This window comes from Ipomoea nil, unplaced genomic scaffold (genome assembly GCF_001879475.1).
Source record: "Ipomoea nil cultivar Tokyo-kokei standard unplaced genomic scaffold, Asagao_1.1 scaffold0276, whole genome shotgun sequence".
Classification (NCBI taxonomy): Eukaryota; Viridiplantae; Streptophyta; class Magnoliopsida; order Solanales; family Convolvulaceae; genus Ipomoea; species Ipomoea nil.
The window spans coordinates 4666629-4738717 of record NW_017616704.1 but is presented as its reverse complement, the minus strand read 5'-3'; the positions used below and the strand labels follow the sequence as shown (position 1 = coordinate 4738717).

General features: G+C 39.3%; 5 protein-coding genes across 7 annotated transcripts in view; 2 read left to right on the top strand and 3 right to left on the bottom strand.

Annotated features, from left to right (window-relative positions):
* Positions 1–351: 351 nt before the first annotated feature.
* Positions 352–10734, top strand: LOC109156726 (plant cysteine oxidase 2-like). 2 transcript variants are annotated; one of them, XR_002050106.1, is made up of 7 exons: positions 352–862; positions 2136–2257; positions 2468–2612; positions 2714–2944; positions 3038–3236; positions 6937–6944; positions 10722–10734. XR_002050106.1 is itself a non-coding variant. In XM_019304565.1 (5 exons), the coding sequence occupies exons 1-5, from the start codon at positions 580–582 to the stop codon at positions 3157–3159; spliced, it is 903 nt and encodes a 300-aa protein (XP_019160110.1). In that variant the 5' UTR covers positions 352–579; the 3' UTR covers positions 3160–3682. The 2 variants fall into 2 exon arrangements, 1 of the variants encoding a protein (XP_019160110.1); XM_019304565.1 differs by lacking the exons at positions 6937–6944; positions 10722–10734 and having other exon boundaries at positions 3038–3682.
* A 15711-nt stretch (positions 10735–26445) lies between these two features.
* Positions 26446–27906, top strand: LOC109156012. The gene has a single exon (XM_019303787.1). It carries the CDS (start codon positions 26446–26448, stop codon positions 27904–27906), a length of 1461 nt encoding a protein of 486 aa, XP_019159332.1.
* Positions 27907–36630: 8724 nt separating this feature from the next.
* On the bottom strand, positions 36631–40052 carry LOC109154610 (probable arabinosyltransferase ARAD1). The gene is made up of 2 exons (XM_019302371.1): positions 38482–40052; positions 36631–37206 (listed from the first exon to the last, which is right to left on the bottom strand). Exons 1-2 carry the CDS (start codon positions 39355–39357, stop codon positions 36697–36699), a joined length of 1386 nt encoding a protein of 461 aa, XP_019157916.1. The 5' UTR covers positions 39358–40052; the 3' UTR covers positions 36631–36696.
* An 8483-nt stretch (positions 40053–48535) lies between these two features.
* LOC109156009 lies at positions 48536–51096 on the bottom strand. The gene is made up of 4 exons (XM_019303773.1): positions 50563–51096; positions 50182–50457; positions 49103–49732; positions 48536–48991 (listed from the first exon to the last, which is right to left on the bottom strand). The coding sequence occupies exons 1-4, from the start codon at positions 51094–51096 to the stop codon at positions 48536–48538; spliced, it is 1896 nt and encodes a 631-aa protein (XP_019159318.1).
* A 12397-nt stretch (positions 51097–63493) lies between these two features.
* The window catches only part of LOC109154550 (cationic amino acid transporter 2, vacuolar-like), an 11317-nt gene continuing 2721 nt past the window's right edge, over positions 63494–72089 (bottom strand). The window contains exons 4-14 of one of the 2 annotated variants that reach the window (XM_019302334.1): positions 71996–72089; positions 71783–71901; positions 71596–71692; positions 70870–71042; positions 70680–70746; positions 66243–66401; positions 65893–66151; positions 64552–64639; positions 64114–64235; positions 63974–64049; positions 63494–63891 (exon numbers count right to left, since the gene is read on the bottom strand). The exon at positions 71996–72089 is cut by the window's right edge and continues 47 nt beyond it. In XM_019302334.1, the coding sequence (XP_019157879.1) occupies positions 63732–63891; positions 63974–64049; positions 64114–64235; positions 64552–64639; positions 65893–66151; positions 66243–66401; positions 70680–70746; positions 70870–71042; positions 71596–71692; positions 71783–71901; positions 71996–72089 (1414 nt within the window). In that variant the 3' untranslated portion in view covers positions 63494–63731. Of the gene's footprint in view, positions 63892–63973; positions 64050–64113; positions 64236–64536; positions 64640–65892; positions 66152–66242; positions 66402–70679; positions 70747–70869; positions 71043–71595; positions 71693–71782; positions 71902–71995 lie in introns of both variants that reach the window. The other variant, XM_019302325.1, reaches the window with a different exon arrangement.

Sequence of the window (72089 nt, the reverse complement as noted above, 5' to 3'; positions counted from 1 at the left end):
CTAGTACCAAGTTACTCCCATATGTGGGAGGTTGTGGGTTCGAGCTTCAATGGATGTGAACTATTGGCTCTTTGTGCTTCGGTAGGTTGAGAAAGTAGTTATGAACAGATACTACATTATAATTGAGTCAGTAATACCCAAAAAAATAAACCAAAAAAAAAAATAAAAAATATAATAAAAAACCGCTTTAGAAATCCTGATTTGATTTAGCCCAGCTGGGAGTGTTGGATTGGACCACGTGTTGTACAGTACAATTCATACTACTAGCAGTTTCCATTTCCTCGCAATCTTGCGGGCGGGAGACTGGAGAGAAGAAATCAACAAATCAGCCCCCCAAAAATAAAAAAACACAAAACAGAAAACCAAAAATAAAAGAAAAAAAGAAAAATAGGAAAATCAGTTCTCTCTCCATGGCCCCTGGTTTTGGCTTTCTTCTTCCTCTCACCTCCCCAGATATATACACATACGTATACCTCTACATTCTCATCGCACTCTTCTTAACCTTATCTCAGATCTGCGCACCGTTTCCGGATTCCGGAGAACAATCTAGACACCACCACTTCAGAGACGTGAAATTCGATGACGGCGGTGGAGGCGGCGTCGTCTGCAGGGGGGTTGTTGGAGCCGACCGGAGAGGCTGCCGCTGCTGCTTCGGTGAGGCGTGGCTTTGGTGTCGGTAAGGGCGGTATACGGAAGAAGAGATATAGGAACACCAAAGCTGCTAAGAGGCCTTGTGATGTGAAGAGGGAAGTTCCAACGAGTTTTCAGCTGCAGAGGCTGTTTCTGGCGTGCCGCCAAGTGTTCAAAGGCCCCGGGACCGTGCCTTCCCAAAGTGATGTGGAGAAGCTTTGCCAGATTCTAGGTTAGTGTCTAAATTATCCGAAATTAATTTATATTATAACATAATTACTGCGGTTATCCCATTATGATATTGAGGTCATTGTAAATCTAACGTTCCAGAATATGAAGAGGTTTTGGAAGAGCAATAAATTTCTCTTGGTATTTGATTCTCAAGTAGTGAGTGACTAGTGATAAACAATTAGGGGGAACAACTGAGACTGAGGCTTCACAGTAATATCGAATTCTGTATATTATATTACGTTTAAAAGTTTGAGAAGGGGGAAAACCTCTTGAATTACATTTGAAATCATAAATTACTATAATGGTTGCAAAAGAATAGCTGGATTTGATGTCTGAAGAAATTCGTCCAAAATAATCATTGGATTTGAATGTAATGAAAATGGTATTCAGATAGCTTCCTTTTGCAGAATTCTAGTTGAGGAGTCTGACTATGCAATGAGATAAGAATCATCTGAAACTTTATTTTTTAGTGAAAATATTAGTTCATACAAAGCAAATATTTAATAATGTTAATATTTGGTTCATTGAAAGTGAACATTTTTCTTTAAAATCAAAAGTGAGTTCATTAGAAACAAACAATCAATCAGCTCATAGCCATTATTCTTTTTAGTTAATATTTAAATTTTTTGAATTGTAACTGTGGGCCACCGTGGGTTATTTCCCTAGTTGATTAAGTTGAAGTGTCGTGGTCTGGCTGCAGACCTGTAGTTGATATATGACGGAATGATTTTCCATAGATTTGATAGAGCAATTTTAGCATTGTAGTGGAACAAGTTGAAAAGTGGTAAAAGACAGGCAACGGATTTGATAGGGCATTTATGGGGAAGATTTGGGGATAGGATTTCAGTGACAGCATTTGGTTTTGGTCAATATGGGTGTTGTTTTGTGTTATTTGTCTGTAACGACTTATTGATCTTTTGACTATCAGGTAGCTCCAGTTTATTCCTTGTTAATGAATCTACTAATGATTTATCATGGAGTCTTTCCTGAAGCAATTAAAGTATTTGTAGAAAATTATTGTGGTGAATTTCTCCATCCTGCTGGAAATTTGGATCTTTAGAGTTTTTCCTTGAATAGAAAAGAGAATAATACTATAACAAAGTCTTCTTCTGTAAATATGATATTAAAACATTGGGAACATGCATGTATTTATACTGCAAATAGTGAGGATAATGATGAAGCCGATAATATCTTTGCAATAATTGTACAAAAAAAAAAAACAATTCCCGAAAATGATAGCTGTTAGTCTTATGACCCTTGTTATCCTTTTCTAGATGGTATGATGGCAGAAGATGTTGGACTTAGTAGCAATCTCCAATTCTTTAATCCTAATGGTGTGGTTGAAGGTAATCCGAGAGTCACGAACACAACGATCTACAGGTGTGATAACTTCTCGGTAAGGGAATCTCCAAACTTTTTAATTCTCTGTTAGGCAGGATGTTCTCTCTCTCTCTCTTTCTCTCTCTGTCTGAAACTAAGCACATAAACAGTGGTCTATATAATATATATATATAATGATACTGGATCTATCTATATTTTATATATTCTATTTGTCATTAAAAGCAAGGAAGAAACAGCCTAATATCATCTAACTTGTCTTGTGCAGTTGTGCATTTTCTTTCTTCCCACAACTGCTGTTATACCTTTACACAATCATCCGGGAATGACAGTTTTCAGCAAGCTTCTGCTGGGTAACATGCACATTAAAGCATATGACTGGGTTGATGAGGTCTCCGCGCCGTTGGCAATAGGTGACTATCCATACATACACCCACCCTAAACCCATGCATTCGCCCAAACACACAAAACAGTAGCTCATCTAATGATCAATTATTGTTTCTCTAATTTATAGGTGATTCAAATAAAGACGGGCAAGCAATGAGATTGGCAAGATTGAAAGCGAACCAAGTATTCACAGCCCCATGCAGCACTTCCGTCTTATATCCTACATCTGGAGGCAACATTCATGAATTTAAAGCTATTACACCATGTGCAGTGCTTGATGTGATTGGACCGCCTTATTCCGAAGATGATGGGCGTGACTGTTCATATTACAGGGACGTCCCCTATGATGCTTTATCAAGTAAGTAGTTTTGCCCCATCCTAACTTTACTTGGTTGCTGAAAAAGTTTCATATTCAATTACTTACCAATTTGCTATCTGATCTGAAATACAGGTGGAAAAGTTTCGGAAGCGGAAGAAGATAGTAACTTGTTTGGATGGTTGGAGGAGATTGAAATACCAGAGGAGTCAAAAATGTATGTTATCCAGTACAAAGGTCCACAGGTTGTAGAGTAGTTCATAGTTTTTGGTTCATTGGGAAGTTGGTGCTCTTTTTAGCTTTACGTTGCAGAAAGTGGTGACATGTAATATGTGTATGTGGGGACTCGCTGAGTAGAATTAGAAAGTTGCCCCCCCTTGTGGTTGTGTTAGTGTATAGAGTATTTTGAGATGTATATAAACAGATCAGAGTTTAAGATGGGGTCTAGGTAACCACGACTTACGATTCATTTTTCATACTATGAAGTGGAATATTTTCTCCAAAGGGTAATAAATGTGTGATGGGATCATCATTCGACTAATGACTAATTTAGAACAGGACATTGGAGGAAGGATTGTGGAGAAAGACCATTGAGAGGAGAGCCTTTGAGAATCTCCTTCATTTGGATTTTGGATGTTGTGGGCTGAGATTTAAACGCCAAAACTAATTTAGATGTACTTTAGTTCTCTTTCTTTCACATTTTCTGGTGTACCAAAAACAGTGTTGATTTGGAATTTAATTAGCGGAAATTTAAACTGTTCACCTTTCAATTTGTCAAAATTGCTCAATTTATGTGTAAGTAAATTATGAGAAGATGGCCAATATAAAGTCTTTTGTGGTAAGTGTTATGAAGTGACTTTCTCAAATGAGAACTTGTAATGTTATGAAGTGATTTTCTCAAATGAGAATTTGTAATAGAGTCAGTAGTACAAAGAAAAGAAATAGAGTTACATAATCTAGAATATATACATATAATCTGTTAATTATTGGTTTGCAAATTTGTCAATTAAATATGGACAAGATGGACCTTGATCTATGTTATAATTTGCCAATTAAATATGCAATTGTTATACCCTACACCACGGTGTACATAGCACTGTGCGCTACGCGCCTCCCAAAACGATGTCGTTTTGGGAGGCGCGGTAGGAAGTTGCTGGGATTATGTGTATTTGTTCATACAGTTATGTGTATTGGTTCATACAGTTATGTGTATTGGTTCATACAGTTATGTACATTTTTTATACAATTATGTACATCCGAATCAGAAAATTTATGTGTATTATGTTAATAGTTGATGTGTATTATGTTAAAAGTTTATGTTTATTATGTATTATGTTAGATTATGTGTATTATCTTTTAAAAAGAGTATGTATATTTTGTTATATAATTATGTACATTCATGTATACAATTATGTGTATTCTAGTATAACATTATGTACATTCTTGAACAGCGGGTTTTTTTTTTTTAAAGAAAAAACTACTGCCATTCACTGGGACGGAAAATTTCAAAAAAAATAAAAAAATAAAACGACGTCGTTTTGCATTTGGGCGCATATTGCAATGCGCGTCGTGGTGTAGGATATAAATTGCCTTAAATATGGGTATGGACGAGAGAGTGGATTAATAATTGATTATAAGGAATTTTATGTTTAAATTTTTTTAAATTAAAGTTTCGTATATTATTTGACCCGTCAAATAACTTATCCCAAAATAATTTGGACTGATTGAGAAACCAGTGCTTTTCTTCATACCTGATTTGACATGTTAAAAAAAGTCCATTTCTTACCTATAAACTCAATCAATTATTTAACAAGATTTCACAATTCCAACATTATTTCAACTAAAAAGTTAAAATTAATACTATGACTATAAATTTAATATAATATTTTATATTTATCATCAGCATTAAACCTCTAAGAAAAAACTACGGAGTAGAATATGGGATAGTATATGTAATTGTGTAAGGGAAGTTGAATGTTGTGCACTATTTTCCACCATTGTTATTTTGTTATCTAATTTTCTGAATTATTTCAATACTTTTTCGTTTCTTTTTCACTGTTACGTCTCGATTATTTGGTTGTCTAAATAAATTCTTGAACATGGGCGGATCTAGAAATTTTTCTGAATGAGGGCAAAGATCAAATGAATTAAAAAATATGCAAGACAAAATATCAAATACGGATAATATGGTTCAAATATAAAATACATTATAAATTACAATACAATATTTATGATGAACTATGGTATAGTTAGGGGCGGAGACAAAAATATACTTGAGCGGGTCAAAATTTTAAAACATTTTGGAATGCTATAAAAATATTTATAACAAAATATTAAACATAACCAAATAGATTTTTTTTTTTTTGAAGGTTTATAATGCTGTATATTAATGAATAAACTGAATGATAGAGTCAGGAGGGACAGAGTCCCAGTACATAGAATGCTCCTGATCGAATGCTAACGAAGCTAAAGTATGGGCATGTAAATTTAAATTTCTAGAAACATAACTTAAAGAACATTTTGCAAATAGCGATATAGCGGTCCTACATTGGTCGATGATGATCCCAAGGTAAGAGTAGTTAGCCGTACGGCTTGAGTGTAGATAATTCCGAAATTCCAAGCAATCCGTTAACATGTCCACCTCCGTAATACCCCGATTTTTAAGCCAAGATAGTACCTCCTTGCAAGCGAGCGCTTCGGCCATAGTAGCGGAGAGAGCCCCGGAGATCTTTCCACTTGCTGCTGCAATAAACACGCCGTGGTGTGAGATGAGTACTGCTCCATAAGTCACCTCCCCGGTATGTGATCTGTATCCTGCATCGACGTAACACCGTGGAGCGCTGCCAGGTCCGGCTACGGCTGCCGTGGCGGGCAGTGATGTGGGGACCGTGGGTCGTGATTGGCGATAGGCCTGAACGGCTGCCACCGACCGGCGCCAAGTCTGATTTGGTCTCGGGAGGGCACGTTCCCATACCGCAGTATTTCGGGCACTCCAAATATTGTATAGAATAGCCGCAGCTAGACCACACTGTTCCTCTGTCAAGACATTAAAAATCCCCATAAGCCATGTTGACAATGAATTAGTAAGAATATTAGTAACAGGCAATCCCGACAATTCCCATACTAATCTAGAATAATCACACAGTATTAACGCGTGCATGGCGTTTTCTTGCGTCACACGGCACATTGGGAAATTCAGCTCAATCTCAACTCGCCTCCTTATTAGATTATCGGTAGTAGGGAGGATATCAGAAACTGCTCTCCACAAAAAGGTCTTCCATTTGGGTGGTATCTTTAATTTCCACAAAGTAACCCATTTATCAAAATCACCTGGGTTATGCTCATAATTCCCTTGAATCTGTCTATAGGCATTTTTAACCGAATATATTCCACTCATTTCCCCCTTCCAATACCATGTGTCCTCATAGTCAGGGCTGACAGGAATCATAGAAATTCGCGCCACATCCTCGGGAATAAATAGATCAGCCAAAATATGAGGGTCCCAGGTATTAGTTTGCTGATCAATCAATCCTGCCACCTGGGCATGTCGCAACTCCTCCGGCATTTCTGTCTGGACTAACGGACTGGGATTATCCGGTAACCAGGGATGACCCCATATTAAAGTTTTTTCACCATTCCCTATCCGCCTTCTCACCCCTGAACAAACCATTCCATGCGCAGCCATTATACTCCTCCAGCAAAAACTTGGGCAATTCCCTATAGTAGCATCAACAAAAGTAGTATTCGGATAATACCTGTAACACCCCAAAATTTTAAAACTTTTAAAGACTTATATAATAAAGGTATTCTCTTATTAAATCTCAAACAGAGCATTGTTAAACATAAAGGTACGGGGTGCTATGCCACACCTGAGCTGGAGAACTCAGATGCACAGGCTAACTAACTAAATTCCGTAATAATGTAAATGGCACGCAGGCCGAAAGGGAAACTATCTACACTATGCCTCGAATCTCTAGCGCGCTCCAGTGATCTACTCGTCTGTGCCTGAAAGCCAAATATATCTGTTCAGCGAGAGATGATGGTAACCCACTCCAACGCGTTGAAATACAATACATATAGGTATATACATAGGTATACGAAAAACCATTTCGAAGCATGAAGATATACCCTAAGAGACTCTAGCTTTCAAAACAGGGAATAGACTCAACAGATAGGGCTTAGCACAGACAACGGACATAATCGAGCATAAACAATTCACAAGCATAGGGAAACAGGCAAGGCAGATAAAGATAAGCATAGATAATATCCATAACCCAACATATACGATTCCCAGTATAAATCCTATAGTCACATCCCCAAGACACTCATAACAACAACTCATCCGTATCTCATCACATAGCACACTTTGTTGGCGCCACAGGACCAATCGCATGCCCATACATGAGGGTCAGCGCATATAGCTCTGACACGGCCCCCGCATCACCCTGCCCCGTATCGCAACACGGAGGGGTCGATCGCAACCGACCGATGAACCGCAGCTCATCATAGTTTGATCGCAACCAAACAGTGGACCGCAGCCCAAGAGTATGTCATCTGACCGCAGCCAGGAAATATGAACCGCAGCTCATGTAGAAACGTTTGATCGCAACCAAACGGTGGACCGCAGCCCGGGAGTGTAAATCTTACCGCAGCCAGCTTCTGAACCGCAGCTCAGGAATAACCAATCCGATCACAACCGAATTGGGGTATCATGCACACATAACACATAGCAAGCACATGCAACCCACATTAACACATTGGGAAGGGGGGAGAAAACGTATAACAAAACCTATGCGTGATCCTTCACATACTAAGAATAATCCTAAGGGGTTCATACTTCTTTCACCTAGGTCAACGGGCTACCCATTCAACTAGCATGCAATATATACGACTCATACAACCTACGAACGGTACCCGAAATATCAAACTAGACATAGGCACGATAGAGGGAGTCCGTTGGGACACCACGGGGGTCGGGGGAACATCAAACGGGGAAGCCAAAATCCCAAATTGGGGTGCAAACCAGCGGGTAGCTGGTGGGTGAGGGTTCACCCGCCCGCGGCAGCTATTCCGGGCAGCGGGTGCCCGGCGGGCAGCTGCCCGCTGCCGGCGTTGCCCAAGAAGGCCGCGGGTAGGTGGCGGGTCCCTTACCCCCACCTACCCCCCACTGACTCTTTTTCACCAAAAACGCCCCGGGAACCTTTGTGGAACCCGAAACCATGCTTAGACACTTTCAAACGCAATTGATAACACACGTAGACAATTAACGGATCAAAAATCGAGAAGCATATGGCACATAACCTATCATGCTTTTCTAAACATAATCAACACCCAATCATGCGAATTCCCACCCAATATACCAAGAATAATTCCATACGATACAACCTAGGGTTCTAATCATTTTTAAATCAACAAGGACACAATTCATCTTCTAATATCAAGATTCGGTAAGAGTATCACATAAACATCAAGAACATCCTACAATCATCAAGAACATCATATAATCATCAAGAACGTCATATAATCATCAAGAACACCATAATTATCAAGAACCTTTCATCATCAAGATCACCCATGGAATCATCCCATCAATCATCAATAATAATATCACAAATCATCAATACACAATAATATGGGGAAATCCTAAGAGGGAAATCATAGCTATGAAAATAGGTTTTGTTGAGACATGGGTTACCTCTTAGCCTTAATTAATTCCTTGGCTATGAAGGGTCTTTCTTTAAGCCTTCTTCTTTCTTGATTTCTCCTAAGGGGATTCTTGGAACTTCTTGTGTGGTGAGAGATTATGGTGGTGAAAGATCTAGGTGCCTCCTATATCCCTATTTATATATTTAAGACTCCTAATTAGGGTCTGAATGGTATGGGTTTACTAATTCTATTCCTTATAGGACTAAGGGCTTATTTTAGGGATAAGGGTCCATGGTCCATAGTGGACCATATTAATTAATTAAAGGGAATCCTAATCGTAGTCTGAATAGTAAAAGGTCTACTTCCTTTATTCCTAATAGATAACTAGGTCTAGGATTCCTAATTAGAGTCTGAATAGTAAAGGGTTTACTTTCTTTATTCCTAATAGGCTTAGGACTCTAATTTAGGCAAGGGTCCACGGTTCATGGTGGACCTTATTAATTAATTAAAGGAAACCTAACCGAATTAAATCATATTTAATTATTATTAACGTGATTAATTAAATAATTAATCCGGGATTGAAGGCCGTTACACGGGATGTTACACTCTCCCCCCCTTACGAGAAGCTTCGTCCCCGAAGCTTGGAAATCATTGCGGGGGTAACGAGTCCAAAGTAGTACGGTGGTCCTATAGCGAAAGCATTCCATGGGGAAACTGTATAATTGTATGTTTATGTGTGCTGGGTTTTTGAGAACGATTAGGTTTAAAGGGCTAAGAGAGTGGGTTTCAAACCTGAGGACAAAGTGAATTTAGGAATTAGGATCAAAGTTTTCAAGGTTGCAACTTAGGGTGCGAGGTTGCCACCTTGTATGGAATCGTTAAAATAGGGGATCAAGAGTGTGGTTGAAGGGTAGAAAGGGTTTTGAAATAAGGAGGGGGCCGATTTTCCGAGGGAGGGAAGGGAATTCGGCTAGGATGGGTTAAGGGTCCTCGTTCTTCAAGTGACTATTCTGGTTTGATGCTTTGATCACGACGTATTGACGAACTGATGATCCTTCTTCCTTGGTGTTGGCACTTGCTTGACTTTAAGATCCTTGTTAGACCTTGCTTCCCAGACTAAGGTTTCATCCTTCTCCCCTATCTTGAGGGAATCTCCCGTGATGATTTAACACTTACTTCTTTAATGCGTCCAAGGTCTTGACCAAGTTTGGTCAACCAAGCCAATCTCTTAGGGCGCACTTCCCAAATTCTTCCCAAAGTTTCTTGGGAGTCGGTAAACTTTGGGTTGATTTTCCCTTCTTATTGAATTTCATCTCCTCTTTAGTGAATGAAATTCTTAGTAAGACTTCATGTCTTCCCCGAGGTTCGACTAGTTGTGCCTTTTTGTGTTACTTTTAATGATGAGGGTGTCCTTGCATGCTCTTTTCCTTTTGAAGCGCAGTTGGTTACCTTACCTCGTTGTGGAATGACTTGGTGACTTTACGAGTCATCTAATTTCCTTGTAGGTCCTTAATGACCCTTGAGATCTTGGCACAAATGTGCTTTTTACTTTTTGCCTAGCACCACGGACTACGTAGTTCTTGATTCCATACAACTTGTAAGGAGTCCTCTGATTTGCTTGAACGATATCCATGGTTTGAAGGAGTCCCGGTCCATCCTTAGCATTTTGACTTTTAAGGTCTTTGTGAGTCCTTAGCACGAGTTCCCAACTCGCCTCCTTGGTTTGCACAATCCTTTATGCCAATCATCCCTAGTCGGTTGCATCGTAGAGTCCAACTTCAGCCCCACGTGTAATGCGATTGGTTGTGCTTTTTCGATGGTGTCTTGCGTGTCAAGGTCTTTTACCGATGACACCATGTTTGGGCGACCCATGGTTCTTTACCCAAGACTCGCGTTCATCAATCGAGGCACACAAGTGCGCCATGAATCAATAAAGTGAGGAGTTAAGAAATCAGCACATTGTACCAGTGGGCGCGAGGTGGGCGGTCGTCCGACTGCCAAGCTCCTGTTGGGGACCCGTCAAGGTCCCGTTGGGGACCCGTGGGAAGGTGACTAGGAAGAGTGAATTCCTTCGGGGAAAATCCCAAGAATGCACAGATTCAAGTCCCGACAAGCCCCATGTCCGTGTGCACAATAGAAGGGACTTGAATACATAGGGTGGCCCATCGTATAGTTTTATTGATCCTTAGGTACGAGTTTTAGATGAGTCAAGACTCTCGCATGTTCTTTTTGCTCAGTAGGTTGGGTCCGGTTTCCAATTAGCAACCTCGTCACCTTCACCGGGTGGTTGGTTATAAGCCAACTTTGTCTTTGCCTGGCTTGATTAATGATAAGCCTTCTTGGTTTTTCTTGGAGTTCGGCTTGTCGCTCGTTCTTTGTTCAGTCCTTTGGTGACCAAGTGCTTGGTGATGCATTTCTCTTCCTTGGAATGCATTGATTGACTGCCTTTGACGTCGCATGGTGTTTTGGCGATTTTGTGTGTTACATGTATTTCTTACGGTGTCTTAAAACCATCAAGGTCCTTATTCCCAGGTAAGACCCTTATCGCCGGGAGGCTCTAGTTGTATGATACTTTCCATGCGTCTGTCGCCTCTTCTTGTCATATCGAGTCCTTTTCGACAATTCGTGCTAACGATTGAGAAAAGACGTTGTTTATGTACTACTTTTCTTTCTTGCATTTAATTGGCGTTCCCGGTCTCCGGGCTGGGATAGTTGCACCCATTCTTAACCAGTTCCGGAAGGGTTCGCTCATGCTGGAGGGAGCGGTCTCCCACTTCCGTTACTCCTTCTTTCGGGTTTGTCCCTAAATTCCCCGTTTGGTAGAAGTTGGCATTACTGGTGTAGGCTTCGTTGGGTGTGCGGGGTTTGCATACAATTAGGGCCTTCTGGGTTTCGTAGTTGTGGTCTGTCACAGACTTCTTTATCTTGGTTGTCTCTGTAGGATCTAATTCAGGCGCGAAACGAGCCAGCTGGAGGGATCGTTTGTGGTATTCCCTGATGGTGGTCATCCCTTGTTTTAGGTGGAGGATTTTCCTCGTACATGGTTGCCCTTACAGGTGCGGGGTGGAATCGTCCCCGTAGCCGTGCCCCTAGGCACTCCTAGTTGAACCCCTGGTTGTTGCCCATAAGTGGGTTCTTCGTGGATTTATCAAAGATCAGCCTCGTGTCTTGAAGTGGAATGAGGCTATCCCTACGCGGCGTTCCTCTAGGTATTTCACTAACCCGAGGACTTTGTTGAAGGTTCGGGTTCATTCTTCGAGGAGTGTGGGATCCTTAACTGTCTTCTTGTTGGCGCCATGCTGCTGCTTTTCAGGGTCAATATTTATTGTATCGATGAGTCAGTGTACTGCACCCTTACCTTGGCGTGGTAAGCGTAGGGGGAAGTTATTTTAAGTTAGAGAGGGATAAGGTGAGGGGAGGTTACTTGTAGGTTTCACAATCTCACCGCGTGTCCTAAGATTCCTGAATCCTATGTTCCTAAGTACCTAGAGTTCAAGCCTAATGTCCTAAAGTCCGGTCTTAAGAGTCTTATCCTAGGGTCAAACTTAGGCTCTGATACCAACTGTAACACCCCGAAATTTTAAAACTTTTAAAGACTTATATAATAAAGGTATTCTCTTATTAAATCCCAAACAGAGCATTGTTAAACATAAAGGTACGGGGTGCTATGCCACACCTGAGCTGGAGAACTCAGATGCACAGGCTAACTAACTAAATTCCGTAATAATGTAAATGGCACGCAGGCCGAAAGGGAAACTATCTACACTATGCCTCGAATCTCTAGCGCGCTCCAGTGATCTACTCGTCTGTGCCTGAAAGACAAATATATCTGTTCAGCGAGAGATGCTGGTAACCCACTCCAACGCGTTGAAATACAATACATATAGGTATATACATAGTTATACGAAAAACCATTTCGAAGCATGAAGATATACCCTAAGAGACTCTAGCTTTCAAAACAGGGAATAGACTCAACAGATAGGGCTTAGCACAGACAACGGACATAATCGAGCATAAACAATTCACAAGCATAGGGAAACAGGCAAGGCAGATAAAGATAAGCACAGTTAATATCTATAACCCAACATATACGATTCCCAGTATAAATCCCATAGTCACATCCCCAAGACACTCATAACAACAACTCATCCGTATCTCATCACATAGCACATTTTGTTGGCGCCACAGGACCAATCGCATACCCATACATGAGGGTCAGCGCATATAGCTCTGACACGGCCCCGCAGCACCCTGCCCCGTATCGCAACACGGAGGGGTCGATCGAAACCGACTGATGAACCGCAGCTCATCATAGTTTGATCGCAACCAAACAGTAGACCGCATCCCAAGAGTATGTCATCTGACCGCAGCCAGGAAATATGAACCGCAGCTCATGTAGAAACGTTTGATCGCAACCAAACGGTGGACCGCAGCCCGGGAGTGTAAATCTGACCGCAGCCAGCTTCTGAACCGCAGCTCAGGAATAACCAATCCGATCGCAACCGAATTGGGGTATCATGCACACATAACACATAGCAAACACATGCAACCCACATTAACACATTGGGAATGGGGGAGAAAACGTATAACAAAACCTATGCGTGATCCTTCACATACTAAGAATAATCCTAAGGGGTTCATACTTCTTTCACCTAGGTCAACGGGCTACCCATTCAACTAGCATGCAATATATACGACTCATACAACCTACGAACGGTACCCGAAATATCAAACTAGACATAGGCACGATAGACGGAGTCCGTTGAGACACCACGGGGGTCGGGGGAACATCAAACGGGGAAGTCAAAATCCCAAATTGGGGTGCAAACCAGCGGGTAGCCGGTGGGTGAGGGTTCACCCGCCGGCTGCCCGCCGGCGGCAGCTATTCCGGGCAGCGGGTGCCCGGCGGGCAGCTGCCCGCTGCCGGCGTTGCCCAAGAAGGCCGCGGGTAGGTGGCGGGTCCCCTACCCCCACCTACCCCCCACTGACTCTTTTTCACCAAAAACGCCCCGGGAACCTTCGTGGAACCCGAAACAATGCTTAGACACTTTCAAACGCAATTGATAACACACGTAGACAATTAACGGATCAAAAATCGAGAAGCATATGGCACATAACGTATCATGCGAATTCCCACCCAATATACCAAGAATAATTCCATACGATACAACCTAGGGTTCTAATAATTTTTAAATCAACAAGGACACAATTCATCTTCTAATATCAAGATTCGGTAAGAGTATCACATAAACATCAAGAACATCCTACAATCATCAAGAACATCATATAATCATCAAGAACGTCATATAATCATCAAGAACACCATAATTATCAAGAACCTTTCATCATCAAGATCACCCATGGAATCATCCCATCCCATTAATCATCAATAATAATATCACAAATCATCAATACACAATAATATGGGGAAATCCTAAGAGGAAAATCATAGCTATAAAAATAGGTTTTGTTGAGACATGGGTTACCTCTTAGCCTTAATTAATTCCTTGGCTATGAAGGGTCTTTCTTTAAGCCTTCTTCTTTCTTGATTTCTCCTAAGGGGATTCTTGGAACTTCTTGTGTGGTGAGAGATTATGGTGGTGAAAGATCTAGGTGCCTCCTATATCCCTATTTATATATTTAAGACTCCTAATTAGGGTCTGAATGGTATGGGTTTACTAATTCTATTCCTTATAGGACTAAGGGCTTATTTTAGGGATAAGGGTCCATGGTCCATAGTGGACCATATTAATTAATTAAAGGGAATCCTAATCGTAGTCTGAATAGTAAAAGACCTACTTCCTTTATTCCTAATAGATAACTAGGTCTAGAATTCCTAATTAGAGTCTGAATAGTAAAGGGTGTACTTTCTTTATTCCTAATAGGCTTAGGAATCTAATTTAGGCAAGGGTCCACGGTTCATGGTGGACCTTATTAATTAATTAAAGGAAACCTAACCGAATTAAATTATATTTAATTATTATTAACGGGATTAATTAAATAATTAATCCGAGATTGAAGGCCGTAACACGGGGTGTTACAATACCTGGCTTTATAGATCTTCGCTGCTAAAGTATTGGGATTTATGAGAAAACGCCATGCCTGTTTTCCCAACATAGCCAAGTTAAAAGCCCGTAAATCTTTAAATCCCAATCCCCCATATTTCTTAGGGATACACAACTTATCCCAAGCTTTCCAATGTATTTTCCTTTCAGTCCCTGACCCCCACCAGTATCTATTCATGGTTCTCTCAATAGATGTGCACATTGTCTCAGGTAACAAAAAAACACTCATAGAAAAGGTTGGCATAGATTGAGCCACACTTTTTAAGAGCACCTCCTTACCAGCCTGAGTAAGCAACTTTTTACTTCATGAACCAATCCTTTGTCTGATCTTGTCTTCCACATAGGAAAAAACAGCTCTCTTATTTCTGCCTACAAATGACGGGAGCCCCAAATATTTTCCAAAATTCGCCGCCTGGTTGACTCCTAAACACGCCGCCACTTCCCACCTTATTTCTTCCTGGGTATTCCTGCTAAAACATATATTAGATTTATCATAATTAACCTTTTGACCAGACAACTTTTCATACTGGCGCAAGCATCGTTTGATCACACCTGCCTCCTCCATATTTGCTTTAAAAAATAGTAGACTATCATCCGCGAAAAATAGATGGGAAACGGGGGGTGCACCTCTCGCCACCCTACAGCCATGTATTTCTCCATCCTTCTGTGCTTTCTGTAATAGCATGGAAAGACCCTCTGCACATATGATAAACAAATAGAGAGATAGGGGATCCCCTTGGCTGAGCCCGCGGGTAGGCATTACCTGTCCACCAGCGGCTCCATTGACCATAATCGTATATCTCACAGTTGTGATACAATGCATAATCAGATTCACCCACCGCTGATTAAAACCCATAGCACACAGCATTCTTTTCAAGAACGACCATTCCATCCTGTCGTATGCCTTCGACATGTCAAGCTTTAGGGCACTCCATCCTGTTAGACCAGACTGCTTTCTATTCAAGTAATGGCCCACCTCCGCCGCAACAAGAATATTATCCGTGATCAGACGCCCTGGAATAAACGCACTCTGGGACTCCGATATTAGATCCCCCATAAATGGTTTCATCCTATTCGTTATCATCTTGGCCATTACCCTGTATATAACATTACTGAGAGCAATCGGCCTCATATCAGCCACCCTTTCCGGTACGTTCTTCTTGGGGATTAAAACAATATTAGTATCATTGAGACCCTCCGGGAGATTGCCTGTATTCAAGCAGGTTATTATAAACTCAGACACATCCCCCCTACTACATCCCAGAAGTGCTGATAGAAACCTGGATTCATTCCATCCGGGCCAGGCGCCTTGTCCGGAGACATAGAATTTATTGCCTCTTTCACATCTTCTGGTCCAAATGGACGCAATAAAGATTCATTATGATCAACAGTTACTCGCGACTCAAAATCATCAAACAGAGCATCATCATAGGCAGTATTCTCAGTTTCATAAATTTGTCGAAAATAGTCAAGTATAACAGAGCACATATCATTTCCCTCCACCCATATACCATAATTATTCAAAATTCTATTCACAGTATTCTTTTTTTTTACGAGCAGAAGCATACCTGTGATAGAATCTTGTATTCGCATCCGCACCACGAAGCCAGTGTTGCTTCGCTCTCTGTCTCCAGAACACATCCTCCTGTGCCTCCAGCTGGGCTAAGAGCACATCAATGTGATGAAACTCGGCTAGTGCAGCCGGGTCCCTCCTATTCCTGATAACCCCCTGCCTCTTCTTCAACTGCCCTATTCGCTCCCCAAACTTATGAAACCTCTCACCACCCCACTTCATCAGCCTTTCCCCACACCACTGCTGACAATTCAGCAATCCCTCAACCCTCCCCCCTTCCCATGCCTCTGCCACCACCTCCCTACACCCCTCATCCTGCAACCATGCCATCTCAAACCTAAAATCCCGTGCAACCCTTTCCCCACGTACGCATGGCGCGTCCACACTAAGGAAGAGAGCCGTGTGATCCGAGGGTCGAGCTATAATATTATCCACCTCCGCATTGTCATTTAGCCCACACCAATCAGTTGTTGCTAAAACCTTGTCGAGCCTTTCCTCAATCCAATTCTCCGTTCCCTTACTTTTTTCCTAAGTAAACTGGTGGCCCCTCATAGGTAACTGCATTAAACCACAAGCATCTAGAGTCTCACCAAAGCCTCGTAAGAGATAATTCGGGTATGGATTCCCCCCTCTCTTCTCGTGCTGGAACAGTAGATTATAAAGGTCCCCAATAACCACCCAGGGCATCAAAGATCTAGCCTTCAAGCTCTGTAACAAATCCCAGGACTCCCATCTCCTACCACGATCAGAATGTCCATAAAAGCATGTCATTCGCCATTGTTTCCCGTTCTAAGCCCTTACCTCCACATCAACATGATTCGTAGAATAACTCAACAATGTTGCCGAATTATTCTTCCTCCAAAACAGCGCCATACCACCACTCAAACCATCATTATCCACATAAAACAAACCCTCGTATCCAAGTGTGACACGGAGCCTTTCTGCATGTATCCGTGCCATCATAGTCTCCATTAGAAATACAAACTCAGGCTTCTTACGGGACAAAATGTCCACCACCTGTCGAACTGTTCGTGGATTGCCCAAGCCACGACAGTTCCAGCTGAGCGTACTCATGAGGACGGGCGGGGCTGAATAGCAGCTCCCGCCATACACAAGTTTTTTGAAACATCGTTCATTGCCACATCCCCATCCTCCGATCCAACACATCCTTGTTACCCCTCCCTGCGGCGTTTCCCAGTTGCCACCACCTCACCACCCCTCGGCATGGCACTACCCGAACCCCCACCACCCCTACGGCCTTCGGCCAGCCTCCTTCCATCCCCCTCGTCACTCTCCGGCTCAGACACCGGCATCGGCAACGGTTTCCCCCCAACCGGTATAAGCCAACTCTCGCCAACCCCTCTTGCCGGACCCCGATTGCCCCCTGCCCTCAACTCAGAAAGTATGGACATGCCCCATGAGTCCACAAAAGAAACAAAATTTGTGGAGTCGTTCATATTTAAAAGAAACCCAACATGTAGTCTTGTCTCTTTTAAGGAGCTTCATACCCCTCCTCAATGGCTTGTTTACCGCAATCGAAACCCGAATACGATAAAAAGTTAACCATGGAGCCCCAACAAATCGGTCATCATGCTTAACGAACTTGCCAATAAAATTACCTGCTTGTTCAAGAACTTTCTGCAACGTATAACCCATCGGTAAATCATGCAACTGAACCCACATATCTACCGTATCCAACGGCACATCACCCGGGCTCATCCCCTCCACAACTTCTCGACAAACAAGTGTGTTATTCTCAAACGCCCATGGCCCCCCATCCAACACATACTCAACATCCGTGTCATGATAAAACACAAACAAGAAAAGCCCCGGTTGAATCTCAGTTACCTGAACCCCTCGTACCGGTTGCCACACGGATGCCATAACCTGTCGCATAAACTCAAGCTTGATTGCCTTTGCCGTGAGAAACCGGCCTACAATAGCCCACGACTTCTCCCCGTCCACCTCGACCTCCCCTACATCATCACCGGCCGGGGCAAACTCCTCCGCCTCCCCCTCCAAGGCCATCTCCGCCCAACTCACCGTCAACTTGTCCACTGCCTCCGCCGAAACTGCTTGCGCTGCCCCCCCAACGTCGGAGTCGTCCATTACTGCTAGAAAAACGCCGGCGATCGCCGGATAAAGGAGAAGAAAACGGTCGGAAAACCCTAGAAACCCTAGAGAACGTGAGAAACCCTAGGAACCCTAGAGAGAGATTTTATTTAAATCTCCTACAATAACATAACCAAATAGATAAAATAGTTTGAATAGAAAAGACACTATAAATCACATATCATTTCTATTGATATTATATTCACAAATACTTTGCCAAACACCTTGTGAGGAGGTGATGAGATCGAGCCTAAGTGGAGGCGGTGTTGAATCTTTGTGCTTTATACTACAATGTAATAGAGTCAGTAGCTTTTAAAATATTCATAAAAGACCTAGGGTATCAAAATTTAAATACAAACTAAGCTACTTAAATGTTGTATTTGATATTTTTTGAATTAGTATGAATGAGCAGGTCAAATTTTTAAAATTATTCGTTAATTTTGTAAAATATGATTTCAAGATCTGGATCTTGTGGCTAGTCGAGAGTGCGATATAGCATTGTACCCCAATTATGGTATAGTTGATTAGATAGAGCCTGAGTTGTTTTATGAAAGCTTTGTATTCGGATTTGAGTAGAAAACCTTTGTAGCTTGTGCGTTTAGGTTTAGAGTAACCTAAGCGTGGCATAACACCCCATTAAGTTTAAAATTTTGAATTCGCTTCCGCATTTCTTTGGGTTTTCTGTACTTAGAATTTGGGGGTGTTACACACTCACTCTCAAAATATAGCAATATAGCTTTAATAAGGGAGGACCTCAAACAATCTCATCATATCACATATTTCTCATTCATTCTCAACTTTCTCATCATATCAATCGGTGGGGAGGTAGGAACTTCACGGTTCGTGAACGGACCTATCCGGGCTCAGCAAATATCGGCCGGCCTAATACTCATCTCGCCCACAATCTCATATCACTTTTGGAATCAAGTATCGTACCTTCAGTGTGCACACCCCCTACTGGGATTCCAAGCCCAACGAGCAGTATCCAACCTAGTAGCCCAGGATTTTTCGACCAAGCTACTTCAATCATAACCGTCCAGGATTTTTCTACCGGATCTTTCTCATCATCATAACTTTCATCATACATCCGAAAGGACATAGTCCTAACGGGAGCCTCCAAAATATATCATTTTCCTCACATCACATAATAGTAGTAGTATAGCATTTAAAAGCTTCCCTTTCTCTATATCGGGAATCATAATGACATGCATGCTTTTCAAAAGAGTATCGATATAGGTTTATATGTATATGGATTTTGAAAATAGTTTAAGGCAATGATATAGGCCTTTTATACTTGTAAATAAATATAGCTCCTAGTAACAAAAAAAACACAAGTTTAAATATGAGAAGTAGTGTGTAGTGATTTATACACAAATGGTCATGCAATCATGTCAACTTGATTCATAATGCAATTATGTAACACATGTGGAGTATTTACACAAAACCATCATCAACTCACGATTCCATACTAAAGTCAAATTGTACATAACTCCAATATAAACCAACAACACTTAGAAAATCATATTTGATGCTCAGTTTGGAAATGAATTTTTATTCACATAACAAATAGGCACATTTCATACAAATGAGTCGTCACAATCCCGAGCCTCACGAGCCACGCGGGCCCACGAATCTCTGACCGAAACGAACTAGGTTCCGGACTGAGCCATAAGGGCCGTGGCGGGCTAGGTGGCGGAACTTGGGGAGTTCCATCCCTTGGTTCTGTAGCTCCACGGCTCAGAGTGGTGGAACTCCAAAGAGTCCACCACTCGGGCCTAACACCTGGCGGAGCTGGCCATAGGAGCTTGCCTAGCTCTGTTGGCTAGCTCCGTCAGGCAAAATGCCTGACGAGACAATAACTTCCCTGAGCTCTGTCTAAGGCGTTTCAAGGGTGAAAACTCCATTTTCAGACCACAATACTCCTTCAAAACACCCCACAACAACATTATAGCATCAAGACATCATCAACAGAACAATATAGGCACAAAACAACATATAAATCTCTATCACAACATTATATACCAACACACAAGAATAATAACAGAACTTATGGTAAAATAGTAGGTTTTGGGCATCCATGATTATACCTTGAGTGAGCTAGACCTCAGTATGAACCCCTCCTTCTTCTTCAACAATGGCTTCTTCCTTCACCTCCTATTAAACCCCAAACAAGAACACATAGAACAAATATCATTCACAAACATACACATACATTATACAAAGAAGGAGATGGAATAGAAGAAGATGAAAGATGGAAATGAATGGAAGAAGATGAAGGAAAATGAAGAAAGATGGAAGGCAATGAAAATGCTCATTGTGATGTCTCCCTGTTGATGTTTCTTGAGACTTGGAGTGGAGGGGGCAAATGGGGGGATTGAGTCTTCAGGCAATGGAATAGTGGGTTTATATAGAGGCACAAAATCCTAGGTAGGAAATGAGAGAGATGAACAACTAGGTGAAGGTAGATTGGTCATTTCGTGATTAAAAATTTCGGGTTATAATTTTGGATCAAAAGTTTGGTAAAGTTCGGGTATAAATATGATATAAAATTTTAGGAATAGATTGGGTTCATTTTAAAATCAAGTTTGGGTTAAAAGTATTTCTATCCTATTGGTTACTTTCAGATAGACTTTTGGGTCAAAATTTTGGATAGTAAATATTTTGTTTTTGAATGATAGTAACTCTATTACAATGTACTATCTATTCATAACTACTTTCTCAGCTGCCCCCACTAAGGCTTGAACCCACGCACTCCTTTCAATATGGGAGTGTAACCCGGGTGCCATTAGACCACAAGGTCTTAGAAAATGTAAATATATTATTTAAATATGGTTTTCAAAACCATAAATAAATATATAAATATTCTATACTAAATCATTTTGGAAATAGTTTAAAATATTTTATTTACTCCTTTGGCCAAAAATCATCGTAGGAATAAAAATAAATGTTATTTTGAAACGTTATAAGATAGAAATTTGGAAGAAAATATTTCGGGTTGTCACACTTTTAGTCCCAAAATATGAACTCCTAATCTTACAATAGTGCTAATGAAGCTGGACTTCTAGTGTGACAACCCAAAATTTTATTTTATAAATTCGGTTTTAAGAAATTCCAAAATAGCCATTTTTCACTCTATAAAAATTTTTGCGATGAAATCGGTATTTGAATAAATTATTTTGAACCACTTTTAAATAAATTCAACATCGGGACTTATTTTAAATCTAAAATCCTAAATTCTCTGGTACATTGCGTACCTAGTTTTTGATCCGAAAGTCAATTTGAGTGAAACCGGGAGAAATCTGAGAAACCTAAACTAAGTGATTGTCTAGAAAGTATTTCTAGAAAAATGTATTTTTGACCCCAAACTATTTAAAATCTCATTCCTAGACTATGGTCCATGTTGTAAGATAGACCACAAACTTGTCTGATATTTTGTAGAACTCAACCAAATTACTATTTTATCCTCAACCAATCATAGGAGAATCTCCTAGGGTTTTGCACCCTTTATAAGCTTCATAATCTCTTTGCTTCTCCTGATCTCTTCTTTGCCCCTTCAACATTGTGTTCTCTGTAAACAAGAAGAACAAAGCAGTAAGATTTCACATCCCTTCCTCTTCTTCCCTTAAGGTTTCATCTCTTAATCTTCTATCTCTGAGGTTGTCTTAAGCTTAGAATGTACCTATGTTGTTTGAGGAAATAGGTGGTGAAGGAAGGTATCATCTGAGAAAGAAAGGAAAGGTAACCACACAAGAGAAAGAAGAGGAAACAACAAAGGAATAACCCCATTGACTCCTATCTTAAGTTTTGGCTCTGTGAAGCCATTGTTTTATAGGTAAAAATGAGTAGAAATGCTAGATTTTTGAAGTGTTTGAGCTATTAAGTGATCTATTAGTTGTCTATGATGTGTTGTTGATGTTCTGAATGTGCCAGATTTGCCTGAAAATGTTTTGCAAATGAGAAGAAATCATCTGGTGCACAGGCAGTGTGCACCAGTAGATTCACCGGCCCCAGCCAACAGCCCAACAAGGGGTCTGTTGGCTAGAGCCGTGGCCAGCCGGGCCTAGGGAACGGCCCTAGGAGAGGCCCGTTACCTAGAGCCGGTGAGATGACGGTTCGAGAGGCGGGCCTAGCTGAGCATTGCCCCAAGGTCCGTTGAGTTGTTCCCTGTGTAGTGGCCGGGCCCTTGCGACTCAGCTACGTGTCATTTCAGACCAGGTGTCATGGGCCCTTGGCTTTGATTTCGTTGAATTTGGATTAGAAATGAGCATGTTATGGTAGAATTTATGATGAAATGCTTCACAATAATGTTATTTGAGTTCACTGCCTATGGGATTTGCTTTGTTTTATATTCCTGATGCTATCTGAGTATTTGAATAGAGAAGCATGAACACTTTGTGAATAAGAATTGTTAAAAAAGCATGACTAGAATGTGTTGTATGTTCAATAGAAATTGAAGTCTATTTTGATGGTAGAAATGTACAGAGTATGTTGTTTTGCAACCCAAGTATGACTGTGTGTTCTTTGAGAGTTCACATGACATATAGAATTGAAACATGTTGTGCATTCATTTACATTTCAGGCATATCATGTTTTATAAGTGCATAAATGGCTAAAGTGAGCCTAAATATTATTTTCCAAAATTCATGAGCATGTGGTATGTCATTACCTTGTTGCATTGAGAAGTTGTTGAGATGTGACATGCATAAGTTTGGTGCATGATATATATATATATATATATATATATATATATATATATATATATATATATATATATATATATATATATATATATATTATCTATATAAGTGAGGTATAGGAGGACCGTTAGGACTATGTCCTTTTGGAGAGGATGATCGGACATTGCGATCCGACAGATTTATCATGTAACGCGGTGTATTCTCACGTTACGAGGTTGGAGACTGCCCACCAGACTTGGAATCCTGGTTAGGGGGTGTGCACACTAAAAGTAAGATACCTGATTCCAGAGTTTGAGCATAGAACCAAGAGAGTGGTTCTGTGGGCGAGTTGAGTATGTGGCCGGCTAGATTGCCGAGCCGGTTAGGTCCACTCACGATTCGTGAAGACCTACCTCCCCACGAGTTAGAGGTTCCGTAGTTACGGATGTGGCGGATGCACGAGATTGCACTGTACGCTAGGGCTTCGCTGCGGCGGAGTACCTGCCTCGCACAAGAAGAGAAACGAGAAGTATGAGAAAGTTTGAGCAAGAAAGAAATCGAGTCAAGAGACTCAAGAGAAAGAAAGTGAGTCATTGTGACTCTAAGAAACCTCCACAGAAAAGTATTCTATTTACAAACGAGTGTATAAGTATACTTATCCTATAGCATATTATTGCATTTGAGTATAGTATTGCATGAGATTGCATTTGAGTATAGTATTGCATGAGATTGCATTTGAGCATAGTATTGCACGAGATTGCATTTGAGTATAGTATTGCACGAGATTGCATAATGAGAATTTTTGCACAAAACTTGTGAAAGAAAAGACCATTGCCAAAACTAGAGCACAGAAGGCAAAAGTTGCAAGAACTGTGGGGGGTGGTGCCTCCATGTCAGACTTTTAAATGAAGATCATATGCTGGAATGTGAGGGGCGTGGTCTCCCAAGGCTCCCCTTACAGAATCAGAAACTTGGTGAGACAGTTTAAGCCTAAGATACTGTGTCTACTTGAACCTTTCAGGGATCTGTCCAAGCTGGAACAGTTTGCTGTTTCAATTGGCTTTGAGAACAGGTGTTGTGGCACAGAGAAGATATGGATCTTCTGGGATAGAGATGTCCTAGTGGATCCATGGGATAAGGGTCAGCAAATGGTGAGTGTGAGGGTGACCTTGCCAGTGTTAGGCAGTGTAAACATGTCTTTTGTTTATGCTAGCTGTGACAGGGCAGTAAGACAAGAGTTATGGGACCTAATAGAGGCCATAGCTGAGGGGGAGGTAGGGGAAGGAAAATGGTCAGTTTTAGGTGACTTTAATTGCATTCTAAGATGTGAGGAAAAAAAAGGGGGTCAGCCCTATAGAATTGCAAAAAGTAGAGAGTTTCAATATTGTCTTGACAGTGCTGCCTTAAGAGAAGTGGCCTTTTATGGGAATGAATTCACCTGGTGGAATGGTAGGAGAGGGAGCAATGCAGTGTGGGAAAGATTAGATAGAATCCTAGTTAATGACAGCTGGGAGGAAAATATAAAGACCTATGTCCATCACCTATCCAAGGCCACATCAGATCACTGTCCTATGGTGATGGACATCAACCCTCAATTAAGCTTGGGCAGAAGGCCTTTTATCTTCCTAAATGCTTGGGGAAATCATGAACAATTAAAGGGGGTGGTGCAGAGGGTCTGGGAGGAGAGAGTGGAGGGTAATGAGATGTACTCTTTCATGACAAAACTCAAGAAAGTAAAATGGGTGTTAAAAAACTGGAATTGGGAGGTGTTTGGGAACATTTTTGAAAAGGTGAGTGAGTTGGAGGAAAAATTGAGGGATGATGAAAAAACAATGCAGGATGATCCCTCAGAGGAGAATCTGATTGCATATAAACTGAGTCAAGCCAAACTTCAGAAACAAGTTAGAATTGAAGAAAAGTTTTGGCAACAAAAATCTCATTCTCAATGGGTGGTGGAAGGGGAGAGAAACTCAAAATATTTTCATGGCTTAGTGAAAGAGAGGAGAGCAAAACAGGTGATCCACAAGATTAAAAATAATGAGGGAGTGTGGGTAGAGGAACAAGGGCAAATTGCAGATTTAGCAGTGGAATTCTTCCAAAATCTATACACTGCTGAACCCCTAAATAGGGAAAATACAATTTTTGACTGTTTGCAGGTCTGTGTGACTGAGGAAGAGAACCAGAAGCTGATTGCAGAGCCTACTTTGGAGGAGATCAGGGCCACAGTCTTTAGCATGAACCCTAATAGTGCTTGTGGCCCTGATGGATTTGGAGGTGGATTCTATCAAATTTGTTGGGAAATAATAAAGCATGACCTTGGCAGCTTGGTAAGATCCTTTTTTGCTGGTAAAGGCCTAACAAGGGCCATAACCAGCACCTCTATTGTTTTAATTCCAAAAGTGCCAAATCCTGCCAGTTTTAATGAATTCAGGCCAATAAGCCTAAGTAATTTTTGCAGCAAAATAATCACCAAAATCATGGTTCAAAGACTGGCAGGAGTGCTAGCAAGAATAATATCCCCAACCCAATCTGGTTTTGTAAAAGAAAGGAATATAACAGATAATATCTTATTGGCACAAGAAATCTGCCATGGAATGACACTTTCAAATGAGGATGTTATTTTGAAGCTTGACATGACTAAAGCTTATGATAGAATGGATTGGGGATGTATTCAGCTAGTTCTTGAAAAACTGGGATTTTGTAGAAAATGGATTGAACTGGTAAATAACTCCATAAACAACATTTGGTATTCTGTGATCATAAATGGGGAGGCAAAGGGATTCTTTCACTCTACCAGAGGGTTGAGGCAAGGAGACCCTTTGTCTCCCAGTTTGTTTATTCTTGCTGCTGAGTTATTGTCCAGGTTAATAAGTCAAAAGGAGGCTCTCTTTACTCAACCAGTGATGGGGCCAAAAATCACACATTTGGCCTTTGCTGATGACATGGTGGTGTTCACATCTGGGAAAAATGGGGGAATTGAAGGTGTGATGGAGGCCCTGGGAAAATATGAAGGCCAGTCAGGACAATTAATCAATAAAAGCAAGAGTGCTTTTTATATGCACAAAAGGTCTACCCAAGAAGCTGTGGGGAGAATGGAGGAGGTAACAGGCTGTCAAGTTAAGGACTTCCCATTTACCTATCTGGGATGCCCCATATACCGGGGGAGGAAAAAAGTAAGTTTGTTTGTGAATCTGGTTGAGAGGGTGGCAGCAAGATGTAAAGGCTGGCAGGCTAGACTACTCTCACAAGGGGGAAAATCTGTTTTGATTAAATCAGTGCTTCAGACAATGCCCACACACATATTTTATGCTATCAAGCCCCCCAAAGCAGTGGTTAAGCAAATTGAAAGCCTGATAGCTGACTTTTTTTTGGGGGAAAATGGAAGGGAAAAAGAAGCACCACTGGAGCTCGTGGAAAACATTGTCACAGCCAACATCTGAGGGGGGAGTATGGTTCACTGGATTACAGGAAATGATTGATGCAGCTGGAGCTAAGTTGTGGTGGAATTTTAGAAGAGGAGAGTCAATCTGGAGTCAGTTTGTTAAAGCAAAATACTGCAATGAAGTACACCCAGTGGCTAGGGGTTGGAACTATAAGGACTCACATGTTTGGAGGAGGATGGTGGAAGTTAGAGAGAAAGTGGAACCTGAGATTCAATGGGATATAAGGAGGGGGAACCTGAATGTCTGGTGGGACAACTGGTCAGGGAAAGGGGCCCTTGCAATATGGTTAAATAGGAGAGGAAAAAGGAAAGCCAAAGACATGCTAAAAGATGGGTGGATAAATGGAGCTCTAGATTTGAACCACTTTGGGATTCAGGATCAGTCCTTAGCTCAGAACATCAGAATAAGAGAGGGGGCAGATAAGCCAAGGTGGAAGCCAACTGGGGGTGGCTTTAATTTTAAATCTGCAAAGGGTTTGATGAGGCAGCATAGAAATAGAGAAGGAGGCTTGTGGTGCAAGAAGATTTGGAACAAAGGGATTACTTGGAAGATGTCTTTTCTAGCATGGAGAGTTTTTAAAAAGAAATTGCCTGTGGATGATGTGCTAAGAAAAATGGGGTATCAAACAGTCTCTAAATGCCCTTGTTGTGTCAAGCCTGGGTGTGATACACTGCAACATATCTTTGGGATGGGGGACACTGCACATCAAGTTTGGGATTATTTCTCCAGGGCCATGGGAGCTAGAATTCTCATTAGAAGTGAAAGGCATGTATGTTATGAATGGTGGATGATGGCCTTTAAAAACAGGATGTTCAAGTTTATGGCAGACAGGCTCCCTATTCTGATTCTTTGGGAGCTTTGGGTAAATTATACACATTGCAAATATGGGAAGGGGAAGCCTTCTGTTACAAGGATAATTTTTAAGGTGACAAAGGATCTAGCTGAATGCATTCAGAGAAAGTGGCCTGCTTGGGACCCTCTGCCCCCTAATTTTGGATTCATAATGAAAAGAGCTGAAAGCTTTGGCTATGGTAAGATTGTGCAAAGGACAGGTTGGTGTAGACCAAGAAGAGGAAGTGTAAAGGTGAACTGGGCTATAGAAGACAACAGCTGTGGCTTCTTCATCAGAAATTCTAGGGGCATGTTCTGTGTTGCAGGTGTCTACTCTTTTGAGAATGGAGAGGACATACAGGCCGTAGCTAAGAGAATGCTTAGGGATTGTTGGAACTGGGGATGCAGAAATCATATAAGAGATATGTGCTTTGAATCTGATAAGGTGTTGGATTGGGAGTATGCTGACCAGGTCAACTCCAGTAGGACCAATGAAAGGGTTAATGCTGTAGCAAGGTGCCTGACTAGGATGTGTGCAGGGATGTGCATATGGTTTTTGAATGGGTGTGGTCTTCCTAGGGGACTGGACAGAGTTCTAGCTCTTGAAGGGATCCCCCATTTTGTTCTTCTCCCTGGAATGGATGCCTTAAGTAGATGATGTTGGGGGCTCCTGCTAAGTTGAGCAGGAGCCTTGGACTAGTACTGTCCCAATGATGCTCTTGATACTCAAAGACTGAGGGGCAGATCAGTTAGTTTCCATAAGTCCAGGAGGCACCAGATAGGCCCAATGAAGGTATCTGAGGGAGATTGGTGACCTGGCTCTTAGTCAAAAACCCCAATGAAGATCTTGCTAGCCTGGGCAGGTCAGAGGGTGCACAGGCCTGGGGAGCAGATTGATGAGGCCTATGGGCTGAAGTCTGTTCCCCAGAAAGATAATGACCCAATGATGGCTGCTTGCTGGGCAGTGCTGAGGGTGAAACAGCATGCTGAGGGTACTGACAGCAACATTGCTGGGCAGATGATTGTTTGGTGGACCTACTTTGGTAGGAATGAAGCCATTGAATTTTGCAGGTAGAGGAAAGCTGAAGATTGGAAGAGTGGATCTCCCGGCTCTTTATATGGACATGAAGGATAAGGATCACAACAAGAAGGGATTCTAGGGTGATTTTCTTCCTTAATGGCTCATTCGGGTTGGTGTTATGAAAGGTGGGGTCTTGATAGGCTCCACGTATAGCACACACTTGGAGTTGGGAGTGTTTTTGGCTTGAATGAATCCTTAGAAAAAAAAAAAAAATTGATTGAGACAAGTGAAAAAGTTAAGAGGGAGTGAGGGAGAAATAAGGATGAATATTGATGAAAAAAGAGCAAGGAATTGATGAATATGAGAAAGGAAAAATGATAAGTTAAAAGAGGGAAGGGAGTGAAGGAGATAAGCCATTGCTTAGGTCGGGGTTGTAAAGGCTCCCCGGGCAAAACACGGTACGCCGTGCCGCGGGAGCTGACCTTGGGTCTAAGGGTGGCTGGGGAGGGAGCCATTGCTCATGTCGGAACCTCAAAAGCTCCCCCCGGGTAAGACATAGTACGCTATACCGTGGGGAATTGGTCTTGGGCATGAGGGTGGATGAGGTGAGTGCTATTGCTCAAGTCGGGACCTTCAAAGTCCCCCCGGATAAAAGCACGGTGCGCCGTGCCGGAGGGGATTGGACTTTGGCTTGAGAGTAGCAGGGTTAGATTGGATTCATAAAGCCTAGGCATCGTTCCCATCACTTGTGTGGGACGGGGAGCCTATCAATGACTATGGTATGTGGATGTTTGGAGAATAGTGAGTCTTTAAGGGGGAAACTCACTTAGTGGGTCTCTTTTAGTTGTAGACCTTGGCCTTTTTACATGTCTTAGTTTAGGAGCTAGGAGCTCTAGAATTTCATTTGGAGGGGTGACCACTTTTGGGTCACCCCTTGTGGTGTATATATTTAGTTCGGCCGAATGGCCTTTAGACTCATTTGAGCCATAGCCCACTTTTGGGGCTATGACGTTTGATTGTAGACGCTTGGTTTTGGATGAAATAAATGTACAGCTTTATTAAAAAAAAATAAAATAAAATAAAATAAAATAAAAAAATAAAAAAAAAGAAAAAAAAAAAAGAATGATTACCCGAGATTGTATATTGAGTATGATTGCCTTAGTTGCATATTGATGTATGATATTTCTAGTTTGCATGATGAGAACTCGAAAACATGAGAATAATTTCTTATTGATTGATAGTACGAAATTGCTTGATAAGTTTATGTGTTAGCATGAGATTGTTATTGAGTTGTTATATAGGATTGAGATTTGCTATGTTAAGTATGTGATAGTATGAGCATGTTGTTAGGTTTGATATCGTTGAAGTATGCCTATTTGATATTTTAGGTTGTGAGCATATAGAAAGTTTTGTGGTTTATATTAAGGTTTTGTCTAAGTGATTAAGATTGCTTAAATTGAGAATGTGAATCAAATGTTTTTCAAAGTATATACTGTAGTATTTTACAGGGTTGAGTGTGGTTATACTTAGGTTCGTGCTAACGGGTGTATTCTACTTGTCTACTTGTTGTTTTGCAAAACCCCTTTCAGGTGGGCCAAGCTCATGAGAGTGCTCGAGTTAGACTAGTGTAGCTAGTTGTTGTGTAGTCTAAACTCTTGATCTATTATTGGTGTTTTTGACATTTGGATGTAGACACTTGTTATTTTGTTTGGTGATAGACACCTGGGTACTTATTTCCCCAAGTTACTTTAATGTAGTAAATTTCAGATGTTAGTTAGACTTGATGTTTAGTTTTATCCTTAGCCTGTGCAATCACCGTGGGAAGGTGGTTGTGGCGGTGACATTCCCACTAAGTTTGTTAATTAAGTTTGATTTTCCGCTGCTTAGTTTATCTTAATTTGGTTTTAGAACTTTATTTAAGTTTAAGAAAAGTGGGGTGTTACATCTAGTCCCAAAATATGGACTCCTTACCCTCTTTTAATCCAAAGTAGTTCATTATCTACCTCAAGAGATTGGGAAACAATTAGTGTGGTAAGTAAATTATACTTATCCATATAAAACCATTTCTAAGACGTTTTCAAGGTAGGCTAACTGGTGTATAAAATTCTTTCAAGGAAATACTCGATCTTCAAGTCGAGACAATACTTAATTTTTCAAGTCTTTCATTTCAAAACTCCGCCTTTTAGGCATGAGTCGATATCATCAAGCTCATTATGTATTTCAATAATATCCATAGCATCAACATAAACTAAGATACGAAATAAATCAATTAGCAATTCATTAACGAAAACATAATGACATATATTTTCTTTGCATATTTCTTCTTCGGGAGGAAAAATACTCTGTCAATTCAATCATTCAATATTCAAGTCATATAAAGACTTTTGTAATTTAATGATACACGTTGTGATTTTCACCTCATTTAAAAAATTTTAAATCCATCGGAGATTTTCAATTAAATATAATGACTCATATGTCTGTGATTATAACATTCATCAACTGCATATCTAAATCTATTATTCACTACTAATGATGTTAATTAGCAAAACGTAATGACATCTATTGTGGGAGAGTACAATTGATCAAAATCAATTCAGGGTCTTTGCATAAACCCTTAAGCTAGCAGTCTCGCTTTTATATTATACTACCTCATTATTTGTATTTCTCTTTCATATAAACACCCATTTGTAACCTACATGGTTAACATTAAATGGTGTACGTGTTATAAAGAGAATATTGTTTTAGTGAGCTGAATTGTATATGCCTTAATTGCTCATTTATACATTGTTAAGGAATATATATTTGATATATAGAATCTCTACATATTAGGCAGTTTATGGTTTTAGGTAGAAAAGACATATGGAAACTTGTTTCCTATTCGTAGTTTTCTAGTACCTATTTATAGGGCTTTGTATTTTCTCTTCCTATGAGAGTTTGATATAATATATGATAGCACATTAGAAACTCTCTCTTTACTTTCGTAACATGGTATCTGAGCCTTTACGATAATTTTTTTTTCCGCTCCGTTGTCGTCACGTTTTGACTAGCGCGTGAGCCTCACGTGCCATCGGCGCGTGAGGCTCCTCCAATGATTGAAAAACATTTTGGTCAACTTGTTCCTGGGTCGCCTAAGTCTGTTTGTCTTGGTTCTGGACTTAGTTTGGACCATTGACTTTTGTTCTACGGTCAGTTTGTTTCATTTTGGTCCTATCTTGTTTTGGTGCTGCCTCGGTTTGGTGTTATCTCTCCTTCGTTTTGGTGTTGTCTCCTTTTTTTTTCTTTCCTTTTTTTATGCTCGTTGATTGGAGCATGCTTCCCTTTTGTTAGTCAAGATACTTCCCTTTTTCTAGTAAAGAATTTGTGTCCTCCAATTTGGAGTTTGTCTTCTTTACTTTGTGTGCCCAAGCTTGTTCGGTCCACTTTTGGTTCACCCGGAGTTGCGGTATTGGTGGAGTCCAAGCTTCTGGTTCAGGGGAAGGTTCAATCCAAAGCTTGTTCGGTCCACCACGTTGAGTTCACCTAACTGTCCGTAGGTATTGGTGGCGTTCACAGCTTTCGTTTCAGGGGTAGTATCCAATTTGAAGCTTGTTCGGTCACTTTGTGTTCACCCATTGTTCGTGGGATTCGTGGCGTTCGAAGCTTTCATTGGAGGGGGAGTATGAGTATCCAATCTCAAGCTTTCGTTTCAAAGGAGTGTCCTAAATGAACTTGAGTTATTTGTTATTTAGTTATTTTGGGTTATCACTCATTTGTGTAACAAGTTGGGCATTATTAAAATATATGCTCCAACTTGAGGGGGAGTGTTAAGGAATATATATTTGATATATAGAATCTCTATATATTAGGCAGTTTAGGGTTTTAGGTAGGTAGGACATATGGAAATTTGTTTCCTATTCGTAGTTTTCTAGTACCTATTTATAGGGCTTTGTATTTTCTATTCCTATGAGAGTTTGATATAATATATGACAGCACATTAGAAACTCTCTCTCTTTACTTTCGTAACATACATTAAATAGTCAAGACACTATTGGTGCCTTGCTCTATATCCAAATTATCATATAACGAGAGCATTTCGTAAAGGCAATTGTGTTGTCGGCAACAATAATATTTTTCATAAATTCCTCCCATGTTCATAAAAATTCATGGCAATTTGAAAATCAACCAGATTCTAGACATTTTCCAAAAATGTTCAGATTTGGTCGTTCCGCATCCAAATATTATGATTATTTGGTGCACCAATAAATTTACTGAGATTTTTCACCTTCTAGACGAACGTCTTCTAAACATAGCTCTTTAAGATATTTCAAGAGTGACAAAATTTTCTAATAGATTTAGCTTTCCGTGGATTCTTATTACCTTTTACTCCGATATGTCTCCCACGCTTTTGGCGTCAAGGAGTATCAGTAGATACATATGGTCCAAGTTGGGGAAGGTATATGGGTCATAGTCACTAACTCTTTTTATGATCAATATATATATATTCGCAGATTAACTATCTTCTGAACTTCTAGTTCAGTCGACCTAGTACGTAGATTTAAATACTAAAGATCTTTTTCATCCATCATTCAATGAAATTTCTCGGCATTCTATTAAATTTGGGTCTCTTATTTACCCCTAATGCCTTGAAATGATCTTCATCAATTGTGCAGTCAGCGTACCTAATTATATATTGATATCCTATCATGGGCTCTATGTATTCAAACTACAAATGGAGGTTTTGATATCCCATGGAGGTACGTAATGGTGGTGATATAAGGAAAGTGCACACTGCAAATAAAACACAGATAGGGAAATGTTTGATCTTCTACCACGTACTAGATGTTATTAGGGAGAATAATTGTGATATGCAGTGGTCAGATTTGGACAAAAAAATAAAATTATACAATATTGATTGTCCCCAACAAGAAAACATTTTTCATACATGTCTCATAAAATATGCACTTGAATAAAGGAGGCTACTCTATGATAGATATAACTATGACTCACCAATAAATTTGCATAAGGAGACCCACTAGCTCATGCCATACTATAAAGTCATCTGGGTCTTTAAAGCTTTTAAAAAAGGTATCGCAACATATGAAGTACCCAGAATTATATGCATATATAATCAGATTTGAAAGCATATATATCAAACGAAATTATAAGGGTACACAACAATCATAGGAGAGCTGTCAAATAAAAATAGATCTTCAAGATCTTCAAAAATCCATATCCTCAACTTTCCAAAGAGTAACATCATTAGTTTCAGTCACTAGTTTGCTTTGTGCAAATTGACATGATATAATTCACTCCTCTGTTTGCTTCGGACAAAATGATATGATATTATTCGCTTTTATCTTTCAAATCAATAGCATCTAAACTAATCATGTCATGTATGGCATCAATCATATCATAGATCATTTTTATAAAGGAGCATACCACTCCTGATATAACATAGAATTGCACTATGCCATATCCAGAGAGCGATTTGACATCTTAAATTTAGTCAAAGGAAGATTATCATAATTTGTTGATAATAGCAATTCCAAGATCGATATATGATTTATGGAACAAAATAATAATTTAATTTTGAATTAGTACCCAGTCAATTGCATATAGGAGTCATGATTGCATGCATGTGAAAAACTTACATAAATAAGTATGCAAACTCAGAGAAGTAACTCCAAGAAGTAAATTCTTCCGGAAAGTAAAGTCCGAGAAGTAAACATAAGTTTCGGAAAAAAAAAATCGAGAAGAAAAATCGATTAGCAAAGAAAATTATCAAAGTTATGGGGCCATGGCCCATAGACCCATTTTATTGGGAAAGTCTTGGCCCAATTGGGGATCATTTTTATTGCAAGGGGATGAAGAATAAAGCATGGAGCAAAATATTAATGGATGTGGCGCAAAGTGTTATCAAACCCACAACCTCCACAACGAAACACAAACCCCAAACCACCAAGCCACTACTTATCTTGTATACTAAAGGGCAGGAAGCTCTACTTATGCATAGAAAGACATTGAGAATGAGAATGAAAGTCATACACATTATTTAGTTGACAACTTTTTTACATGTATAAGATTTTATTACTCCTATAATTAAAAAAAGAGTAAATACCTAAAATGGTCCATCGACTATAGCTAAATTCACAAATTGGTTCTCGACTATTGATTTCAACCAATTAAGTCTTTAACTTTTCAATTTTGACCCAATTAAATCCTCCGTCTATTTGACCGTTTGTTAACCGTGATCTCTGATGATATTTATGTAATTGCAAAGCTCCTTCTCCCTTATTAGCCGCATGGCCGTGTCTTCCGGCTCAAGCAACGCCTGGTGTTCTCTGGGCGCACCTTCGAACGTGCTTCCGACGAAGAACGAGAACGGCGTCGGAAAAAGATTCCTCCGCAGATCTTGCGCCTCTTTTCCGGCTCGCCGTTAAGCCTGTTGGATAATCGGATCACGTTTTTCATATACGTTTCGACTTCAGAGGCGAGCGATTCGAGATCCTCCTCCCCGTCACGTGGTCGGTCCTCCAGCCACGTGACCTCCACTACCAAGTACGGCTTGGTCTGGACCAGCTTCGTGAGCAGTCGTCAACGAGGCGCCCGCACTTCACCACTTCCCCGACGCAGCCGACCTCGGCGGTGCCGGTGGCTCTTTCAAAGTAAATGACCCCGAATCGGAGATCGGTCTGCAGCAGAGTGTGCATCATGATTCGGTATCGAAACTCGAAGATTTGAAGCGGAAGGATTGCGCCAGGGAAGAGCACTAACAACAGATGGAAAAGCAGGAGCTCAACTACGTCATCCGATTTGGGAGAGCCAGTGTGGTGCTTCTCGGAGAAGGACGACGCCGAGCAGCGGAGCGAACTGAGCTTGTTAAAGTCGAGCGTAGGGGTTAAAGCAGGGTTTGTGGGAGATTAACGAAGAAAGAGAAGGAGAAGTGGAATGTAATAAATGCGGTAAAGCCATGGGAGAAATCTGAGAAGAAGAGATTCGAGAATCAAAAACTCGAATCAAGAAAAAAGAAAGAAATTTGTGATTAGCAAAGGGATTAGAATTTAGAAGCAGCATTTTGGTAGAGTATGGTGCGGATGTTTAGACGTGGACATGTGTTTATAAGTGTTTCTGTAATCTATACCACGGAGCTTTGCAATTACATATATACCCTCAAATATAACGGTAAACAAACGGTCAAATAGACGGAGGACTTAATTGGGCCAAAATTGAAAAATTAAGGACTTAATTGGTTGAAATCAATAGTCGAAGACCAATTTATGAATTTAGCTATAGTCGATGAGCCATTTTGGGTATTTACTCTTTAAAAAAACTCATTACCTAACTTAAATAAGGTATCACTCCATTAATTCAACATTATCCTTCCTCATTTCAATCGTGCTTTTAGATTTTTGTTTCGATTTTTCATTCATATTGGTACTTTGGATGTCATCATATTAGGATAAATTGCCTTTCACACATAACCAAACAACAATATTGATATTCATTCCGATTCCAACCTACTACCAAACATGCAAAATATTTTCACCAAAATCCATTCCAAATACCAAGTATTTAGGCTGTGTTTGGAAACCCGAAAAATGACTTCTGGAAGTCATTTTCCGGGTTTTTGGTGTTTGGCTACACCTGAAAAATCCAGTCAACGGAATCCATTTTCCGTTGACTGGGGAAAATGAGGCCAATTTGGCGGAAAACGACTTCCGCCAAATTTGGGCGGAAGTCGTTTTCCGCCTCTTCTCTTTCTTTTTTTTTTTTTTTTTTTTTTTTTAAATTCTATGGTTTCTGGCGGAACTGGGTTCCGCCAAAAACCATATCTATGGTTTGGTTCCGCCGGAAACCATAACCATGGTTCCGGCGGAACTGGGTTCCGCCGGAAACCATATCTATGGCTTCTGGCGGAACCCAGTTCCGCCGGAAACCATGGTTATGGTTTCCAGCGGAACTGGGTTCCGCCAGAAGCCATAGATATGGTTTCCGGCGAAACCCAGTCCCGCCGCAAGCCATATTTTTTTTTTTTTTTTTTTTTTTTTTTGTTTTAAAGATTTAAAATAAATTTTTAATTTAGAATAAAATAATTAAAATATTTAATTATACCATTCTACTCTCATTTTCCAGAAAATGAACCAAACACACCAAAACAGTTTTCCAAATGCAACCAAACACCGGAAAAGGAAAATGTTTTCCAGAAAATGACTCATTTTCCAGAAACCATTTTCCAGAAGTCATTTTCCTGCTTTCCAAACGGACTTAATTTCTATTCTGATTCCAATTCCCATGTTCAAACCAAACACACCCTTAAGTTAGTTCTCCCCCAAAAAAAGTTATCTTATTCACTGCTATTTGATTGTGTGACCATGTACACTATGCCAACAATGCTCCAAGTAATAAATAATATAATACATGAAGAATACCAAGATGAGCTGATCATTGTCATCTGCCATTAGTTCGAGAAAATCTCCAGTTTCTGTGTATCTTCATTTTTGCAGCAGGGAGCTTCCTGGCAATGGCTTCCCAGATCATTTGGACAGCATCCTTCTCTTCTGAAGGAAACTGATACTCAAACAGTCTTTCAACATCTTTCAGCTTAATCCACATCCTACTCCACTCTTCTTTTCCGATGCTTCTGATTAAGTTTATGAGGAATTTCTCCTTGAGGGCGTCTGCTGTGCGAACAAAAATGCAGAACTCTGAGTAGTCGAGTATGTCCTCGTATGGAAGCTCTATCTCGTCGCTGATGATCACGGGGACGCAATGACTCGCGATGGCATCAAAGAGGCGGTTCGATGAGGGAGTGTCTCCCGCGATGTTGAGGCAGAACTTGGAGGCCTGCATCCCTAGCGTGGCTTGGTTTATGCCATCATTTTGAATGCTTCCGAATGAGAAGTGTACATCTTTCTCGTCTTTTAGCAGATAGAATAGCTCTTGCCGCACATATCCACCCTGAAAATGCCACACACAATTGGATATTATGGAGTTTAGCATGCAAAATACGAAAGATGGGAAAACGATTTAAACAAGGCAATTCTTCAATTAACCAGAAGAAAATGGGAAGAAAGATTTCAAGAATCTTATTGTTGGGGTTGTGTATTTTGCCACGTTTTAGGTGGATTTTTCCTGCAAAACTCATCCATTCCACTCTTGCTATATAGATTGGCTAATGAACACCAAATTTCAGTGTCATAACTCCATTTCTTGAAACCAAAGATTTCACTAATAGTGGAAAAGAAAAAAGACAATGAATTTATCCAACAAATCCAGGAAGCAACCCCACCAATACAATATCCGCTGTTTGGTAAATGGCAGTTAGCTGTTAGCTGATTGTATGTGTTAATTAGAGGATATAACTAGTTGATAACATTAGCTGTTGTAGAAAAGTGTTTGGTAAATTAGCTGTTTGGTATAATTTCTTTTCTCAAAAAGCTAATTGAAAAAGTTGCTAGGAGTAGCTTTTTGAATTTTAGCATTTTGGAGTTGCAAAAAGCTAATTAACCAAACACTTATATTGATATTTTAACTAATTCAAACAATTAATAGTGGTCAAATAAGCTAAAATTGGCCTATAGGCCAATTTTTTACCAAACAGGGCAATATCATTCTAGCTAGAAGATAATTTTCTTTGATTTTGACAACAATGTAGCACATGTTTTCCTTAATTTTCTCAAGCCGGGTAAACACTTAATCTGTTGTTGTAGGTTTTCTTAGGAAACGCTCTTTGCTCACGCAAGAAATAATTTACTTCATTCATCCTTTTCTATGCTGAAAACATATATATCCTTGACTCGAGCCCTTTATAAGGTTCCAATCCATTCCTTCATATCTAATGTGATCAATATCTTTGTATTTAAAATAAAAAGTAAAAACTCTAGTCCTAAGCCATTATTAATGGCTACAAAAGAGACAAAGGCCATGAACCATTGACCACTACTAGCATTATGACACCAAGCCACTGCTATCATCATAGTCACAATTCCATGATTTTGGAAAACATGGAATATATATATATATATATATATATATATATATATATATATATATATATATATATATATATATATATATATATATATATATATATATATATATATATATATATAAGCATGTCAGCCTGAGAGTTACTATAATGTATCCAAACAATGAATATCAAATATGTCAACTTTTTAAGTAGAGTAGCATATCAAATCGGAGATAATGAACAAAAGGGTAGTGATAACTCACATCTTTTCTGTATATAGCTCCCTGGAAATACAGCAAAGTTGGGCGGCTATCAAAGTCAGATGAGTCATTGATATAGTTCCTCACAACATGCTTGTAAGGCGCAATTATGTCTTTCTCGACGTTTGCTATATTGGGAGGGTACCTTCCAAAATCAGAAAGAATGAACATTGCAGGCCAAAGCTTCGTTCGCGCATCTAATAAGCTATTAGGATGATGGGCGAGAATGACATGATCTTTCCCCCCAGATCTCTTCCATTCCTCTTGAGCTGTTAAGAAAGTGACCAATTGTTGTTGCAGTAAAGCATTTGTGCTCATTTTCTGGTCTGGCTGCAGCCTAGAAAACCGGTTATAGCACACAGATGAAAAGAATGGAACGAAAACTACATCAGCATCGCTCGAATTCAGCACTCTTAGAGCGCTTCTTTGGCCACTCAAATTAGCAAATTCAGAATACAAAAGATCCAATGTCAACCAATACTCTATGCTGTGCTGCAAATTCAACCCTCCTGGATATGGTGGGACCTCAGTTCTAATATCTGGCCATACACTCTTCTTCCCCTTCCAACCCAGCAGCCCAAAGTGAAATTCTGGGGGTAAATCATACATAAACACCTTTAGTTGCTGCTTACAACTAGATTCTACTCCTATCATCCCAGCATCAAAATCATTCCTTACCAAGGTTTGATCATCATGTACTACAGCCAGAGGGTTAAAGTTGGGTGATATACTAAGGTCAATAGAAGAAAATGGCTGATGAGAGGATTGAAACATTGAAAACCAAGACAAGAAGCAGAAGATGGAAGTAACTGTGAACAAACAAGTCAAGGAGGACTTTTTACAAAAGATTCCCACTGACTGCACATTTCTCTCTTCCATCTTCCAATGCACAAATGAAGTATTACCACCACTCAAAATCTCTTCTATCCCCTACTGGCTAATTCAAGAAGGGGAATGAATGGATAGATCAGAACATCTATGAGCTAACACTCAAGGGCATTTCTCATAAAAATCACCCCTTTCATGCATTCACTCCTCAACCCTTAAAATTCAGTTGGAATCAAAATCCAATGGAAGAACAGGAGAACAGAAGGGTCAATAAAAATGGGAATTTTTTTGGTTTATTGAGTTGAAACAGGGAGGGGCCGCACAGTGCCATCAATAAAATCAAGAAAAAAATGAACACCCAGATCAGGAAATGTTGGAAATATTTGATTCTAATGATGGCCACCCAAAATGTATGCAGTGAATAGATACAGAAAAACCGACAGCGGAATATAAAAGGACAGAGAAGAGAAGAGAAGGAGAGTGGTTACACCAAAAATGTTGAGTATTTTACAGTGTCCCTCCCTCTTCTCTGTCCCTGTCGGAGTTTCCACTTTTCTGTATTCTTCCGCAGAAGAAAGAGAAAAAGAAATTGGAGGGTGATGGGTGAAACTGTGAAAGGATGAAAAACAGAAAAAGGGAACTCCCCGTCTCCGAGAGAGCGAAAGATTAGCCGGTATCGAAGAAGCTGATTGCACGTCGCTGTGACCTCAAAATCTCAACACCATTTATCGCCGTTATTAATTTCTTTTTTCATAAATTATATTTTTCAACTTATGCTAAATTAACTCACTATTAATTAATTTGTGTTGCAAGTTTTTTTTTTTTCTCTAATTTCATTTTTTTTTAAATTTTGATGATTTCAGTTTTGTCGAATTAATCTTCTTCCAAAAAAGTTGAACCCCAACCCTAAGGGTCCCACACTCTGACCCGACCCGACGGAGCATTTGGGAGGATGTAAATCATGATAATTCAACTGAACATGAACCACAGAAGCTAGACCGGTGCTCACTGCGCACAAGGAACCCCCCTCACTTTGAGAGGTAGCTTCCACACTTTGTCGAATTAATCTTAAATTCACAGGACCCTGCCCTTAAAGTTACTGTATAGATAAATTGCGAGTCAAGCAATCAGCCCATTGGTCAGATCTTAATCTTCGGATGTGCATAAGCGATCTTAATTTTTTTTTTTTTTTTAATTTAGATGATTACAGTTTCGCCGGACTAATCCTAAATTCACATAACCGCACCGTTAAAGTTACTGTAGAGATAAATAGCGAGTCACGGAATTAACCCATTGGTCTGATCCCAATCTTCATATGCGCACAAACGATCTTAATTAATTTATTTATTTTTTAATTTAGATGATTCCACTTTCGTTGGATTAATTCTAAATTCACAGGACCCCGCCCTTAATGTTATTGCACAAATAAAATCGCGAGTCACACAATTAATTCATTGATCATATTGTAATTTTCATATGCGCACAAACAATCTAATTCAGATCTTCAAGCATTCTTGAGCCTTTTTCTATTCCAGTAGAATTTGAACCCCCACCGTCTCTACTCTCTAGTCATTGTTCCTTTAATTTGTGTTGGAAGTATTCCACTCCAAATCTTGTTTGCTATTTTAAGAGACAACGTAGCGTACGATGAAATTCGACAATTTCTCAAAGATGTTTAATTTGCGGCACGTCGGCACCATACCTCATACTACATTTTCAATTATTTGTAAATTTTAGCAATTTCTTTTTTCAATTTATCCACCTTTTTTTTTAAATTTAGTTTTAGTTAATATCTAATTTTAAACAAAATTATCTCGAAATATAAAAATTAGTATTTCAATGTTCCATTATTATACTAAAAATGTGTTTACGTCATAAATATTTCTTCAATATCTTATGGGGAAGTGGGAACTCAATGTACCATAATAATTTAATTCAAATGACCACAATTACTAATGTAGCTTAATTTATCGACTTAATCCGGGATCAAGAATAAACTTACAACACGTTTGGTTTACGGAATGAATTTTGAGGTAATAGGAATGTTATTTCATAAGGAATGGAATAGAAGGAATAGAATAGGAATTGTATTCTATTGTTTGGTTCGCGGGAGGAATAGACTTTAGGAATTATATTACAGTGTTTGGTTGATTTAAGGAATAGAAATGAAATATGTTTTAAAAGACATAAATACCCTTATAAAAATATGTGATGGTGGTGATTGCGGTGGCTGTGATGGTGCTGGGGTGGTAGTGGTGGTGGTGGCGGTGGCAGTGGTGGGAGCGACGGTGGTGGTGGTGACGGTGACGGTTGTGGCAGTGGTGGTGGGGGCGGCGACGGTTGTGGCGGTGGTGCTGCTGGGTGGTGGTTCTGGTGGCGGTGGTGGTGGTGACGGCGGCGGCGGTGGTGGTGGCGATGGTGGTGATGGTGGTAGTGGCGGTGGCGATGGCAGTGGTAGGGGCGACGACGGTGGTGGTGGCGGCGGCGGCAATGGTGGTGGTGGTGGTGGCGGCGACGACGGTGGTGAAATAGGATAAATTTATATATAGGATAAAAAAATTAGGTTAAAGAAAGGGGTAAAAAAGGAAATAAATTCTAAAATTTATTCCTGAGCGTTCAGTAATAGACTAATACCAGGGGGGGCCCTAGTAATAGCTATTACCTTATTTGAGGTAATAGGCTATTACCAGCCACCAGGAATATTATTCCTGGTAATAGAAATTGTTACCAAACAACGGAATAGGCCTATTACTGAGAATACTATGTCATTCCCGGCCTATTCCGTGAACTAAACGGGTCGGGCCATTAGAGTTAAAAGGATTAATTAGCAATAAAGTCTAAAAAAATATTGCAAAATATGTATTATTATTATCACTAAACAATAGAAAATATTATGTCTCGCTATAGAGACGAAATTCCTATTTGTAAGTGTAGATATCATCATTGTGTCCCCTAATTACACCAAATTATAACTCCTTGCTAATTACAATTAATACAGATACAAAATACAATTATGGTGTACCCGTTCAAGTCTTTCCTCAACACAATTAGTCATAAACAACTTTTGCTTTACCCGAGCCGATCTTCTCGGCTAACTAGGCCCTAACATTTGTCTAACTCCACCAAGCAAACGTGGCTCCCTGCCTCCCTTAAATCGGTCCATACACCTAACTCAATATCTCAAAATATTCAATCCCACTAATTATTATTAAAGTTTTTTGGGGGGGGTTAAAAGGCAACCTCATGAATATCTTAATTAAGATATTTGAATCCAACTTGATAAATTAAATATCTTTACATATGAGCATTGAATTTTTTTTTTTTTTTTGGGTGATGGCATTTATTATTTTATAGTCCGTTAGACTGTTATTGCATGAAGTATTTCTGACATTTTTTAAAGTAGTAGTTTGGATGGGAGAACCTGTCGAGCAGGCAGCAGCAAATCAGTAACTTGGATCTGTTGAGAAGAATAACATTGGAAGCATCAAATAATTTAATGAATAAATTAAGAAAATTATTATTTAAACAAAAAAAAGGATTGAGATCTAACTAACTTTAAATCATTGAATATTGTGTACACTATATAAGTACAGAATTGATTCAAAGGACTCATATTAATTGCTTACATTTAATCTGCAAGCAATGCTAGGCCTGACCGGCTGTAACTGGTGAAGTAGTAACTCTTTTATTTTACTTAATACTACCTGTTTCACATGCAATATTATATTTTTAAATTTAATGATTTATGAATTCTTCAGTGATAGATGGCACCTAACCATAAGGGCCTCATTGTTCTTACCCTGAATAATGGTAGAAAAAACATATTGCACGATATCAATTGATTTAAAAGACTCTCAAATACTTATACATTAATATGGTATGCGGTAGTGCCAACAATAAAGTCATTCCATACCCTGTAAAAAGTACTAAAAATCTTTTACTATATTCTACAACATAGTTGGCGTGGTGGTTCAGTATCTTGTCTCTTCCCCTACCACTTAGTGTAGGGACAGGGATTAGTCTTCTGACTTATAATCTAAAAGAACAAATACCAATTTTGGTCCACATGTTTAATTCCTACCAATATTCATCCACGACTATTGTTTTAGTACCAATTTTCATCCACGACTATTGTTTTAGTGCCAAAATTCATCACGCTGGTCAATCATTCGTTTAAGACATGCCGAAATCTAAAAATTTTAAGGGTATTTTCATCATTTTCAACTTAAGATCTCAATTTGAGTATGAATAATGAAATTTAAACCCTAAGATTGATCTCATTTCGCACTTCTCCTCCTCATCCTACCTTAATTTGAGGTTGTGAACTGTAAATTGATATTGATCTTAGGACTTGAATCCCTTTATTCATGTTCAAATTGGGATCTTAATTTCAAAAGGACAAAAATACCCTTAACAATTTCATATTTTGGCATATATTAAACATAGGGGTGACCGGTGTAATGAATTTTGACACTAAAATAATAGTTGTGGATGGAAATTGGTACTAAAACAATAGTCGTGGATGACAATTGGTAGAAATTAAATATGTGGACCAAAATTGTCATTTTGCAAATACTCGTGGGACCAAAATTGGTATTTGCTCTAATCTAAAATATATTTATGATTAGGGAAAATTGCATCTTTAGTCCCTGAATTATAATAAGTTTCTAAGTTATGATCGTATATGAGTTTAGTCCCTCAATTATGAGCAAAGTGGCAAGTTTGGTCCTGAGTTTAGTCCCTCGGTTATGAGCAAAGTGACGAGTTTGGTCCATAGCGTTAATATTTTGTCTGCAGCTAACGGAAAGCTTAAAAACAATTTAATAATAGAGGGGTAAAATAGGAATTCCAAATTATAATCCCCTTATTATGTTGAAATTCCTATTATAAACCCATTGCGTCAGGGGCGGAGCCAGGATTTGTTGGTGCGGGGGGCCAATAATAATTTGAGAGAGAATAACGATGAAGTGAGAATAATTAACTTCATAACTTGAGGATAAAATATCTCTACCAACTTGCAAACGTCATCAATTCTGAATGATATACGCATATATTTTGGATGTAACGATGAATTGAAAATAATTATCTCCATTGCTTTATCATCAAACCCGCCTATTGCTCAACTCTTGTAACTGAGAATCAATCACGGCATTAAAAATATCAAATTTGTAATGATGCCCAATTGTTAATTCATCGTGTTGATGCCTAGACCTTCCTCTTCTTGCAATATATTGAGGATCAAAATTCGGCACAATTATGTTGACAGTTTCATAAAAAGACGACTTCACACTTGCAACTAATTCATCCCATCTATTATCTCTTAAATTTTGAATAAGCAACTTAGTAGATGACACAAGATGCATTGCATTCAATATTTCTTGAAATTGAAGTTGCAAAGCTAGGCAAAGCATATTAGTTCAAATGCTATTATATCAAAGAAATAAAAAAAAAAAAATCTCACTTGTTGTGACCAATGATCAAGAGCTGTGAGCCGTCAGTCCACAAAGAATCACCATTCACCAAAGATCAAACATTTTTTAAATATGGATATTTCACATATAAACATTGTCAAAACCCTTTAAACAAATTTAAATTAAAAGTGTGGATCAATAAGGAAAAAATTTATTAGTTTTAGAAAAATGAATCTAGAAAAAAAAAGAATAAGAAATATATATAAGCCATATTTTTGGCTTATACATATTTCAAGATGAAGAAATTTTGAGCATGTTAGACTATGTGATTGTGTATGTTCAAGAAGAAGAAATCATATTTTTTGCCAGGACTAGTTGCGATCAAATAAGATTTTGAAAGCTTAGTTTAAAATTTTTTGTTTGGAGAGTGCAGATACTTTGATGAAGCAATCATTATACTGTGGAACTGTGTCCACCTTGCAAGGTGAACACGGTTCTATGTTCATAATTACTGAACTATATGTTCATAATTATAAAGCTATATATTCATAATGTTTTACCTTCATATTCATAATTATTAAACTATATATTCATAATTATTGAATTATATGTTCATAATTATAAAGCTATATACTCATAATTTTGAACTTTGAACTTCATATTCACAATTATTGAATCTCTATATTTATAATTACAGAATTATATGTTCATAATTATGTTCACAACTCATAATTTTCCTTGGTGAAGAGGACCAAAAAAATAATAATATACTATTAATATTTTTTTTTGGGAGGGGGGCCAAGGCCAAGACGCCCAGTTACATTTTCCTCTAAATCCTCCTCTCATATTACTATCAATAAAAAAAAAAAATTGGAGGGGGGGGGGGGGGGGGGGGGGGCTGCAATAACAATGTCCCTCCGCCACTGCATTGCACAACATAATTATAATCCCCTTGCACAATGGGTCGTCTCCAGCAGGTTTAGTTTTTTTTTTTTTTTTTGGTTTAAATTTTAATTTTAATTAATTATTTTATTTAAAATTAGTTTTAAAAATTATTTTAAAAATCAGTAACCTACAATTTCAGGTAAACATGTCATTTTAGATCTAATTGCATAGTTTTGTGTTGTTCAGGGATCCAATTGCATTTTTTTTTAGTTCGGTGACCTAATTGCACTTTGGTGTACAATTGGGTGGCCTATTTAACCCTTATTCCTTTTGATTATATTAAAAATAATTATTTTTATTTGATATTAATTATTTAATATTTAAAAAATTTCACTAAGTATTTATTTATTTTAATTTTTATATTAGACATTAATTTAATCGTGTAATGCATCATAATTCGTAATAATAATACAAGAGAGAAAAGAACAAAGAGGGCATATAATAATACTCAATACCAAGTGGCTTGTGGTCCACTGGTATCAAATTGCTCCCCTATGTGGGAGGTCTAGGTTTCAAGCCTCGTTGTAGGCGTAGTTTGTATGTGTATCCCCCTTCCTTCGTAATAAAAAAATATAATAATACTCAATAATACTAGTAATAATCTAATCTAAAAATATAATAAGTCCCAATCAAAGTTATATCCTTCATTTATATCTATGTTTTTAATGCTAATCATTTTGTACATTGTGCTTTTAGAGTTGTACTATATAATTTTTTGGACAAAAATACCCCTACTGTTATAACTTCTGTTATCTTTTCCATTATTGTTACCATGCATATGCATACACCATATATTTTCTTATATTGAATTATTATAATAAATAAATTTGATTTCATATAAATTTTAATTAGTAGAGATTTGTTAATTATTTTAAAAAATATATAAATATTAAACATATGTTTTTACACAATGTGCAAAGAAAAGACTAGTAATAATATAAGAGAGAAAATAACAAAGAGGGCCTATAATAATACTCAGTAATTAATTTATTGGTGGTCCACCAGTTGTAGGTCAAACTTTTAAAAAAGAAAAAAATAACGTGGAGAAAAGTTTTAAAAGGCGCAATTTATTGCCACAAAAAGGGGAGTGAAGAGAATGACTAAGTATCAAGTGCACATGCTTTAAGCTTAGGTAGCCCCCACCCTTTTTTCTCCCCTTCGATCCAACCCAAATCATTTTTATTTTTATAATTGAAACTCCCAATCTTCAATACTTACATTTGACTTTTTAAATCTTATGATATTTTTAGATCAAAGCCCTCAATTTATTACATCTAAATGTGCTAAGCAAGTACATACTTTATATGCATCTTAAATTTAGTTAGCTCAAAAATAATGTATTGTTACGTTTTGACCTATCAACTTGTTAGTTGTCTCGCGGTGTCTGTACGGTAATAGCCCGAGGTTTATATGTATGTGTATACGTGTGTAGAATAAAACAATAAGAAGGAAGAAGGAGAAGAACACAATTGAGCACCACAACCATGTAAGTGTGTAGTCTTTCATTCACCTTCACTCACTTATATAGTAGTCATATACAACCTTTCAAGTACACAACATCAATACATGATTAAAGGCTAAGCTAGTGAAATGTCTAATAGTTTAATGGCCATAAATATAAATATTTACAACACTCCCCCTTGGCCATTAAATAATTATACTCATGCCTCGTTAAAAACCTCGCTAGAAAAATCCTGTGAGAAAAACCTAGTCGAGGAAAAGAGTACATGTAGTATAAAGTATGTGTTGCATATCGGTTGCCTCGTTAAAAACCTTAGCCTAAGAAAACCCAGTGGGAGAAAAACTTAGCTAAGGGAAAAAGAGTACAACTGTAAGCCTTCCGGGCATCATCTTCCAGATTTAAACTTTAGAGTTTATCGCTCCCCCTGAAAACAACAGTCTTCCTAGCCTTCGCATCCCAATTTCATAAACATGCTTCTCAAAGGTGGATGTAGGCAGGGACTTAGTGAACAAATCTGCTAGATTTTCACTAGAGCGAACCTTTTCAATGATCTCACCACTCTTCTAGAGTTCATGTGGGTAAAAGAATTTAGGAGCGATATGTTTGGTAAGATCTCCTTTAACGTACCCATTACTCATCTGTGCAACACATGCTGCATTGTCCTCATATAGGACAGTCGGGGAATCAACATTGCTCATTGTTCCGCATGAGTGATGGATATGTTGTATCAGTGATCTCAACCATACGCATTCGTGTGCGGTTTCATATAAAGCAATTATCTCCGAGTGATTAGATGAGGTAGCAACTAAGGTATGTTTAATGGACCTCCAAGATATAGCTGTACCTCCACAAAGGAAAACATAACCTGTTTGCGATTTAGCAGTATGAGGGTCAGACATATAACTAGCGTTTGAATACCCCGTCAAAGTAATGTCCTGGTTGTTTTCAAAATAAAGACCAAGGTCTTTTGTCCCTTGGAGATATCTAAAGATATGCTTTATTCCACTCCAATGTCTTCTGATTGGAGAGGCACTAAATCTAGCAAGCAAATTCACCGAGAAAGAAATATCCGGTCTAGTGCAATTAGCTAGATAAAGCAAGACTCCAATAGCACTTAGCTAAGGAACTTCAGGTCCTAGTACGTCCTCATTATCCTCCTTAGGTCTAAATTGGTCCTTTTCCGCTTCAAGGGACCGGACTACCATTGGAGTGCTAAGGGGATGAGATTTATCCATATAAAATTTCTCCAATAATTTATTAACATAGTTAGCTTGGTGAATGAAAATTCCATTGGGGAGATGCTCGATCTGCAGGCCGAGACAAAACTTGGTTTTTCCCAAGTCTTTCATTTCAAATTTTGCCTTTAAGCATGAACATGCTTCTATAAGGTCTTCCTTTGTCCCAATAATGTTCATGTCATCGACATAGATAGATATAATACAGAAACCATTAGATGACTTCTTAATGAATATACAAGGGCAAATATCATTTTAACATATTCCTTCTTCAGGAGGAATTCACTCAAATAGTTATACCACATTCTCCCAGATTCCTTCAAGCCATATAATGACCTTTGAAGTTTGATGTTATACATGTTTCGATCTTTCTCCCTCATATTGGAATTTTGAATACCCTCGGGTATTTTCATGTATATATCAGCATCTAGTGACCCATAAAGGTAAGCTGTCACTACATCCATCAACTGCATATCTAATTTCATGTTTACTGCCAGTGATATTAAATAGCGGAATGAAATACCATCAATAACAGGAGAGTATGTTTGATCAAAATCAATTCCAGGTCTCTGCGTGAACCCCTGAGCTACCAATCTTGCTTTATATCTAACCACCTCGTTGTTTTCATTCCTCTTCCGTACGAATACCCACTTAGATCCTACTGGGATAACATCTCTTGGGGTAAGTATGGTGGGACCAAAAAAATTTCTTTAATTAAGCGAGTTGAGCTGTGCCTCAATTGCCTGTTTCCACTTCAACCAGTCAGAGCGCTTCCGGCACTCAGTTATTGACTTTGGTTCTGGATCCAGATTATTTTGTGGAATATTATAGGCAACTGCATAGGCAAAAGTGTCGTCGACGACTATTAAATCTCTGTTATATGTTTCTCCTGTATCAACAAAATTTATGGCAGTTTCTATATTGACATCAACCAGATCATCATCATTTCCCAAAATATTCTGATCTGGATGTTCCGCATCCCCAGTGTTCATATTATTTAGAGCACGTGCAGGTTCACTAGGTTCTCCGTCTTTGGGACGACCGTCTTCAGGACGGTTAACATTTTTCTGGAGTAACTTAGATATTTTACCAATTCTCGTCTTCTGCGGATTTAAATCTTTTGCACCAAGTGGTCTCCCGCGCTTCTGGCGATGGGGAGTGTCAGTGTGCATACTTGGTCCCTTGGGGACTTCAACTCTCGAAGGAGCATTCACAGCAGGGATATGAGACCTAGTCACTCCTCTGTTATCAGTAAAAGCATCTGGTAGGTTATTTGCTAAATTTTGCAAATTAATAATTTTATGAACTTCTAGTTCAGTTTGACTAGTACGTGGGTCTAGATACTGAAGATCCTTTTCATCCCATGAGATTTCCTAGAATTTCGATAAATAAGATCTTTTATCTCCCCCTAATGCTGGGAAATGATCTTCATAAAAAATGCAGTGAGCGTACCTCGCGATAAACTGATCTCCTGTCATGGGCTCTAGGTATTTAATGATGGAAGGAGATTCATAACCAACATATATACCTAGTTTTCACTGCGGGCCCATGGAGGTACAGTTTGTAGGTGGTATGGGGGTATAAACTGCACACCCAAATACACACAGATGGGAAATGTTAGGTTCTACACCACGTAGTAGTTTCAAGGGGGAATAATCATGATATGTACTGGGTTAGATTTGTATTAAAGTTGTAGCATGTAATACTGCATATCCCCAACATGAGACCGGTAAACGGACTTATGCAATAATGGTCCAACGATTAATTTAATACGCTTAATCAGAGACTCAGCCAAGCCATTTTGAGTATGGACATAAAGTACATGATGCTCCACTTTGATGCCCAAGGCCATACAATAATCATTGAAAGCCGTTGACGTGAATTCTCCAGCATTATCCATTCTTATTGATTTAATGGGATAATATGGGAATTGGGCATTCAACTCAATAATTTTCGCAACAAATTTAGTGAAATCTTTGTTCCTCGTGGACAGTAGACTAGCATTAGTCCAATGAGTGGAAGCATCAATAAGGACCATAAAATATCTAAATGGTCCAGAAGGTGGACTAATAGGTCCACAAATATCGCCCTGCAATCTCTGCATAAATATAGGCGATTCATGTCCAACCTTAGTACGCGACGGGCGTACAATATATTTACCTTTCACACAAGTCACACATGTAAACATATTTGGCGAAAGTACCTGAGATCTCGACAGGTTATGTCCAGCAGAATTAGATATGATCCAACCCATCATATTTTGTCCAGGATGACCCAGACGGTCATGCCACATTTTAAAAGAATGTGAATTTTTGAGTTTCATAGTTAGTGCAACAAATGAATCATTGGGTTGTATATAGGTATAATATAACCCAGAGGATAAGGAGGCAAGTTCCTCGACCTCTCGTTTTTTACCAGTCATCAACTGAGTCATGATTAAGAACTCCTCATTGTTCTTAGTCTTGGTTTCAGTATGGAAACCATTCAAACAAATATCCTTGAAACTTAGCAATGTTTGTTTAGATTGAGGGTATAACAAAGCATTTTCAATCAGTAGCTTTGTACCCTTAGGGAGGATGATAGATGCTCTTCCGGAGCCCACTATTTGTACCTGATCATTAGAAATGGTAGTAATATTACTACTTGATTTGTTTAAGGTACGAAAAAACCCCATATCCGTTAGGATAGTATGCGTGGTTGCACTATCCACCAAGCACAATGTTAGTTCATGCTCCATTGTGCGAACAACAACTTTGCAATGTTATAAGATCTTCGGGGTTACTTCTCGAACAATAGTTGTTCATTACTAATTAACCAATGCCTTGGCACAAAAATAGCATGTGAAGGTTAAAAAAAAAAGGAGGTGAACCATTTACCATGATAAAATAGAAAGACATATAACAAGTCATAAAAATGATATGAAAAACATAAGTTCATAATTCAAAAGAAAACGATACGAAAAAATAGGTTCATAAACCAAGAACATAAAATAATTCATTCTTGATCACTAAAGTATTTCTCTGAAACTTCTTGACGGTTCTTCAGGGACTTCCACAATGCAAAAGGGTCCTTTTCAGTCAAGTATCCATTTTTCAGGTCGTGGTTCAAGTGGTGACGTAAGAAAATGAGAGCCTGCGCCTTCTGGGCGTTAGTACACTGTGACTCGGCAATAATGGTTTGGCTTAGTTCTTTAGACGCGAGGTGAATCTCGATGTCTAGAGCCCAAGTCAAATAGTTGCTTCCGTCAAGTGCGAGCTCAGTAAATTCTCGTCTAGTAATAGAAGGCATGATCTACAAAACATGTTTCAAATGTTCTCATATACATTCATATTTCTCCATGTAAACATAACAAAATAAGGAATTTAACATCTTCTAGATGCAAAACAAACTTCAAGAGATGAAGCAAAAGATAAAATTCGAAATACAAATTGATCTTTCGAATATATACAAGAAGCCATAAAATTAACCTTTCGGATACTTGCAAGAGAAATATTCTTCCATGCAAATTTAATAAAGATAATACGGAAAGATAACATGCATATTTCACAAAGTATCCATGCATCGCTTAATATTCCACCAAGCAAAACATTCCATGCATCGCTTTAAATTACTTTTCGAATTGCCCATGACAAGTTTTTCACCACAAATGGCCAAAAGTAAAACCATGCATTTAGTTTGGCCGATTTACACAACATTCGAAAAAGTAAATGCTATTCCAAAAATTTAATGGACGATATTCTCATGTCTATATAGCAAGAGAAGGAATTAAAACTCTTTGGATGCAAAATTTTCACAAAAGACGTAAAATATCTAATTTTATTCTTTTTTTTTTTTGGGAAAACGTATACAATTAGGTAGTGGATTATGTACAAGTATTATTTTGCATAAGAGAGCAAATATCAAGCATACAGAAAGTCAACTATATATGAATAGAGGCTATGCGCCCTAGGCGCCTGCCTAGGCGCTCTAGGCGCCGATTAATCGCTCTAGGCGCCCGCCTAGGTGCTCTAGGCGGCCTAGGCGGTCCCCAGGCGCCTAGAGGGCGCCTAGCGATTTTTGCAACCTTTATTCCTAGTCAAAGGAATCACGGGGAACAAATCCCCCAACAACCTCATCATGTTCCCCGAGGGTGGACCCACGGGTAGACCCCCACCCGTGGTTCCGCCCGCGGGTACAACACCCACCGGCCATGTACCCCGCGGGTGGGGCGACGGGTGGAGCTCTGCCCGCTGTTCCGCCTGCGGGTACACTACCCTGTACCAAAACATCCCTTCGGGGATTTTCAACACCAAGCTCAAATTCAAGTCCAAAACATGCCAAATCTCACCAAATACAACAAAATAACTTGAATCAAAGGAATAGCCAAGCAATGGCATACAAGAACCCTAAACACAAGCTCTAGATATGCATTTTCACAAGACAATGCATAAACACTCACATTTCATAGCAAAACACATGTAGAATCCAAGAAATCATCATATAGGTAAGCAAAATAGATTTTGTAGAGCATGGGTTACCTCTTGTAGACAAAAACGTTCACTTAACACTTCACCAAGCTCCTACTAAGGTCACCTTCCAAACCCACTTCAAGAACACACCAAAAGATCATAAAGATTCTATCTTTAAAGAAAGACACCTTAGAAAACACTAAAAACACAAGATGAACATAGATCTTACCCTCCTAGATGCTCAAATGTATGAAAGGTAGAATCTTGGAGACAACCTTTGAAGATTTGACAAAGCTCCAACTTGGCTTGGAAGAAAAGCTATCTAACTTTTAGAGAGAAGGGAGAGCTCAAGTTTGGGAAGTGTAAGGAGAAAGAATGAGGAGTGTCTACAAGGTTAGCTTGCATTACTAACACAAGGTGAAATGTCATGAATACCCTTACTAAAATGAAGAGGTGTAAGGGAACTACTCACAAAGCTTAAGGTACAACCTTGACTTTGGGTTGACTAGTCAATTACTAGTCCCCGACTATTGAATTTTTAGGAATTTAAGGAATTAAATTACCAATTGAATTAGGATTAATTACTTAATTAATCCCTTAATCGAATTTGGATTACGGGGTGTCACAATAAATATTTACAACATTCGCTATACATGTTACAAGACTCCAGGTATATTGAGAATCATTAAAATTAATAACTAAATTTTTATTAGATTTTTTTAAATAGAGAAATCCCAGTAATAATTATAAGGACTTTAATGATAGTTATTTATTGAGTTTGTTAGTTTGAATGGTCAATTATAGGTAACCTAAGTTGGTTTACCACCTTAAATATCTTCGAATGAACATGAAAACATAACACCATTGGGAGAATAAAAAATATAATCGACTATCTTACTTAGGGGAAAAAAGTTTTTATCTCTCTCGCAATCATTCGCGAGTTTTCTATACCCTTACCTTTCTAGGGTTTAGGCCGTCTTGGATGGTTTGATTATGGATTCTGAAATTAACAACGACGTAAGTAACATGTATGGCAACATCATGCTCGCTGACGTAGACGATGATGATGTTTCTATGCAAATCCCTAACATCAACATCAGTGATGAGAACCAGGAATCACACTTCTACGCGGTTTGGCGGCTGGTAACCAATAAACAGACAAAATTCCTTTTCTTCCAGGATACGATGGCCACCGTATGGCAATCGGCAATGGGGGTAACCATGAAGCAGTTGCAGCCACAACGATTTCTCTTCCGTTTCTACAATGAAACAGACCTGCAGCGGATCCTCAATGATGGACCTTGGACATATGAGCAGAACCTATTGGTCATGCAGAAGACTGGACCAGCCGATGATCCGGAATCACTGTCACTAAACCATGCTAATTTCTGGATCCAAATACACTCCTTGCCAGCTGGGTTCTGGTCTGATGCAGTGGTTTCGACGATTGGTTCTTTTCTGGGGACTCTGGTGAAGACGGATGACAGAAACTTCAGCGGCTCGATGAGAACATATTACTAGGTACGTGTTACTCTTGATGTTACAAAATCCTTAAAAACGCAGATGAAACTTAAAAAATATAATGGAACACGGGTATATGTAGACTTCCGCTATGAGAGGTTGCCTACTTTTTGTTTCATATGCGGGATAATTGGACATGGGGATAGGGTATGCCCCAAAATTGCCCAGGGTTTTGATGTCCAGGCCGGAAAACCATATGGTTCATGGCTAAGGGCAGGGAATCGCCAATTGGTTCCAACCGCAGGGAAACGGTAGATTGCACCCAAACTTGACGCCGAGCGTAAGGATTGGATGGCTCCTTGGATGTCTGTAGATGACAGCACACTAGCCGGTGGTAGTACTGGGGCTCTACTTGTGAGTAATGACACAAAGAGAAAGCGGGTTGACACAAATAGTGCAAGTGAGGAGGCAAGGATGGAATGTGACAGTGCAGTGCAAAAAAATGGGGAGACGGCGGGACTTGCAGCACAAGCCCGCCAAGAATTATGAGCCTTTTGTCGTGGAATTTCCGAGGGCTTGGCAACCCGACGACAGTTCGAGTCCTTGCGGATCTGATCCCCGCGAAGAAGCCGAGTAGGGATGACAATGGGGTTGGGCGTCCCCCGCCCCCGCTCCCGCAATCCCACCTCACTCCCCATACCCGCACCCGCACCCGCGCGGGTAATGAAATTCCTTCCTATAATATTAGTCCATCAAAGTCTTCACCAAATAACTACCAACTGAAGTAGAGACTAGAGATGAGATCTAACAGATTAAATAAATAACATAGTACTTTGATATTGACATTGACATAAATATAATAACACTATATATATATATATATATATATATATATATATATATATATATATATATATATATATATATATATGGGGGGCGGGTGCAGGGCGGGGATACCTCTGAGGGAGGCTAATATTGTGAACTTGCAGGTTACTACTTACGGCAATAATTTCATTGACACTACACTGAGTCTTGATGAAGGGAGCCCGGTGTGGCGTTTTATAGGATACTATGGTTATCCAGAGAGGTCACGGAGGAGAGAGGTTTGGCAACTATTGCGCAATCTTGCAAATCAAAGTACGATGCCATGGGTAGTTATGGGAGACTACAACGATCTGAGAACACCCAGACGTGAGAATGAAGAAGATGAAGATGAACTTACAGTGAAAATATTCTCACAATGAAAAATACTAGTTTAACTAGTATGGGATTAAATTGAAGAATATTTTTAAAATCCCAAAGATACAAGGACCACTTCAGAGCTAATCAGGGACATAATCTCTGACTAATTAATCGATCAAAGTTCATGTTAAATTTTATATTGTTTTTTTTTTTAATACATTCTAACATATTTATTGCATGCATATGTTCAACAATTATGCCAACACTTTTAAATAAATAACATAGTACTTTGATATTGACATTGACATAAATATAATAACACTATATATATATATATATATATATATATATATATATATATATATATATATATATATATATATATATATATATATATGCGGGGCGGGTGCAGGGCGGGGATACCTCTCCCCGCACCCGCCCCCATACCCGCGCGGGTTTAAAATTTTTCCCCATACCCGCACCCATTACCCAAATTATGCGGGTATTTTATTACCCATTGGGGCGGGGATGCGGGTAACCCGTTGGGTGCGGGTAGAATGGCATTCCCTAAGGCCGAGAGTAGTCTTTTTAATTGAAACTTTCGTTGATAGTAACCGAATGCAAAATGTGAGAGTGCAGTTGGGTTTTGATAATGTTTTCACAGTAGATGCAGTGGGGCACAGGGGAGGCTTGGCGTTATTGTGGTATAATATTGTGAACTTGCAGGTTACTACTTACGGCAATAATTTCATTGACACTACACTGAGTCTTGATGAAGGGAGCCCGGTGTGGCGTTTTATAGGATACTATGGTTTCCCAGAGAGGTCACGGAGGAGAGAGGCTTGGCAACTATTGCCCAATCTTGCAAATCAAAGTACGATGCCATGGGTAGTTATGGGAGACTACAACGATCTCATGCACTAGTCTGAAAAACGAGGACGGACACCACATCCACCGTGGTGCATAAGTGGCTTTTCTGATGCAGAGGCCGACTGTGGGCTCAGGATTTACCGTTTAATGGGCATCAATATACTTGGGAGCGGGGCCAGGGCACAAACAATATGGTCGAAGAAAAGCTGGACCGGATCTTGGTTAGTGAAACTTGGCTCAATATGTTCGAAGGAGTTATGGCTAGCTCTGTGGTATGTCCATACAGTGACCATATGCCGTTGCTACTCATTCCTGCGTCTACGGGGAGTGTGCTGCGACGGAAACGCTTCCTTTTTGATAATATGTGGCTAAGGGAAGAAAAGTATCGTGAAATCGTGGCTCAAAGTTGGGAACGAACAGTAGGCCATGATGTATTGTCACGAATTGATTGTTGTGGCCGTGACATCTGGCGATGGGGGAAGAGCTATAACAAAGATTTCCAACGATAAATTGATGAGTGCAAGAGTAGGCTGGAGTTTCTGTGCAACCGGCATGATGTTGACAGTATGGTGGACTATGGGAACACTGAACGAGAGTGGTTATTCTTGCTTGAACAACACCATTTATTCTGGAAACAACGGGCGAAAGAACACTGGTATAAGGGGGGTGACTGCAACAACAAGTTTTTCCATAACTCGGTGAAATCAAGGAGGAGGAAAAATAAAATCCACAAACTCAAAGATGCTTTTGGAAATTGGGTAGAACGGGAGGAGGAAATTGGATGTGTTATGCATGATTATTTTCAGAATTTGTTTTAGGCAAATCAGGGAGACATGAACGAAATACTAGACAATGTTGGTGTGATGATCACGACAGGGGACAATGTGAAGTTTCTGTGTACAGTAAGTTTGGAGGAAATTCGTGCTGTTGTATTTCAGATGCACCCTGATAAATCACCAGGGCCTGATGGATTAGGGTCGGGCTTCTTTCAACACTATTGGGATATTATAGGGGAGGCAGTATCTAGCTTTTGTAAAGTTTTTATACAGACGGTTGAGCTCCCACTGACAGCAAATGATACCTATGTTGTCTTGATCCCCAAAAAAGTAGGGCCGGAGTATATGAAGGATCTGAGACCAATAGCGTTGTGCAACGTGGTCTATAAAATCGCTGCAAAAGTGTGTGCAAATAGGTTGAAATCCCTCCTAGATGGGATTATCTCGCACGCTCAGAGCGCCTTTGTACTTGGGCGCCTGATAACCGACAATATAATGTTGGCCTACGAGGCCCACCACTATTTGCGCAGGAAAACACAGGGCAGAGAAGGAGTGGTCGTGCTAAAGGTAGACATGAGTAAAGCCTATGACCGGGTCGAGTGGGGCTTTCTTGAGGCATTAATGGGAAAGATGGGTTGTGATAGACGGGGGATTGATGTGCTTATGAAGACAGCCCTATCGGTGAAGTACCATATTCTACACAAGAAACGACAGCTTGGTCCCATTATCCCGGGACGTTGGTTGCGTCAAGGTGATCCCTTTCACCATATCTCTTTATTTTAATTGCAGAAGGGCTGAGTGTCCTAATAGAGAGGTACATGACTACGGGAAGGCTACATGGGGTTCGTGTTACGCAAGGTGCACCACCAATAACACATTTACTGTTCGCAGACAACTGTTTTCTGTTCTTGCGTGCAAATGCCCAAGAAGCCGAGGCAATGAAGGATGTTTTGGATATCTATTCCCATGCATCGGACCAGAGGATAAATTATGACAAGTCCATGGTGTGTTTCAGTGTGAATGTCAACTAGCTAACCCGGGATGCTGTAACCGGTTTGCTTGGGGTGACCGAGGGGGATACTGCGGGGAAGTACTTGGGATTACCTTCATTGGTTGGGAGGAGGAAGACGCTGGTTTTAGGATTTCTGAAAGAAAGAATCCTAGCGAGAGTAAGGAGTTGGAATGCGAAGTTTCTATCTAGGGCTGGGCGCGGGGTACTCTTGAAGAATGTTGTTTAGGCGATGTCGGCCTACACGATGATGGTGTTTTTATTACCCGTAGGTTTATGCAGGAATATTGAGACACTAATGAATGAGTACTGGTGGACTGGCCGAATTGGAAATGGCAGAGGGTTACGGTGGCGGTCCTAGTCCTATCTATCAACCCCGAAAGCTGCAGGGGGGATGGGATTCCGGACTCTGCATGAGATGAATATGGAATTGCTGGGTAAACAAGCGTGGAGGTTGATTACCAAGCCTACCTCACTGGTGGCGAGGATATACAAGGCACGGTATTATCCTAACTGTGCATTCTTTGATGCAGTAGCTGGCAGTAACCCTTCCTTCATTTGGCGGGGAATGATAGGGGTCCAGCAAGTGATGCGGGACGACTATAGGCGCAGTATAGGAAGTGGTGTTGATACTATAATAGGGAAGCATGCATGGCTACCGGTGTAAGATGAGCCTTTCATTACGACTCCGGTAGCTGAAGCTGTTTTCGAAGCCCCGATGGCCTATCTTTTCAATCAACAAGGTACTGGATGGGATGTAACCCAAGTTAGGAGTATTTTTAATACCTGTGATGCCGATCTGATTTTGAACATCCCGGTCTCCAATAGAAGGCCACGAGATGCGTGGTACTGGTTTTGGGATAAAAAAGGCAATTACACCGTCAAGTCATGTTATAACCATATGAAGGGTGAGTTGCAGGACAGCTGGCCATGGTCCCGATTGTGGAATTTGGTTGTGCCACCAAAAGTCAAGCTATTTTCCTGACAGCTAGCATCATCTTTTTTGCCAACCAGGGATGCCCTACAAGCTAAAAATATTCACTGTACTCAAACTTGTCATATGTGCAGGAACGAGCAGGAGAGTGCATTTCATATTTTCGCTCAATGCACGAAAGTAGTGAGAGTGTGGAGTCCGTTGGGCTTACCTGCCACTACTGCAAATTATGGTAATGTAGTAGACTGGTTTTTTTCGGGATTTTTATACTCCTAAATGGTGAAAGTTTGGCGAAATATGTTATGGCCTGCTGGGATATCTGGCAAAGTCGAAATGAAAATGTGTGGCAAAGGGTGCAGTTTGATTTTCATGTAATGTTGCGCCGAGCAGTAGGCTTTTGGCAGAATTGGTGTCACGCTAATGATGCTGAGCATGCAGGTCATGTTGCGACAAGGGAGGAACATTGGGTTCGGCAGGCAAATGGGCATATAAAGTTGAATGTGGATTCTTCGGTCGACATTACGAATAATGTTATGGGATTAGGATGGGTGCTGCGTGATCATGTTGGATCATTCTTGGCAGCAAAAAACCTGCATTTGGATGGTGTTTATACAATAAATGAAGCAGAGGCAATCGGCCTGAGAGAGGCACTAAGCTGGTTGAAGGACACAGGGATGGGTGCGGTTGATGTGGAGATGGATTCACAATCTATTTTTCATGCTATCTCTCATCCTTCTTTTTATTCTGCTTTCGTACTTTTGATAGATGATGGTAAAGAATTGGTGTCATTGATTGACGACGTGCAATTCCTTTTTGTAAAACGATCTGCGAACTATGCTGTCCACACTCTTGCCAGGGAGGCCTGTTCTGAATCAGGTTGTGGAGAGTGGTTTGACACACCTCCTGCTCTTCTTGTGAACTGCCTTATTCGAGATTTAATGCATTAAGCTTTTTCTTTCAAAAAAAAAAAAAACTATAATCGACTTTTTTATATTTTGGATCAATCAAAACATGTTAGGTGAATAAGAGGTAAAATAAATGCCCCATTTCTTATGATGAACAATGATTGTTGAAGTGAAAAAGATGTGAACAAATGCTTCTTGTAATCCTCATTCTGGACATGATCACAGTGTACTCAGTATTAGGACTCTATCTAAGTATTTTAATCTACTTATGATTCCCAATCCTAGTCTCCTTAAGTCTCCTCTTGTATATGTACCTAGGTCTTGTACTCTTGAAATTCATCACTGTTAATACAATTCATTACAGTTCTCATCTGGTATAAGCTAGCTAGGGTTTCTATCCAATGGGCGACGGATATGTCAATTCCTCTGAACGGACCGTTTCTGATGCCCTTTTCTCGTGGGTTACTTCAACCGTAACCACCCTCTCCACGACTCATCACTTCATCAGTGTCAAATTGACTCATCGAAACTTCTTATTTTGGAAGGCTCAAGTTGTTCCTTTTCTCAACGGACATGACCTAATGGGTTTCATCGACGGAACCAATCCCTGCCCGCCGCCCACGATCTTGTCTGGCAATGAAGGAGCGCCACCTCTGCCGAATCCTGCCTATCATCCATGGGTTCGTCAAGATTAGGCGCTTCTCTCTAAGCTCATGTCCTTGTTGTCTGATGAAGTTATGTCCTTAGCTATCGGACATCACACCAGTCGTGCAGTGTGGACTGCCGTTACTTCCACATTTGCCTCTTCATCTCGGTCTCGCTCGTTGAACCTTCTCGGGCAACTTCAAACGCTACAACAAGGTGATGCTTCCGTTACTGATTATATTGGTCGTGCACAGGTTGTCATTGAGGATCTAACTCTCGCCGGCCGGTACCTTCCACTTGAAGAATAAAACCTTTACGTATTATGGGGTTTGTGGCCTGAATTTCAGGGTCTTTTATCCTCTCTCAATGTCCGAGGAACACCGGTCACCATTCATGAACTCTCGGACCTCCTCGGTGCCGAGGAGTTCATCTTTTCCGTCCAGAAAATTGGGCAGTAGCAGCACGGAAGAGGTGGCCACTCGCGCAGTGGCGGACGTGGCTCCGGGTAGTCCAAGCAGTCTCGTGGCGGTGGTGGCGGCCGTTGCGGGAATGACGGTGGTCATGGTCGTGGTGGTAGGAACGGCAATCACCAACCGAAGTGTCAACTTTGTGGAAACTTCGGGCACACGGCACATACGCGTTACAAACGGTATGAAAGAGATCCACAAGCTAACATGGTTCATTAGGGACCCCTCCAGATTCCTCACATGACTCTCACACTTGGTTCCCAGACACGGGTGCAACAAATCATGCAACTCCAGATATAGCGGTTCTCTCTATCTCGGAAGAGTACAATTGTAATGACACCCTTCGTGTCGGTGATGGTACAGGTTTGCATATTAGTCATACTGGTCATGCATCTTTTCATACCCCTTCTAGGTCATTTCATTTATCCAATATTCTTCATGTTCCCACTTCATCTACCTCTTTATTATCCGTTCAAAAATTTGCATATGATAATAAGGTCTTCTTTGAGTTTCACGCATCTTTTTTTTGTTGTGAAGGATATCAATACCAAGAAGATTCTTCTTTGGGGCAATAGTTCTGGTGGGTTATACACACTACTAGTTCCAAGTTTGTCCCCTTCCGCTTTTCTTTCAGCTCGTGCGTCTTCGTCTGTCTGGCATGATTGTTTGGGCTATCCACACCATCGTGTCCTTAGTCGTGTTCTTCCTTTTTGTTCGGTTAGTGGGTCTAGCAGTGCTATTCGTTGTAACTCCAGTTTATGTAATGCGTGTCAAATTGGTAAATCTGCTCGTTTTCCATTGTCACGTGTTAACACTTCTAATTCAAACATTCTTGAGTTAATTTGTACTGATATTTGGGTTCCAGCTCCTCTCTTATCCTCTGATGGTTATAAATACTTTGTTCTCTTTGTCGATGATTTCTCTCGTACTTGGTATTTTCCCATGAAACATAAATCTGGTCTCTATGATATTTTTGAAAAGTTTCGTGTCCTTGTTGAGAGACTTTTCAATCATAAGATTAAATCTATTCAATCTAGCTATACAGTCAGGTTACTTCTTTCTCTTACTATATCTTCTGGTTGGACTGTGAGACAGCTAGATGTTCATAATGCTTTTCTGAATGGCAATTTGACTGAAACTATTTACATGCGGCAACCACCTAGATATAATAATGTTCAATTTTTTGATCATGTCTGTTTGTTGAAGAGATCCTTGTATGGGTTGGAACAGGCCCCAAGAGCTTGGTTTAACCACCTTCATGATTCAGGCATAAAAAACGGATGTGTCACTATTTTATTATTCCAAGAATTCTAATTATGTTTATCTTCTTGTCTATGTTGATGACATTCTAGTGATGGGCAGTGATCCAAATCTTTTGAATTATCTATTGTCGAAATTATCTACCGCTTTCAAAATCAGTGATCTTGGTGAACCAGGTTTCTTTCTTGGTATTGAAACCATTAAATGCGGTGATGGAATTCTTTTATCTCAACAACGGTATATGATTGATATTTTAAAACGTGCTGGTATGACTGATTGTAAACCTCTTTCCACTCCAATACCTATTTCGAAATCACTTGTTATCTCTACAGATTTGTATGATGATCCAACACAGTATCGGAGTCTGGCTGGAGCTCTTCAGTATTTCACTTTCACCAGACTCTTCAGTATCTCACTATCACGTGTGTTGAGGTATGTCAAGGGGACTCTATCTTATGGTTTACGTATTCGAAAATCTGAGTCAAGAGAGTTACATGCATTCTCGAACTCAAACTGGGCTGGTTGCCCTAAGGATCATAAGTTAACCAGTGGTTATGCTGTTTTTCATGGGTCAAATCTTGTATCTTGGGTATAACTAGAAAGAACTGTTGTATCTTGGATCATAAGGGTTTAGCTGCTGTTTGTGTTGAGGTAATCTAGGTTCTCTCCCTCTTACGTGAGATTGGTGTAACTAGGATTTCCATTCCAAAGCTGTAGTGCGATAATCTTGGTGCTACATATCTATGTGCTAATCCTATTTTTCATGCTCGCACTAAACATGTTAAAATTGACTATCATTTTGTTGACATATTTAAAAAAGCTTTAGCATGTCCAAGTTCTTCTCTTAGAAACAAACTACAGGTCACATCTATACCCTGTGCTTAAGGAGGAGTATTAAGACTTTATCTATGTATTTGAGTCTACTTATGATTCCCAATCTTAGTCTCTCTAAGTCTCATCTTGTATATATACCTAGATCTTGTACTCCTGTAACTAATCACTGTTAATACAAATTCATTACTCAGTATACTGTTTCATGTTTCTGGAGACAAGGAAGCAAATACCAGAGTGCACCATATATACCATTATGGAAAGGATGACATTATTATATTATATATATAAATTACAAAGTAATGAAACCCTTGACATGAAGCTTAGAGTTTTACACAGCAGCATTTAAATATGGTAATAGAAATCTCATTCCCTTGTTTTTCTGGGCATCTTCATTCTTCCCTGTAAACTATGAACACATGCTATAGCTATACAACCAACCAACCAGTTATTACAAGAGAACTGAGCTGAGGCATTATATATATATTTCATCAACTGATCTGAAACACCAACGCGTCTACGTCTACTTCTACGTTGCTGTGTACAATTGAAAACTTGGATTTTCAGTTGCACAGGAGAGAGAACTATGGCAGAGAGAAATGATTAGAATTCCTGTAAATTTCATCTACATGTGCTGCAGGTACATAAACTGCATCTTGCAGTTTGCTGTGCCTTCGTCCGTACAAAATATAAACAATCATTCCTATTACCAACCATACAGATACACGGCCCCAAGTTGCACCACTGCACATCAAAATTTAAACACTCAAACCCATTTCCAAAAACATCAAATCAAGAGGGAGGGAGGACATAATAAAAGACTCACCCAAGATTTATTAACAGGTAGACATTGATGAGAATGCAGGCGATTGGCAAGACGGGAACAAATGGGCAAACAAAGCCTGCACGCATTATTCATTATTTACAACCTATATACAAATAATAATCGTTTAAAACATAATATACCTCCTGAATGTCCAAAGTTGTGCCTTGCATCATCTTGGTGTATGGAAGTCAGCACCAATAAACCAGATAGCACAAGGAATCCACCAAGTCCACAAAGTATGAACCTCGGAGAACTGGTTATAAATAAACTTGTTATAAATTTAGTGTGTTGTACATTTAACAACTATAAACCATTTGTTTAAAAAAAAGAAAATCAATAAACTTTTGCAACAGATGTGGCAGAAGATATACCAAGTTAAATCTCATATTTCTTGTGAACAATGAGCATCATAAACAATTTCTTTAAAATGTTTTATTTTCATTATCAGAAAACATAGGCCAATAAGAGATCACAGAATATGAGGATTAATACACAGGAAAATAAAACCTATAGCTGCAGGTAGGAGCTGTTTAATGGGGAGAGACTAGAGAGTAAAAACATACTTTGGCAGGCCAACACTCGAAGCAGCAGAAGCAAGTACAAGCACTCCAATACAGGTAAATACGATAGCCCATCCAGCAACTTTCCGCCTTTCACTTACTAAACCTGTTATATGTATTTCATTGTTGTTATATAATGGGGAAATACTAAACGCACTATATTCATTAAAGTAGTTTTTGGATTTTTGAAAATCGTAAACTTTATGATATCTCAATATTTTGAGACAGACTGATAATAATAATGGATTGATCAATTTGAGACACAGAAAATAGGTCAACTAAAAGGAGACAGTATATACGTAGAATTTCTTCAATAGATGCAGCAAACGATATGCCAACTATACATTTTAATTTGTACCAAGCTAAATCTCATATTTCTTATTCTATTAGTTGGCATAGGTTGCTATCATGAACAATGAACCTTATACACTTTATTAAAAATGTTTTACATTCATTATCAGAAACATTACATGTAGCCGCACCACCCCCTTTGCCTTCATCAGTTCTTTCCATTCCCACACCTTCCTTTTATTCCTTCCTTTTTGTTTTTTGTTGTGCTTCCTTTCTTCTCTCTTTTGCTATGTTTCATCCATATGGACACAGAAATATGGAATTTGAAGAACACACACACACACACACATATATATATATGCTTGAGTTCAGGTGAGAACCTGCTTAATGTGAGACCATGCAATTATGCAAACAACTGCACGAGTGCACAACTGCACACATTCTATTACATGAATGCACAATAACTACTCCCAAGCATGCCTGGATGACTATGGAGACCCTTGGAGTAGTTAGTGTGCATTCATACAGTAGCTTGTGTGCACTCACGCAGTTCTCACGACGGTCTCACGTTAAAGCATGGTTCTCATTTGAACACAACTCTCTCTCTCTCTCTCTCTCTCTATATATATATATATATATATATATATATATATACAAACACACATTTCACTCCCTCCATCCCACTTCAATTGTCTCACTTACTTTTTCTTGGTAAATTTGACTAAACTTTGACTTAGAGTTTTACTATGCTTAAGTTTATGTAAAAATTAGATATTAAAAACTACAAAGATAAGAACTCAATACTTTAAAGAAATATACTTCTAAAAAGTGGGTCAAAATTAGATTGTGGGTGAATCTTGGAAAGCAAATAACAATAACAATAAGAATTTATTTATTTCATAAATATACACTAAAATTCGCTAATTTCATAATTTAAGTCATTCTCATAAAAACAGGAAGTTGGAGGGTCAAAAGAATTTACAAATAACAATAACAAACAATGGCAACAACAAAAATAATAACACTGCTGAATTTCAAAATTATAGGAGTAATAATCTACGAACTTACAGCTGAACTGAGCTGCTGCTTTCTCTGGAAGAGGATGCCAAACAGGTGCCTTGACCAACAATGGAAGGTCACTATCCATGGTCACAGTAGCAGTTTTGGTAATATCTACATTATCTTCACTGCCACTATAGCGGATAGTTACTGCATCTATTGCCTCCTGAAAAGAAGGTGGAAGGGGCACCTCATCTGGTGGAACATACCGCAGTATGAGCACAGAAATTGCCACCACAGTGAATGCAAGAAGTGTACCGACACTAACCTGCATAATAGTGGATCTATCAAATCGAAAGCTTAAAAGTAAGGAACAAGATATCTATGAAGTTCATCTTGTCCTCAGAAGGTGTTCATACCATTCCAGCTAACTGATCAACATTCATGAAGAATGCTAAGGCTCCAGAAAGTAAACCAGTCACTAGAGTGCTCTTGACTGGAACTTGAGTATGTTTGTTAACATCTGAAAAAAATGATGGCAACAACCCATCCCTAGCCATAGCCATAAGTATCCGTGGCTGAGAACAACAGAAGATGAAAGTTATCTATTATGTTGCAAGTATCCAAAGATATAACCAATGCCAAACTGCAAAAAGTAAAACCATAGTAATATGAGGAACAATCAAGTTCAATTTTCAAGTATCACAAGGCATCAAAACCAACAGCTAAAATGTGAAAAGCACCTAAATTTATGGTAATATGAAGTTCAACAAATGCTGATGAGATGCAGGGTCAAGACCTTTGCACCCCTCTTTCCCCAAAGAAAAAAGTGTAACAGAAAGTCAGAAAGAAACCTTCTTTAGTATATTATAAAGCCTCAGTTTAAATTGTTTAAAGAGATCTCCAAACTGATTTAGATTATATGGAGTAACATAAACATCTGGGCCGTGAATAAACTCACTCAATAAGTTCAACATTAGTAGCAACTTGAGCATCTTGTAAATAGAGTATATTTGACATCTGAATCTTATTTGGTTCCTATTCCAGATGATATCAGGTCTGAGGATTAGTTTACTTAAAAAAGAACCAATTCCAGCTGGTGTAGTTTAGGAAATCCAATTTGGACTTGACTATAGGAAACATTTTCTACTCTCCATTTCCAGTTTTTTTTTTTTTTTTTGAAGTTTACGTTTTCTGTTGGAAAACTAGAAATCACATTCAAATTCAACTGTTTCACAATTTATGAACTGAGAAGTTACTTTGAAATCCCATTTCTTCTGTTGAATATTAGGAAAGTTGTCTTAGTTTCCTATTCTTATTAGTAGTTTCCTAGACTAATTTAGTATCTAGTTTAGTATATATAGAGGTCCATTGAAGTATAGAACATACATTAAGAGAGACAATCTATTGTAATCTTTCATTATAATATATTCTCTTTATTCTCTTGTTCTTTGGTTCTCACATATTTTGCTTCCGCCTAACTGGCGGGTGGTGGTTATTCTCCACCCGCCAGACCTATCAATCCCTCAATTTCAACATGGTATCAAAGCCTAAACCCTAAATAATTCTTTTCTTCTTTTCCACCGCCGTCACAGCTGCTGCCGCCATTGGAGCCAAAACTGCCGCCGCGACTGATTCTTAGATTCCGACGTCTTCCTGGAGTTTTTTCTCAACCGACACCCCAGGCATCACCGGAACGTCATCGCAAGCCTGCAGCAGAAATCTGGTCGCCATTCGCCGTCGCACGCGCCTCCACGCGCCACCACCGCCGCCGAGATCTGCTATCGTTTTCCGGCCAGATCTCTCTGCTCCGATCTCCGTTCGAGACTTCGTTGCCACCATTGGATTCGTTTCGAGGAGACGCATCTACCTATGTTTCCCGTTCCATCGGTCGCCGGTCAACGGCGGTCAACGGCCAGTCAAGCCGGTCAACTTCGCCGGTCAATGGTCAACGTCAGTCAAACCTCCCTTGAGGCAGAATCTCTTGCCATTTTTGGACTTTTTGGTGAAATTTGAAGGTTCTTTTTTGGATTTGTTGCTGAACTTCTCCCCATGGTGTTTGTGTTTTGGTATAACCGTGTTTGTTTCCTTATCTCCGGTATGCCTTATCCCATGGGCCTTCAGTTTCAGCACTGTTATAAAGACCTTTGATTATTTCCCACGTTTCAAGTAAGGGGGAGTGTGACTATCTACAATTTGTCTGCTATCCTTTACTATCATTTGCTATTTTATCTACTATGGGTTCTACTGCGTCCTTTGCTATTCTTTGCTCCCTTTCTGCCTCTACCGTTCTCTTGTGTTATCGGGAGGTTATTCATGTTTAACTCTATCCTTGGTGTGTTCATCTTCATTCCCGAGGTTCGTGTTCAATTCCGTCCTCGGTGTGTTCATTCCCAAGATCGTGTTTAGCTTCGTCCTTGGTGTCTTTATTCCCAAGGGTCCTTGGTGTCTTCGTCTTTATTCCCAAGGATTGTGTTCAGCTCCGTTCTTGGTGCCTTCGTGTTCATTCTCAAGGAAGGGTCAAACATAGTGCAATCTCTCTTGAAGTCATCCATCCTATTGTGCTTATGTTGCTGTGATGGTGTTCATGTTTTCCCTTGGTGCCTCCATTCCCAAGGATGTTCGTGACAAGCTTTGCCCCTGATGCTTTCATTCCCAAGGGTTGTGTATTGCATTGTCCCTCCGAAGCCATCTCGCATTGTTATCCTCTAGTTGCATTTAATTTTCATTTGTAATTTTGAGTGAGGTAGAGTGCTTGTTTTAATCCAAGCTTGGAACTTCCAAATGTTCCAGCTTGAGGGGGTGTGTTGAATATTAGGAAAGTTGTTTTAGTTTCCTATTCTTATTAGTAGTTTCCTAGACTAATTTAGTATCTAGTTTAGTATATATAGAGGTCCATTGAAGTATAGAACATACATTAAGAGAGACAATCTATTATAATCTTTCATTATAATATATTCTCTTTATTCTTTTGTTCTTTGGTTCTCACATATTTTGCTTCCGCCTAACTGGCGGGTGGTGGTTATTCTCCACCCGCCAGACCTATCAATCCCTCAATTTCAACATCTTCAAATTAAAATGTTTAAAGTGAGTGGTAGAAGAAAATGGTGTTGGGCATGACATTGAGTCTGATTAGACCTGACCCAAAATTATTTCAAATATCAAAAAGTTTTAAGTGATATAAAAAGTAAACTAAAAATCAAAGTGAAATACCATTTGGATTTTGTAGTGAATGATATTCAAGTTATATTTAGAATTTCAAATATTGATAGAGATTATTGCTTAAAAGTCGCTATAGAACTTAAAAAATGAAATTCAAGTTTTAGATGTTAAAAAAAAAAAAAATTAATTTCAGGGTTCTAAGTTTATATTTTTCAATAATTTTGAGTCAGGTTTGCGGTACAAATTGTTAATTGCATTTTTAATCACGAGTATATTTATAATTTCAGGTAACATAAAATTAAAAATCACCCTCTGAAAATAAAATTGACCTTCATGTCATGTAAACTTCAAGGTGGCTTTAAGTTTGATATGTGAGCATATATCCGTTAATGTGTATCCAACTATCAGCTTAAGCTTTTAGTTGAGATGGAGCACATGCTTCAATTTGGTATCAGAGCCAGACCAAAGGTCATGGGTTCGAATCTCAACGCCACTCGTAAGCGACTACGGTTTACCGGTCCACGTGTTGGTTGGAATCCACCGTACACATGAGGGGGCGTGTGAGCATATATCCGTTAATGTGTATCCAACTATCAGCTTAAGCTTTTAGTTGAGATGGAGCACATGCTTCAATTCATATACTTGAATTCCATTCCATTCAGTTAATGCACATTTTACTCCTTGTAGTGGACGGCTTTCTAATATGTTCAAAGGCCCATATAAAAAGTTAAAACATATTTTGACAATTCCATCCATTTTGAAGTGGGAAATGGCTTTAAGAAAAATGGGAAGGATGTTGAGACTTAGGATCAACTTGAAGAACTCCTTTGCTAATCTGTTTTGTAGCTCTCAAGATCAACTTGAAAAAAGTGGCCTCCTTAGTTTGACTCTAATGGAGGGTAATTTTGAAATTTCAAATTTCATAAAAACCTCCAGGGTGGGGAATTGGACAGTTTTCTTACCTTCATATTAACTGTGCATTCCACTAGTATTACCATAGTGGCTGAAAATGGGCAGATTTGGACTAGAGTGAACAAAGATTTTCCCAGTCAAATCTTTCTATAACACTCTGACTATTGCTGATCCAAGTGACATCTCTTGGAAACAGATGTCTCCCAGGCTGTCCCCTGAGATTTTATTTTTACTGGGGAAGGTGGCTATGGAAGCTATTCTAACTGGAAATGACTTAAGAAAGAGAAGCATCATTAACTAAGTGTTGCTCCATGTGTCCTGTTAAAGACACATTGAAAAATAAGAGAGAAACATATGAGTTTATAAGGCCATAGGTTAGACTATCTAATTGATTGGATTCAATCTTTTAGTATGGCTAGGCCCATGTGTATTACAACCCGGTTGAGTGACCTCGACCATGGTATTGGTGGCATCCAAAGCTTTCATTTCAGGGAAGGGTCCAATCCAATTGCAAGTGGTCATCCGGTTAGATCCAAAATGGCCCTGTTATCCACTTGGGGAAGTGTTAGCCTCTTTCAGTCCTTTCTTTTATTGATTTATTGGACTGGATGGATATTGGATAGGCTCAGATTCATATTAGATTTTTTGTATTTCTGCTACCATATTTACCATACATTTTTGTACTATGCATGGTACCCCTTTGGCGCTTCTTAATAAATCGCCTATTTATCAAAACAAAAATAAACTTAAATTGGTAATTGGTTCAATTTCAATTGATTTACCTGAGGTAAGAGGGAACCCAACAGTGTAGAGCAAAGAGCAGTACAGGCTCCAGTAGTTATTATATATCTGCACAAGAGCAATCAGGATTATATTAAATTAAAAATAAGACATGAAAAGGATTACTATCAAATACCCCATAATTAGTTGGACCTGATGGAAGATAACATGGTCACAAAATGTTTTACTTACACTGCCCATTCAATACCATAGCTCCCAAATGCAGTGGAGATTGGGGTATCAGGATCCATAGCGTAATAAGGGACCAAACCTACAATAACAGCAGAGACTAACATATATAACATGCAGCATATAAACAATGCGAGGCCGATCCCCAATGGCAAGTCGCGCTGAGGATTCTTCACCTGTTACAGGGAGGATATTAGAATTTACAAATAAATATCACCCCTAATCAATAAATAATAAAAATGATGTGGATAATTAGCATTTCTCAACAATCTTTTACAACCCAACAAGTCCTTAATCCCGATCATGTTGAGATTGCTTTGTAGATTGTAGTTGTATGTCTCTGTTTGGTACCACATTGCAGGCCTTTTAACTAGCATATCTGTATTAATAAGTTTAATCCAAGTAATCAGTCAACCTCTTTCTCTCCTATTTCCTATAGCCACCATGTTATTGCTCTTTCAATTGGTGCAACCCTACTACATTGAGCATACCCAAACCATCTTAACCTTCTAAATTTGTCCTTAAAATGGCATCACCTATGCAATGGCTTTCCTTGTATTCCCATATTCCCATGCATCCATCTTAAAATTCTTATATATGTTATAATCACGGCACGACATTTTGCTTTACCCACCCAACCACTTGCCGCTATAAAGTATAGTTGGCCTAACAGACAATACTTTTTATTCATTATTACCTTTATGGAAAGTGAGGCAATATATAGCATACCTCCTCAGAAGTACTAGCGACTGTATCGAAACCAATGTATGAAAAGAATACGGTTGAAGCCCCAGCCAGCACTCCATTAACCCCAAAGGGAAAATACCTAATGGTCACATAAACACTTAGAAAACTACTCCAGAAAGAAAAATATGAAAAAAAAAAAAATGACAATGGAGAAACAGTCTGCATTTACCCAACAGGAAGGTCATAACCAGGCCATCCAGTTTTGAAGCCCAGATATCCACCAACAACAATTACAAAAACCATGGCACATATATTGGCCATTGTGATAAATCCTTGTGCCATTGTACTCTGCAAGAATTATTTCATTCAATTAGCAAATTGATGATATAATTCACCAATAGAAACAGAATTGTTTAATTCAAAATTTGGAGAGAGAAAATACCTCCTTGATTCCCACACATAGAAGCCCAGTGACTATGCAAACTAATATTGCCGCACATGGGTCCACAACAATATTAAGCCCAGGGATTGTTTGA

Excerpts from the sequence above, each read along its gene's own strand:
- LOC109156009 (XM_019303773.1), bottom strand. The coding sequence starts at position 51,096 with ATGGAGCATGAACTAACATTGTGCTTGGTGGATAGTGCAACCACGCAT. Across the intron at positions 50,458-50,562 it reads ATAACCTGTCGAGATCTCAG|AGATTGCAGGGCGATATTTG; the intron begins GTACTTTCGCCA and ends ATATTTATGCAG. Across the intron at positions 48,992-49,102 it reads ACTGGTTGAAGTGGAAACAG|AGGAATGAAAACAACGAGGT; the intron begins GCAATTGAGGCA and ends TTCGTACGGAAG.
- LOC109156726 (XM_019304565.1), top strand. The coding sequence starts at position 580 with ATGACGGCGGTGGAGGCGGCGTCGTCTGCAGGGGGGTTGTTGGAGCCG. Across the intron at positions 2,613-2,713 it reads CTCCGCGCCGTTGGCAATAG|GTGATTCAAATAAAGACGGG; the intron begins GTGACTATCCAT and ends TCTAATTTATAG. Across the intron at positions 2,945-3,037 it reads CCCCTATGATGCTTTATCAA|GTGGAAAAGTTTCGGAAGCG; the intron begins GTAAGTAGTTTT and ends TCTGAAATACAG.
- LOC109156012 (XM_019303787.1), top strand. The coding sequence starts at position 26,446 with ATGATTGATGCAGCTGGAGCTAAGTTGTGGTGGAATTTTAGAAGAGGA.
- LOC109154610 (XM_019302371.1), bottom strand. The coding sequence starts at position 39,357 with ATGGAAGAGAGAAATGTGCAGTCAGTGGGAATCTTTTGTAAAAAGTCC. Across the intron at positions 37,207-38,481 it reads GAGCTATATACAGAAAAGAT|GGTGGATATGTGCGGCAAGA; the intron begins GTGAGTTATCAC and ends TGGCATTTTCAG.